The 56,701-nt window shown below is 38.1% G+C and overlaps 2 protein-coding genes across 4 annotated transcripts; both read left to right on the top strand.

Moving 5' to 3' along the window:
• Positions 1-301: 301 nt before the first annotated feature.
• On the top strand, positions 302-24,952 carry LOC117307372. 2 transcript variants are annotated; one of them, XM_033792112.1, is made up of 14 exons: positions 302-430; positions 3,225-3,567; positions 3,771-3,970; positions 10,915-10,963; positions 11,601-11,662; positions 13,151-13,192; positions 13,713-13,851; positions 14,586-14,637; positions 15,342-15,401; positions 18,307-18,486; positions 20,376-20,597; positions 23,030-23,068; positions 24,077-24,154; positions 24,802-24,952. In XM_033792112.1, the coding sequence occupies exons 4-14, from the start codon at positions 10,917-10,919 to the stop codon at positions 24,919-24,921; spliced, it is 1,041 nt and encodes a 346-aa protein (XP_033648003.1). In that variant the 5' UTR covers positions 302-430; positions 3,225-3,567; positions 3,771-3,970; positions 10,915-10,916; the 3' UTR covers positions 24,922-24,952. The 2 variants fall into 2 exon arrangements, with proteins under 2 accessions (XP_033648003.1, XP_033648004.1); XM_033792113.1 differs by having other exon boundaries at positions 3,745-3,970.
• An 11,953-nt stretch (positions 24,953-36,905) lies between these two features.
• LOC117307034 lies at positions 36,906-56,148 on the top strand. 2 transcript variants are annotated; one of them, XM_033791669.1, is made up of 15 exons: positions 36,906-37,030; positions 38,200-38,289; positions 39,167-39,207; positions 40,536-40,755; positions 41,283-41,337; positions 43,439-43,621; positions 45,249-45,470; positions 48,426-48,485; positions 49,691-49,729; positions 50,252-50,293; positions 50,967-51,014; positions 51,997-52,095; positions 52,983-53,027; positions 53,850-53,921; positions 54,565-56,148. In XM_033791669.1, exons 2-15 carry the CDS (start codon positions 38,207-38,209, stop codon positions 54,697-54,699), a joined length of 1,344 nt encoding a protein of 447 aa, XP_033647560.1. In that variant the 5' UTR covers positions 36,906-37,030; positions 38,200-38,206; the 3' UTR covers positions 54,700-56,148. The 2 variants fall into 2 exon arrangements, with proteins under 2 accessions (XP_033647560.1, XP_033647561.1); XM_033791670.1 differs by lacking the exon at positions 49,691-49,729.
• Positions 56,149-56,701: the final 553 nt, after the last annotated feature.

Below are 56,701 nucleotides of genomic sequence, written 5' to 3'. Positions count from 1 at the left end.
TTCATGACATGCACTTAGCTTGAAACTCCGACGACCAATGGCGTTTAACTTACTGCTAGGACGGTTTTGCACGGGGGCGGAAACAACTGCATATGCAAATGTGTCCGGGTGGACACAATTGCATTAAAATGCAGCAGTGTCCGGGGACACGATTGCATATGCAAAACCGTCCGGCGGACATTATTGCATATGCAATGTCGGTAATGTCCCCCGGATGCATAGAGGACCTAATTGCATGCGACACCGGCCCCCAAAGATCCTTTTCTTTTATAGGGCGCCCGCCTTAGTCTATGTTGTTTTTTAACTGGTTTCAGTTTGTTTTGCCGCTGGACGTGGACTGTGGTGATTTTTCTGGAACTGAATTTGGTTACACAATGTCGCCATCTATGATCTAAGCACTTTAATTTATGCTACTGCTTCCAAAGTATAGGTGAGTATTGATAAGAGGCGTACTAGGTCTTGATTCATGACTGTATAATTTGGTATGGATTGGAAACGTTTGTTAAAAAGGTTAGTGGATAGTTTTGCGTGCATGGACCCATGGTGCATGCATGCACTGCAGATGCACGACTGATTGGCTCAAATTCCTGGGGGCCGGCGGGGGATGGGTGGTAGGGCTCAACCTCGCTACCATGGGCAGCGTGCCGTATCACCCGCTAGCTCTACGTACGACTGTAATAAACCCCTGGGAGGGAAACTCCGATCCGTGTCTTTGATTGGCTATCATATCGTAGGAGGTCCTGTTTTCAAGGTGTACCTAAAATCGTGGCAAATGTTTACCTCTCTGTGCGCGATGTAAACAGTCCCTTTTATTTAGATACAAAAATTTTGGTTTTATTTGCCAAGCAAAGAGTCTCTCCTCTACTCCCTTGATCAAAACTTAGAAACATGTAAGGCTCCGACCACCGGTTATTTGCACTTGTAAATGCAAAAAGTTTGGTCCTTTAGGCATTTCTGCAAGGTACAAAAATATGTCATAATAGTGAGGCCATATAAAAAAAATTGCCCACCGAAAAAGTTTCATCAAACACTATTTCAATTCACAATTCACGATGATCAAATCATGTCATTGAACGATGAGCAGTTTGATGATGAGGTTGAGTGCATCCATGTATACTTAAGTCACCTGATATAATCAAGGGACCTGTTCTAAACAGGTGACTGTCAAAGAAAATTGCAAATTCAATCAAGAATGGACAATGGATAATGACAATTCGGATGACTGTAGTTCCATGTCGTTTGTCACAGAGCTCTTTCACGTCTTTGCTGATTGCGCAAGACATTGCAGAGCTCCGTGACTAATGACATGGAACTGCTTGGAGTCGGCTCAAGGGACGCGACGGACAGGGCCAAGTTGAGGAGAGCCATAGGGAGAAAATAGGCCAACCCAGAACAGACTGGACAACAGCCTTAAAACCGACATGATGATGATGATGATAATGATGAAGAGTTAGCCCTGTAAATGTTGCTATCAAGAAGTTCAAATGTCTGATATTGTGTTTGGGAGCAGTTTACTTGAATCGGAAGAGTATTTCTAAACAGGAGTCCTGCTCCTCCTCTAGTCTCCACGTCGAGTAAAGTCAAGGTATAGACCTTTCTTTTGCAACGTCACAGCCCGAGTTTTTGCCAACCCAGATTGGAAAACTATAGAAAGCCATAAGTGCAAATCAAGAATAGATCGCTATTTTTTGTAACAATGTTTCAAAATTTGTTGATGTTGTTTAAAACAAAGCAACTTATCATGTGAGGTATTTTATTTGTATGAAAATTTGCAGAAAATTTTGAATTTTGTGGAAACATCTGTTTTTACGATTGAGTGTTTTACTAACATTCGGCAGACCATGCCAACCAAGGCGGTTTGTTTATCAACAAAAGAAAGGTCTATATGTTGGAAAATAAAGCCATTACACACAGATCAGCCATGTTACACAAACTCCCAAGATATCTTCCGAAAGGACTTAAATTTGATTTGTCTGACCTATCTGAGGACATACTATTTTGGAAGGACCAATAGTTTTTCCTGCATTTGTTGTGCATTTGCTTAAGATGATTCTTGTATTCGGTCCAGTCACTGGCTTTCTGAGAAGACGCCTTTCTTCCTGGCTTGACGTCTGACATCTCTGTTGATCCAAGGTTGTTTGGGGTTGGCCCTCAAGACCTCTTTTATGGGATGTCTGTTCATCAAGGCGGTTAGTTCTGTTTTGAATGACTCCCAGTTTTCTTGGACTGAGTGGAGATCTTGATCACCGGCGAGGAGGGAGTTCAGAAAGGTGCATATATGTAAATTATAACATGTGGGAAATATGTCACATTCGCTATAAAAAAATCCATGTGAGTCTCGGTCACCCCAATGCTTGAAAGGAAAGCATTTTTGAGAGAACTTATCTTCTGCATGCAAAAACCTTAATTTGGACACGCAAGTCAGATTGAGTGGATGAGACAACGTTTCCATTATGGAAAGTTGTAAATAGGCCAAAGCAGAACTTAAAGCCGTTGGACACTTTCGGTAAACAATATTGTCCAACGGTCCACACTTCGTGTATCTCAACTTAGGGCCTATATATCAAATTACAAACCTGTGAAAATTTAAGCTCAATCGGTACGGAGTCGGGAGAAAATAACGGGAAAACCCACCATTGTTTCTGCACGTTTCGACGTGTCATGACATGTGTTTAAAATAAATATTCTTTATCCCGATGCAAATTTAACATCTATTGAAATAAATCTGTAATTCTTGATATCGAGAATTGATAATTGTTTTAATGTTTTCTCAAAAAGTAAAGCATTTCATGGAATAATATTTCAAGAGAAGTCTTTCACCATTACCTTTTGTAAACCCTGTAAGTTATTTGTAAATTTGTGAATTTTTTTTTTTTTTCCTGTTCCGAAAGTGTATAAAATGGCTTTAATTCAACTGTCCAAGTTTTTTTGTTTTTTTTACACGGAACTTTGTCTTTTTGTAAGGGCTACTTTCTATTGTTACATCTAGAATTCTTAGTTGAAAGGCTCCATGTGATAGGGGTTTAACATTTTGTGCTTTTGTAATGCTATATTGATGAACATCAAATGGTCATTAGCCAGCAGAAACTTCAGCATTTGAACTGCACCCCTGAAAGTATCCCAACACACTGTATTACATACATTTTCATTGCTTGTGGACATTTTTGCCAAGCTACATGCAAAAACAACTTTTAAAAATAAAATTTTCTACTCAATGTCCACAGTCTCATGCCAAGGAATACGGATCCGGATGTCATCTTGGGCACGATGCATCTCTTGCGGGCAAAGAACTTCGCACCTATGCCTGACAGTGATGTCAGCTAGTAACTCCAGCTTAGTTGCTGAAATTCTTTCATCATTGAAGAACAGAACTGTGATTGCTGGTCCACAAAGGGACCTCCTTTCTTGTTCTTGTTCACAGTTCTTCAAGTAACATTGTCTCCGAGCTAGCTTGCAGAGAAACGAACGATAATGATCGATACAATGTGTCATGTGGTAGCAGGAGTGGCAGATTTCAAAACTAACTGACAGGGACGTGAACACCCCTGCTATGGCCCCAAGTAGTAGGTAATTATCGATTAGTGAAACAACATCTTCTGCCGAAATACATTCAGAAGAAAATTATATAAATTCATGCACTATTTCGGTTTTACATGTTGGCAGGTTACAAAGTTTGATTGGTTGCAGGTTGGCTCTGCATCAAATCTGAGTATTCACTGCAGAAATTTGAATAACTCCTGGCAGTTTGCCAATTCAAATTTTTTCCTCAGGTTCCTCCAACATCTTCAAAATTGTGAAGATGATCATGGAGTGCATATTCTGGTCCTTCATTATCTGCAGCTTCAAGCAAGAAGGAGTGCAAGACGTACACCATGGAGATGTCTAAGCTAGACTTCAACATCACCCGGAAAGAAAAGAAACTGATTGGAGAGGTCTTCGCCTGTCAAACGAGCACAAGAAATTGCCACAGGTAGGTGGAACAACTTTTATGCGAACCAAATCAGGAATCTGCTGTGGCATGATTTTGCACATGATATATGAAGACCTTTAGCGGTCCTGTATGCTTCGTTTTTGAAAGGGCAAGGGCATCAAGAAGATTTGATTTTGGAGATTGCCAAAAGGAACCAACTCGACGTTTCGATCAGTATACTCTGATCGTCTCTGATCAGCTTTCTCCAGAAGACGATCAGAACATACTGATCGAAATGTAAAGTTGAAATCAACAGTTCTTTTCAGAACCACCCCAACTCATAAGAGATAGTCATTACATGTCGTTACTGCAAACCTTTTCATATCGTATATCCACCGTACAAAGTTTCAAATCCTACTTGTTCTTCATCTTAATATTATTACTTCACAGCATACAAAAGAAATATCACATTTTCTCTTGTGCTGGTACTCGAGTCAGGCTACGTCTCAAAGCCTATATGGCATATGGTTTTTAAAAAATTAGAAAAAGGAGTGGAGTGAGGGTTGTATTTAATGGAACACTTCATGTAGGTACATGTATGCTCAGAGGAAAAGTTTGTGCCGTGAAGGAGAAAGTTTTTTGTTAAAACTGTTTTTTTCAACATCTATTTAATATGGAAGATCTGGCCTAAGAGAAAGACCACATTGACCACTTTTGTAAGTTGTAAACAAATAATGTGGAAGTACTGATTGTGTGTAGTGTCTCCTAAACTGCCCTTCCAGTGGTAGGCTCAATACTGCATCAGATAAGTAGTCTACATCACACCAGGTTAATTGGCACAGAGCTTCAAACCGACCAGGGAGGCTATAGACACTTGTTTGCATCGTCAAAGTCTGTCTCTACAAGTTTTTTTTTTAAAGATCTGGCCCATATTTCTTGGCTCTGCTTACTGCCGAATTCTGCGCTGCACCCAAACCCTAACTTACTTAAATGTAGAACGCACAAGACAAACATTTCCTGCTAACATGGCTAATAACCTGTGCAATACACTCTTGATAGGGCACAGCAATTTTCCACTTAAAAGGAGCACTTTAATGAGGACAATCTTTTGCAAAGTACCACAACAAGTTAAAACTTGTTTTGGAACTTTGCAAAGGGCACTACAGCAAAACACCATGACAATGACTGAGGGTGTCATGGATTATGTCAAAGGCTCTTTTATGTACATGATGTACACCCTAATCAACTTTGTTGATAGATTTTTTTTCGGTGAGGCCAACCTATTGTTGAAAATTAGCAATTTTCGAAACTCGTGAAATATTTGTAATAATTGTGTAATGTTTGTCGCATTTTGTTTGAGAAAATATATGAATATATATATATACAGGGTGAGTCAAAAAGAAGTTGATCGGGATTGCTGATTTTTTTTCAAAACAAACGAATGACATTCAAAAGTTTAGAAAAGCATATATTTAACAAGCACTCTCTCCTGCTTATTAGAAGGGAAAAATGAAAGAAATTGATCTTTCCTAAGAGGAGTTATTTAAATAAAGGTACTAATTTTGCAAGCTTTTTCGGTCAAGAGAAAATTGTAAAAAATTGATTAATTCACGTTTTGCATGACATTGATGCAAAAAAAAGGAATAAACACTGAGTCACTGGGCGATAAAAGCGATTATTTATTTCTCATCAAATGTTATTTCAGACAGAAATGTTTTAAAACCTGTCTGTCTATCCTGGAAAGGGTCTGTTTTTAAAGTCTAAAAAATACTTGAAGAAAAACCTATACTTGAAGAAAAAGTTCTTCTTGACAATTTTGAAGTAAAAAAAATCCTAAGATAAGAATTACACTGTGGTGTTTCTCAGGCAGGCACCTATAGTAATCAAGTCTAGACTATTCAATTATTCAAATCCAAAGCAAGTAATCACTATTTAACATAATAAACATACAGGCAGGTTAACATCAGTGCCCAATATCATAGAGCTGCTTATAAAGCACACAACATAAGCACAACACAATGGAACGGTGGACACTTATTGTAAAACGTTTGGGGTTCATTGGTACACACCAATAAGTATCCGAAGGAAATATTTTTTTATATTGTTCCTATGTATAATTGTTAACTTATTCAAAGTTAAAGTCATCTCAAACGTTTGGGGCTCATCGACTTCCAAGTACCGCCAATGCAGCGTATAGTTAACACGCACGCTGACTGCATGAAAAGACCCCACTATTATACCCTTCACAGAACCCATCCTCATAGTATTTAAACCTCGACGGAATTTCTTCAAATTTTTAGGAACTATTAATAAAGAATGTAGGTTTATAAATAATATTTTTTTATATTTTTCCTATGTATAATTGTTAACTTATTCAAAGTTAAAGTCATCTCAAACGTTTGGGGCTCATCGATTTTCGTGTACACAATACAGCGTATAGTCAACATGCACGCTGACAGCAAGAACAGACCCCACTATTATACCCTTCACATAACCCATCCTCATAGTATTTAAACATCAACGGAACGTCTTCAAATCTTTAGAATCTATTAGTATGGAATGAAGCTTGATAAATAATATTTTTTCATATTTTTATTATTTATAATTACTGACTTATTCAAAGTTAAAGTCATCTCAAACGGTTGGGCTCATCGATTTCCGTGTACACAGGGGGCTATTTTCACTCATGTCACCTAAGAGCTTCAACTTTCCGAAAACTTTGACCAGCCGTCTTCAAAAGTAGGAATATCGTCATCAGCCGCAGTAAGTACAAGCATAAAACTTATACAGTCGATTCGATATCTTAAAAGCACATCATTATTCTGATGGATGAAAACAAAGCAAACTCAGTGTCAACGGTTGAACAGTCTTTTGTGGGCCAAAAAAAATGAAAAAGAGAGGAGGAGTAAAGCTAATAATGCAGCGTTCTTACTTTGTATGATTCAATGTGTTCATAACAAAAAATGATTCATAAAATATTGAAAAAGCGTTCACATTATTTTTAATTTTTATTTGGTTTCTATTATATTTTATTTAAAATTTTTGGAAACAACTATTTCTTTGAGGGACTTGTATTGGAATGAACTTCTTAAAAATTAGGCTTACATGTAAGACTAATACAACATTATAAGGTTTTTATATAAATACGAATCCTATAGTTTACCTAATGTTTACAGGTAAACAATAATTAATGGGATGCTTTCAAGATTTGTTTTCATATGATGCTAAAACATGTCGTTAAAATAGCTATAGTGTCCGCTAGTCATACGTCCTCCACGAAGGCGGTGTGGACTGTCAAATATTGATAATTTAAAAATGCATTCTCACTTTGATTCTCAAAGTGCTCTAAACTATCTAAATTTGCACTTTTAACCAAGTAAGTTGTTATTGCCATTAATTTGAAGAGTGATTGCCAAAGTGAACCTTCCCTAAAAGCTGCTTGGGTATGTTCCTAGATCACACAGATGGCACCTACAGCGTGAGTTATTGACTCATACATTGTATTGTGTTACAATAAACTGATGATCCTCAAACGTTTGAGAAGACTTTCACTTTGAATGAGTCAGTAATTACAAATTGAATTTTTTGTTTGTTTAAATATTAATAATCAAGCTAGACTCTTTAATAAGAGATTATTAGGGTTTCAAGAATTTCCGTTGATGTTTAGACACTTTGAGTTTATAGGCGAGTTTTACTCTTACATTCAGTGTGCGTATCGACTGTACGTTGTGTCTTACAATAAACCGATGAGCCCAGAACGTTTTTAAAAATAGGAAAAAAATGAAAAAAATATTTTTCATCAAGCTTAACTCTTCAATAATAGACTTTAAGGGTTTGCATAATTTCCGTTCATGTTTAGACACTTTGAAGACGAGTTATGTGAGGAGTGTTTTCAATAGGGGAGTGTTTTATTCTTGCAGTAAGAATGTATATTGACTGTACGATGTGTTCTTTAGTAAAACCGATGAGCCCCAAACTTTTGAGATGACTTTGACTTAAGTCGGTAATTATCATTAGTAAAAATATGAAAAAATATTATTTATCAAGCTACATTCCCTACTAATGGATTCTGAAGATTTGAAGAATTTCTGTTGATGTTTAAATACTATGAGGATGGGTTATGTGAAGGGTATTAGTGGGGTCTGTTCTTGCAGTCAGCGTGCATGTTGACTATACGCTGTATTGTGTACACGGAAATCGATGAGCCCCAAACGTTTGAGATGACTTTAACTTTGAATAAGTTAGTAATTATAATTAGTAAAAATATGAAAAAATATTATCTATTAAGCTTCATTCCTCAATAATAGATTCTAAAAATTGGAAGAAATTCCGTCCATGTGTAAATACTACGAGGATGGGTTCTGTGAAGGGTATAATAGTGGGGTCTTTTCATGCAGTCAGCGTGCGTGTTCACCATACGCTGTATTGGCGGTACTTGGAAGTCGATGAGCCCAAAACATTTGAGATGACTTTAACTTTGAATAAGTTAACACCTATACATAGAACTAGACATTGAGAGTTTGTGAACAAACTCTAGGTGTTGGTTTCCGGGAGTAAAAAGCCTGGTGTAAAAAAAATATATTGCAACTTGCTTCGTCTCAAGATTTGTTACAAACAAAAAATGTCGAAACAACACGATGACGTCATCATGACGTCTTTTCGAGTTCAAGAAGTTAATGTCCTTGACTAACAATACAACAAGTTTCACCTCAGTCAAACTTTTGGTTTGGCATACACACAGCTTTGAAAAGTGCACCTTTAAAGCAATGATGACGTCATCAAGCCAAGACTCACATATAAGTTGCTATTGTGAGGGAGATTACGTATAATACCAATTTTGAAACAATTATAGAAGAAGACATAGAAGAAGTATATGTTGAGATGTTTTTAATCTGCCGCTAGAGGGTGCTCTTACATGTGGTGACATAATTGGTATTATTTTTTAAAACCAGACCTTTGCCAGAGTTGTATTCTGTAATGGTAAAGCATCAAAAGGTGTATGTATCAACCCAAAAGCCATTACATGACGCCTTTTCAAAGTATATTACATGTACTGCCGGTTTAGACAGGTTAAAAGGTCACGAGAAGGTCACCAACATATCCGTTTTTGTAAAGTACGTAAAGCCCTTCAATATGATGTATAGATTGTCAAAATAGCTTCTGTGGTTGAGGAAATATGAACTTATGAAATATTGACGACTGTACAGAACAGACTAAGTAATCGTAAGGGAACTGTATGTTGAAAACGCCTTGAACGAAGACTATTATACGCGAAGCATTGCGCTCTATGGATGAGCACTGAAGCGTGACTCAACACGTGTTGTACGTGTAAAATCTTTACGCACGACCAATGGTGGAACATTTCAACCTCAATTTTGAACCGGAAGACAAAGTCAAAATGGGGTCATGTCTGTGAGGCGTTTACGGAGTTTTCAATGACGATTCCGATGATATATTGATTGTAAGAATCCATAATGTAGATCAAGAGTTATGATTTTTTGAAATAATAAACTTTGAATTTTCATAACTCAAGAACGGATGACGTCATCATGACGTACCTTCAACGGTTTCTTGTCTTAATACATATCTAACTATGTGTGAAGTTTCAAGTTCATACGATCTTTGGAAAGATGTTTCTGTTTGGGGACAAGGGACGTACAGAAGAAGAAGAAGAAGAAGAAGTATCCAGGAACAGGGGGGGTGGGGCATATTTAAAAAAAGATATGAATTAAATGTGTAAACGTTTGTTGCATACTTCTTTTATGTCCAGTCTATGTACTATACTTGATGTTTCCTTTATCTGTATTGCTATCGGCCTCTAGAATCTTTAGGTTTTTAAATTGTTTTCAGGCATTTCAACCTAAAAAGGAAACAATAACAAAAGTTCGGCCGACCCCTCTTAAATAAACTCCCTTGAACTACAATATAGAGGGCGTCATTCTACTTTACCCGTTGAATCCATGTTTTTTCCGATGACAGAGCTCAAATCAGCTAATAAAGAAAGTTAAAACAAACGCTTTCAACAAGTCATGGCAGTCATGGCAGGTATGATTTTATCTCTTATTCATGGGGAAATTATTGTTATACTGAAATTATTGGTATACTGAGATTGAGGAAAGTGCATTGCATTTTCACTTGAATTATATCGTGTATTTAAAACAGCTATGTGTGTGTACGCTAGATGTATTTTTTATTGTTGTGTACTATGTACTATTTGTGGGTGACTTCTTTCGACACCCCTGTGTCATTGTGTGCAGAAAAAAATGTTGGGGTTTAGGGTTAGGGCTAGGGTACTTTTGCTGACTGTAAAAAAAGCTTTGATGTTTTTAAATCCATTCATTGCATGTGACGCATTTATTTATGTTTAGATCAGAACTGCAGGGCCTACATGTACATGCTCCCTAAAAGCACAATGTTTGCACAGCCCAATGGAAGAATGCAGGACCCGGTGTAGTAGGAACTTTTAACTGTGTGAAAAAACAACTTTTTTAATCAGCATTTGTTGTCCTTCTCATTCATCCAAACAATTATTTTAGACAATATTTTAGTAGATGAAGGATTTATCTTTTCATTTGTGATGTTTTTTTGTCCTAATGGGACTCGTTTATGTGGTATAATATTTCAGGAAAGTACTGCTTGATCAGAACCACTTAGCGATGCGGTCAACTTCTGAGCCGACCATGTTGGTTTAAGACCCCACTGCCTATTCGCGTATTTTATGTTAAAGGCAGTGGACACTGTTGGTAACTACTCAAAATAATTATTAGCAAACGAATAATGTAGTTTTCGAGAAAGAAGTAATTTTCCACTAATTTGATTTCGAGGTCTGGAAATCAAGCATCTGAAAGTACACAACTTCGTGTGACAATGGTGTTTTTTTCTTTCTAGTATTATGTTGCAACTTCGACGAACTTCGATTGAGCTCAGATTTTCACAGGTTTGTTAAACTGTCCACTGCCTTTAAGGATCAAGGAGCTCTGACACAAATATTGTTTTGCTTACAGATATGGATTTATATATTTATGAAGAAGGAGAAGGAAGCTATATCAGAGGGTAAGTACAAATATCCATTTTCATATTTAGCTGCACTTTAGCTGTGTCTCAGTTCACAACCTTTATGTCTTTTTCTCTGTCAGGTCGTACATGTATGATCTATTTTTTATTTAATCTGAAAGTGCCATTATCAGAAACATACGATACACTTTTTTCTATGTACTCGAAAAGTGTCATCAATTGTGCATTATACATGAGTCCGCAACCTTCAAAACCAAGGCCGAGTCACAGTCTTCAAGGCCGGGACGTAATGTCCGAAGCCATGACAACCACAGTGTCTGAGGCTAAAGTGGGCATGCGAAACTCCTGGCACCGTCGAGTTGTGAGACTGAGTTGTCAAACTGGACGAGTTGTCTGACATCCGCACTGCCAGCATTCAATTAATAATAATTTCCAAAAGATTTGTATTTAAATGAATTGGGCTGGATTCTATGCCAAATCCTCACATTTGGTTAGTATTTTTTCATGGTAACCCTGGGTAGGAACAAACTGACACCACAGAAATTAGAATGACTTTTGATACGGGATCTGGTTTCTCACGTGAGTTGTGTCTTTTGCGCTTGGAATCTTATTGTATGTTACACAGTTTTGAAATTTGTTTCCAATCTTTGAATTCTTTCTTAACTTTTAATTCCAGGAGTGAGACATTGGCCATTTTGCCCATTAATGATGAGGGAGAGGGAATAAAATCAAATGAAGGTAAGAAGGTACCCCGTTTTCATGAACAGCCATCTATTCAAAAAATCTTAAATTTTTGTAAATTTTTACCCATTTTGGTATTGCATGGGCTAGGCCTACTTGATCCGTCTTCATTTTCGCCAAGTTTCAAGTCACAAACAATTATTTTCATAATTACACTAATTTGCACAAGGCCCCAATATCCCAAAGTTTAGTTATGAGTTTCACAAAAAGCCAATTCTCTGATTTGAAGTACATACAGCGCTGGCACAGTCTCCAAAATGACTACTATGCCTTTTGAGTTTTCACGAATTGTGGCAATTTGAATAACGAAGGAGGTAATTATGTTGGTTTGTACACGATATACTGCACACTATAAAGCAAATTGTATTATTAAACAGTTAATTACTCACTAGTTGAACTTACTGTGGTAAAAATAACAACATATTTGAATGATTTAAGATCTATAGATGGTAAATCAAAGTTTAATTGGCAAACAGTCCCAGAAACGATGATTTGCGAAAACAAAATTCAATTTCTTCAAACGTAAAATTTTGGCTGCAGTAACTTCATGTTAATTGCCTCCTTTTGAAAATGGTGATGTGAAATGTAGTTAAAACATCCATTGGGGAAAATCATTAGAATTCAAACATGCCCCTTTGCACAATGAGTAAGAATTGTTCATATGTGTACATTCTTGGTTCAGGACACTACAAAGTATGTTTTTTTTTTGGGTCCCCCCCCCCTCCCCGTATATTTGACCTCATGTGAACTTGTGCTTGAATTTGAATGGCTGAGGGCATGCAGTGAGGGATCTGATAAAAGAATACATAAAATGGTAGCCATTTAATCAGACTTATATATGTTACTGTGCATGCTTCCTCCATTCTTACCCTGTGAGACCCAAATTATTCTTTGAAGCTTATTTTTCTTGATGGCTCCATTGAAGGCTGTGCAGATCGGAAAAAACTATCCGCACATGAAACTAAAACAAAATACAAAAATCAACACAAAGCAAGCATTTTTGTGAATGTATGGGTGCGTTTGATAAGCTTCCCTGGGTCGACCCCGCAGTGCTCACTTGGGTGAGCCCCTGACAAGAGCTAATCGAACAATCACACTCGCCCTCTCGTGGTGACGGCATGCACCTCAGGTCACCCCCATGTGACCCACTCCACCAGCAGGGCACTGGGGGCTGATCCGTGTGAGCCCCGTCGAAGCTATTTGTATGACCGTGGCAGACCGGGGTCGTCCCAGGGAAGCTTAACGAACGCACCCTATGTTTCTTAAAATTTGAATGATTTCAGACATTCTAGTCAGCTATAACTCTCACCCCTGACCTCAGGAACAAAAGCTGGAAGGGAAATCAGTCATATGTTATTATTTTAAGAAGTAGAATTATCATTTTATGGATTACACACATGAAACTTATATACATTAATTGGTGGATAACTTTCAGCATCAAAGTAAAGGTTAAGGTAATATTCTCTATTCCTCTTTTTGTTAAAGATATTGGTGATGTGGAGCTCGACTCATCAAGCTCAAGTTGGGGTAAGTCTTTTAGCTCTTTTTCCTTACTCAGTAGCATGTCAGCTGGTGGACGTGTCAGTTTGAATACGCATAGCTCCAAATACCAGCTGGATCATATTAACCTCATTAATTTATGCGCATTGTCCTAATACATTAGTTTGTACATGGAGAGAATTCTGGGCAAGTAATCTATCTCACAACTGCATTAAACAACGGAGTTTACACAATATATCACACCTTTAACTAAAGTAAAAAATCCATTTCTTTCTTTCTTTCTTTATTTTGTACCCTTGGGAGTCATCTCTCAGCAAAACATGGTTTATCACAGGCGCCTATTTCTAGTAGCTACAAACAAACATCAGAATTTTTTTTTAAACAAATTTAGAAAGATACGTTGTATATAAGAAAAATGAATGAGTGTTCTTATTGACTACCCTGTGGTCTTCACAACAAAACTTAGTGCCACCTGTGTTTGAAAATACTTTAAAAAATTTAATCCTTTTTTTTTTATATTAAAAAAACCCCATATTTCCTTGTCCAGGTGAATTTTTCACCGCAGGTGGTGGGCAGAGTCAAAGCACCCCCTCCACTATTCAGATCCAGTCAGGTGGTGTAGAGAGTAATAAACCACCTGATGAATACTGCCAGAGTACTCCCTCCATTCCTAGTCAGCATTGCAGGTACATGAGTATTCTGATTATTTTGTACAAATCTTGGCCTGAAAGGAAGATTCTTGTAGAGTGTCATGGCCGAGTGGTTAAGAGCATCGATTTCAAGTTCTGGTGCTAAGTCACCAGAGTGTGGGTTCAGATCCTGGTCGTGACACTTGTGTCCTTGAGCAAGATACTCTACTATAATTGCTTCTCTTCACCCAGAGGTATAAATGGTACCTGCGAGGGTAGAGGTTGATAGTGTGAATGAAAAAGCCTTTGGAGCGATATAAACTGTTGTCCAGGTTGTATAATTCCGAGGGAGCTGTGAAACATTAATAAAGGGATGTTATTGGCCCTATGACCAGGGCACTAATGTAAAGTGCATTGATACAGTTACTATTGAATTTGCTATAGGAATTTATATTATTATTCTGCTAGGTTCAAAACGTCATGCCATTGCATTTTTGTTGTTGTAATTTTAGTAATCCCAAACAATGAATCGTTGCAGAACTGTCTCTACGCTGCATGTGGTTACATCCTCATTTTGTAGTAATCCCGATATTTTCCACTACATTTTGTCTGTACTACATGTACTAAATCACATTCTCCTTCTCTTTTAATTCTTTATCTTTTTGTGAGCACAATATTTTTTTCAGGGGGGGGGGTAGAGGCTCTGGAAATCTGTTGGGGTGCCATTTGTCTACGCTCCTGCAAAGTGGCCAGTTCAATATCAAGTTTTTAATTTTTTTTAATGTCTTTAGGGAAGCCGCTGACTGTCAGGATGAGCTGGACAGCAGTGAGGATGGATTTGAGGTAAATTTGTAAGGTGGAGAATCTTTCTACATAACATAATTTGGGGTTTCAGCCTGGGGCCGAAACCACTCATCCTGATTTGTTTGTATATATTTTAATTTTGATGTCATTATACTTGCAATGCATCTGAACGATTTTCGTTACATTTACATGTGAAACTTATTATTGCTTAATCTGAAAATCTGCAGTCTTAAAAGACACAAACTTTGGGAGTTTGTTGATGGAATAATATGGAATCACACATATACTGATCTTGTTTTATTAAGCAACGCAATAATCCTAGTAAGCAAAAGCATACAAGTAGAAGCACAGAGACATGTGTCTCGTTTGGTGGTTGAAAATAGAGTGAGGGAAGTAACTAATGTATTGTGGGTCAGGCTTTCCAATTTAAGAGCCATCATAAACCAAAGACCGGAAGAATGTTAATGGGCTTTTAACCTAGGCGATGACATGTGGTTGGACTACAGCACATTGAACAATTTTCATGGGATGTAATCCTTCCATCAGGTCCAAAAAGCAGAAGTTCAGAAAAGTTTGTCCTTTCAGGACAGGTCATACAATTTTGAGGATTATTAACTTAATTATTAGAAATTTATTTTAAAACAATTATATGGAAAAAGAGGCTCACAAAGCTTAGTTTGAGACAGTGTTGGTGAAATCAGTCTGGTCTTGTATTGTTTTAAGTTTTGTATTTTATTTTACAGGAAATCCCGTTAAGTAGTCCAACAGTACCAGATGATGAGACTGATACAAACGAAAAGGTGGTGAGTTTTATTTTCTTTCCGAAATCTAGAATTAACATTTACCAGCAACAACTTCAGTCCGCTTGACTTAGGGAGCGTCTCAAAAGTCGAATCGCTTGGAACGTCCAAATGAGAACACATCACCGTCCCGCCGGTCATACTCAGTGTCCCTGCTGGATTGCGGGCATATCCCTGTTTGGACGTTCCACCGCGGGCGCTGTTCCCGCATGTTCCCAGGCAAGAAATCTATGCATTCCCATTGGGACGGTTGCCCGGTTTTACCCATATGTGAACTCAGCCTGTATGCGAACGTGTAATTTCTAACAAAATGGCGTCTCGATCCCGTACGTCGCTGGTGAATTCCAATTAGTGATGTTTTTCCTTTGATAAAGTTAACACTATAAATACACAACAATCTTTTTGAAGAGGGATTGGCATTACGTTTGTTGTTGGGTGCAAAATATGAGGTTTATTTTGATTTGAAGGGTAGTGTAAACTGGGTTCGGCGACGCAAGTGTTTTGACGTATCACCCATGTGTGTACGACGGTCGGTAGGATGGAAGGTTAAGGTTTGCCGACTACTAATATCTGATTACCCAGACTTGAAATACATGATTATCCAGACTTATCAAATTTAAAACAATCTCAGTCATTGGTCACCACTTAATTGCAGTTTAAAATGACACTACATCTATGAAGTGTGGAAATTATGTGAAATTTGATTTTCTTCCAATCATATATTGTACTATAAAATACATTAAGGTAGTCTGGATTTGAGGAAATTGCGGGAGCGTGAGTCACGTAACGGAACATTATAGACTTTTTTATTCTAACAAAATTGACAACATATTTAAAAGTAGTCAAATTGTTTCAGACTGGTTAAAAACATTTATTTATGAACCTACCTTTTGTTGTTGTTTGTTTACTCCTTGACTGAGTCAACGCAACTCCGGCAATGGAGCGCAACAGATGCACGCAATCGGGCACAAATTAGCAATGTGCGAATGTTCCCCTTTGGACGTCCAGGCAGATCGTTCCCGTTGGAATGTTCCCAAGGGAATGGTCAAAATATCATGCCGCCGTGTCCCAACAGGCATGCGGACGCGGTCCACCGAAAAAGGAACGTTCAAATGGGAACGTTCCGTTTTGACGGGAACGTTCCCGACTTTTGAGATGCTCCCTTAATTGGTGACGGGGGGGGGGGGGGGGGGGGGAATTAGAGTGACTGTGACGAACGGTTTAAGGTAAAGTTATAGGGTGTAGAAACTTTCTGGAAGATTGATAACGTTTTTTTTTAGCTGTTCCGACCTACCGCCGGAACAGGTATTGTTTCTGTCAAGATTTAAGTAAGCTTTACTCTAAATGTAAACAAAATTAAAAATCTTAATTAATTAGCCACGTAATCTTCATTTGAATATAACTGGATGCAGTCGCTTCCATGTTACTGTTAAATATTCTCTTTGGTAAATGCCATACAGTATGTACCTATCATGAGTTGTGACTTCTTGACATGAGTCTACGCGTTTGAACATAACTGGATGCAGTCACTTCCATGTTATTGTTAAACATTCTCTATGGTAAATGCAATTCAGTATGTACCTTTCATGAGTTGTGACTTCTAGAGATGAGTCTACTCAAGTCTCTTTTTCTACATACGTTCTGGACCACAGCGCAGTCTCTGTTTCTTCGTTTTCTAACCGAGTTCTGGACCAATATGCTTTGTACACGAAGGTTTAGGGTTTTCGTTTAACGAACGTGCGTATATAAATAGGGGTTTTTGACGACGACGACATACCATGGTGTCCACAGAATTACACTAAACTTAAACAGTTTGAAGATAATGACAGTTGAAAGCTTCCCTTAAAATATTACTTGCTGTGGTGTTGTAGTTTTTGAGAAATGAGTGAAAAAGTGTCAAATTTAGACTCCGAGGTGGCGTCGTCCGTGGACGAACGTGCGTAATTGAATAGGGGTTTTTGACGACGACGACGTCATTGTCAAAAACCCCTAAAGGCATCTAATACTACATTTCAACCCTACTTAATAGTTATAGGCGTTAGCAGTTCATATTTAGTGACAATGTTCGCAAAATCATGAAACGAGAATTATTTCGCCGGATCATAATCCCCTCTGTTGATATACATACATGTAAACCCTCGGCTTGTGCATTGGCCCTTATAGCCTAGTGGTCATCAGTCGCGACTACACATCTGAGAATTGCGAGTTGGAATCTCTGTCCGAATTTTTTATTTTTTTTTATCCCCCAAAACTAAAAAAATATTTCTTTTTGTAATATTTAAGTTAGATTCTTATCTTTATATCGATAGTGTTGCCTTTTTCTTAATTGTTAGCCCAACATAACATGTGTGCATGCATGACACGATGATGTTTGAAAAACACAGTAAGCGGAAAATGGTGATCATAAGCGCAGAGTTTGGTGGTTAAGAGTTCTGTGAAATCAAATCGTACTAGATCAAACATCAAACCACTGACCCCCTAAAATGTTAAAAGTCATAATTAATTAACCACGTGACCCATATTTGCATATTTAATTGGGAAATCTTTGTAGCACCATATCTCAAGAAGAGACTGTTTGTAGTTAAAGACTCCTTGGGGATTGGAGATTAATTTTGAAAAACCTCTACTTCCGGGTCAACCCAAAGTGTGGCAATATCGATTTTCAAACTGTTTTCAGTTAGAGACTCCTTGGGCATTGGAGATTAGCCTTAGGTTACCATGACCCCATGTCGACCTCTACTTCCGGGTCAACCGGAAGTGGCACCTACTCATTCAGCATTTTCATCTTTTTTTCAATGATGGACTCCTTGGTCATTTTAGCTCATAATCCAAGCAAAAGAACACGGAACAGCTTTGTATTTGTTCACAAACACCTAATGTCTAGTCTTTCTTTTTTTCTTGATGACAGACCAGATGTGTGTCAGTGGGGCATTGCAGCTATTGCAAGAAAAAGCCCAAAACCGTTCGGGTTTATTTTACGGCAGAACACCGGGATAATCGCCTGATTGGAATATGCGTTTACTGCTGTCAAGAATGTGCAGAGGCTGAAAGAGCGGAACATCAATGTGTCATTCCTGTCAATCTATGGGTAAGGTTCATGGTTGTAATGAAGTCTGTTTTGAGGGCTGTAAAGTAGATTGGAAGACTGTTGACAAGAAGGGGTATTCATGTATATTTGGTTTGCGGTAACACCATGTGTGTATCTACTTGCCAGGTAGAGTTTGATCTTAGAGAACTGTGTTTCTTTATTCTACTACCGCGGACTAGATTTATCGGATGTTCTGGAGACTATTCAGTTCTAAAAAGAACTGTCCTGGTATTCAGTTCTAAAGAAAAGGTATTCATTTTCTTCTAAAATCATTTGGTGAAGTATTGTCCTAAAAAGGTTGCAGATTTCTACATCAGTTTGTCAAGATCTGACCACAGAGCCACTCTCGGTGTACCTGATTCTTAGCTTAGATTGGCTCAAGAAATTTAGAAAAGTTTGAGCAAGTATGATACAAAGAACAATGAAACAAAGACATCATTTAAAAAAACTATACACATTTTCCCCACATATGTTTTATGTTAAAATTCCCCGTGTCAAATTTTTTAGTTGGTCCAGACCCATGGAAAAGTATTATTTTTTTATGTGCTAAATATTATCTACCTTAATTAATAAATCTTGTGTACTTTGCTTCAGTATAATAGCTTTTTAAAATGTTTGTGTTGTATTTTCTATTATATCTGTTTTAATTTTGGACTAGCGAAGACAAATTAATTAGAACGGGATTTGACCTGCGGCCTCTGTGAGTGTTGATCGCTCTTATGACTGAGCAATCTAGTCCTTTTATTGGCCTTCTCCCTATCTTCATTCAAGGGTACCATTTAAAGGCCATAATAATCGTTAGCTGCTGTATTTAGGGATCAAACCAAGTTTATAATTAGGGAATAACAGTGCGTGGACCCGGTCTTCACTGCGTGGTAATGACCGGGTTGGTGGCTGGCGCTTTTAAGGGAACGAGCCGGAGGCAAATGCCTCAGCCACTTGACCGGGTTTTGACCAATCAGAGACTTGAAACCGTCCAAGGTATTTATTAATACACCATCTGAAGCAGCAGGAGGGGGATGCAATGCTTTTATTTATCCGTCCATCAATACTGATGATGGACTGCGCCCAGGGGGTTGTCACCTCTGTTGCAGCGGCGGCTATGGCTGAGCAGTCCAATTTTTGCCTCCAATCGCTGCAATCCTGTGCAGCTTCCTCCCAGCTGTTGGGGGTCTATGCCAGCCTGCCTCATGACCTACTTGAAGCGTAGGTAGGGGCGACCAATTGGCCATACAAGATTGCCCTTGGCAGCCGACTAGAGTCCATCCTGTGGTTGTGACTGAGCCATCTGAGGCGGCGCTGGCTCAACATGGCGAACATTGTGGTGGAGTGGGCACGTTCCATCCAGGACCTCTGTATTGGGGACTTTCTCCTGCCATGTGTGATGCCCAGGAAGCTGTTCAGGTGTTTTTCTTGTCTGATGTACACTAAGTGGTCCAGGCCTCGCTACTGTATAGCAGAGTACTGGTGACGCATGCTTGGTAGACCTGGAGTTTTGTACACACAGTTATAGGGGATAAGAGCACCAAACTTTAGCTCTGGTGCTTCTGTTCAGCAGAGTGTGGGTTCGAATTTGTGTCTCTGAGCAAGACACTTAATTAACTGTACTTGCTTCTCTCCACCCAGGGGAAATGGGTTCCTGTGAGGGTAGAGATGGTTCTTGTGATTGATTTAGCCGTGTAGCGCATATTTGTTGCACAGGCTGTAAACTTTTCAAGGAGCTGAGATGGTTTAAGGAATTATTTAAATGACTCAGTGGTCAGATTTAATAATGTTTGAAGCGGTTTGAGAAGCCCTTCGGGTGTGTAAAGCGCGTTATATATAATGATGATTTTATTATTATTATTTTTACTATTATTTCAAAGATTGAAATTTTGTATTTATTTCAGAACACAGAAACATCTTCATGGAAACCTTGTGCTAGTTGCCTTGTTTTTCAGTACACGCCAATTAAAGTCTGCTGTGACTGTAACACATACATGTGCGGCAACTGCAGCATAAACTGCAAAAGATTGAAAGGGTGTTATAAATGCCCACTTCAGTGCCCAGATTCAAGTAAAAAGTTAACCTTTTATCTACCAGACTGTATTGCCAGGCCTGCACAGTTGAAGGTAAGTCACTCTGAAACAGTGAAAAACCACTTTGGTCTACTGTGTCCAGACATTCAAACATCTAATAGCGCTTTTCAAGACGACCGACTTCGGCTTTGGATTCAGTCCCCAGTGCCATTTTAATACTCAATATAAAACACCCTGCGTCGGCTTTAACTTGAAGCCAGGGCTTGGTTTTCGATCAAAATACAGAGCCAGACCGAGCCAACACAAGATGGCTTTGCTTGTTGATGTCACATTCATGATGGTATAACTTTTTTCATGGTGCAGCCTTTTAAAATCTTTGATTTAGCTCTTTAGAGGACATTTTTCTATCAACAGTTCCCTTCTAAAGGAATCTTTGATTAAGTTCCATGCTTCTCCCCATTGAACCCAAGTCTCGACACTCCTGGGATGACAGGTCTTTTTCTTCAGCTGCACCACGCATCTGGAACTCTCTCTTTACCACAAAATTAAAATCTCTTCTCAAAACTTATCTTATGTCAAAGGCTTTCAAGTGCCTTGAACACCCAGCAAGTCTTTATTATAATAATTATTATAATATTAAAACTAATTTCTGTTAAGGCTGCTTTTCAAATTTTGGGTTTGGTGTGTAATGTTTTGTTCAATCTCCAAATTTTAACTGAATGACTAGCTGTTGACAGGAAACATTGACCAGTGGATAGCTATAGCGAGTCAAAACTTTGAGAATGAACCAACAAGCTCTGTCTTAGAGCATGTCATATTTTCCCAAACAGATTGTTTCATGGTAGATAATTAACATGGGTCAAACATTCTTACACTAATATGTGTTAATCATTATTCATAAATACCCCAGACAGTTTCGCTACTCGTATTGGTGGAGAGCGCTTCACGTGGGGGTGTTTAAACGGTTGATTATGACCAGCAGGAGTTGTTTATAACCGGCTGGCTTCCGCATGTCTGGCACACGCGTTAGCCAAACTATCATGCGGAACGCGCAATTCATAGCTAATGAGTAACAGTGCGTAATCTATTTCTAAACGGGAGAGTAATCTATTTCTAAGCGCGCACACGTAATCTATTTCTAAGCGCGCGCCCGTACACACAACCCATGAACAGAGTCTTCACAATGTTGTAGTTTTTTAACAAAAGGGCATTTATGAATGGGAAAAAAAGAGTAGTGACTCGTTCTTAAACGTCCGTTTAAACCTTGCAGGATCGTTGCTGTGCGATAAAGGCCTTTATAACTCGGTAACGACCCGGCCGGTGTTAAACGGCCGTTAAAGAACTCGTCGCTACCTGTTGCTTTACTTTCAATAGTTTGTCTACTTTTCGCGAGTTTTATTCCACAAGAACAATTTTTCTCAAATGCTGCACCTTTTTTACCTAACAGGAGTACTCCACAAATCTCATCTCAGATGGTCAACTATGTGATAGTGTAAGTGTCTTTAATACATTGTATGTCGATTTTGCAGTGCATTTTATATGATAAACATTTAAACTGGTGAATTTAAAAAACATGAAAACTTTGTGAGAACTATCAATTATCATTTGAAAAACTTAGTAACAGCATGCTTGCGTAAGAAGTGTAAAATTGGCACATTTTATTTAAGTTTTACAGGGATGTGATTGCTCCGTTTTTAACTGGAATTTTTTTTTTTTCACCCCCACATAAAAAAATAGAACATTTTAAACATAATTTTTTTAATTTTTTTTATTTTGTTTTTTATTTCATTATATTTTATAACTGAAATCAATATCATAAGAAAATGGAACACCCCAAATTGCAGAGTAGGGCTTTCAAATAATTATTATTATTATTATTATTATTATGTAAGAAGGCTTTGCACTCTTTTCCTTGCCAATTGCCAGTTACTCCAGCTGTAGATTAGTTGAAATAGTCAGGTAAATGATGCATTAAGCACTCCAAACTTAAAGCATGGTTAAACAGCATGCCAAGTCTAAACCTACTCCATGTAGCATGGTTAAACAGCATGCCAAGTCTAAACCTACTCCATGTAGGTCAGCCAAACTTAAAGCATGGTTAAACAGCATGCCAAGTCTAAACCTACTCCATGTAGGTCAGCCATTGTGGTATTTTCAATACAATGTTCTGATTTGTTTTTCAAAAGACCAATTATCATGCCAATTAAAGGAAAAGTATGCTAATTGGATTTTGTGAGTTGCGAATTGAAGACTGACTAGTCTACATTCCTTAAGTCAATTAAATACGACTGTACACTTAAATATGTTTTTTTTTTATTATTCAGACATTGTGTATACAGAGGCATCAACCTGATCAGACTTTCAATCTTTCAAACAAAACACAGAAACATGTTGATTTCAGTGAAGGAAAAAAAATCTGTTTGCTTCTAATCAACCCCTTGCTTTAATGTTAATTGTCTACTTTCCGCGAGTTTCTTTCTGCAAGAACAATTTTTCTTGAATGATACACCTTTTTTACCCTACAGGAGACACATCCCTATGTAGCTTATCTACGAGTTTATAGTGTAAGTTGCTTTAATATATTGATTTCATGGTGATTAACAAAATATGATAAACATTTAAGCTGGTTAACTTAAAAAACATGACAACTTGAAAACTATCCATTATCGTTTGAGAACCTAGTAATAATCCTCAACAACATGCTTTAGTAACAAGTGTAAAATTGGCATATTTTATTTAAATATTACAGGGATGTGATGTTTTTTGTTTAACTGGAAATCCAGGTTTTTTTTCCCACCCCTAATAAAAAAAAATTAAAAAATTGTCAACATACTTTTGTTTATTTATTTTTTATAATTCTAATAACGCCAATAGTTTTCACTATACACCTACTCAAAGTTTATTTTGTAAACAAATTCATATCTTGGGAACCTTAGCTGTTATGGTGTGACCCTTTGCGCCATGTCTGTGAACGTTTCATGCGTACAAATTTGTTGAAAATGGAGCACCCCAAATTGCAGAGAAGGGCTTTCAAAACCAAAAGACTTTTGTATTATTATTATTATTATTATTATTATTATGTAAGCAGGCTTTGCACTTGGAAGCTTTCACAATCTTTGCACGTGCAAGCTTTCACGCCTTGTGCTCATAGTTCACCAGCCTATCACATCCGTGGTTTCAATGCCCGTGTTAGTAAATTCTAATGACACCATTAGTTTTCACTTTACACCTACTCAAAGATTATTTTGCTAACAAATTCATAACTTGGTAACCTTAGCTGTTATGGTGTGACCCTTTGCGCTATGTCTGTGAACGTTTCATGCATACAAATTTATTGACTTGACTTCCTGTCCGAATGGAAAGTTCAATAAATTTGATACTGCATTGTGTTCATATTTATATAGATATTTTTTATTCAACTTTTACACTGTTGCCATTCAATCTTTTTCAATATCCTTATTGTACATTTTGCCCGGGCCTTCTTTGGGCTTCATGTTGATATTGTTTTTTTTTTTAATTAATGAGAAACCCAGATCAAGAGTAATCAGTTATTTTCTAATTTTTATTTTCAGGATCATGGGACTCCATCGGAACCTCCTTCCATAGATTACCAACCGCCTTCTCTGGAAGGCGAGGTTGACCAGATCAGTGTAAGACACAGGTTAATCCTTCTACTCTTGGTAACAGTTTCCAGCAAAATGATGGATCCTAACCAACCAACTACATGGGATTTGTACGGTGGCACAACTGTACATAGAACAAATGTTGTGTACATGTGTGTACTCGATCAAATACATGTTTGGTAGATACCATTATATATCGGAGCCTTTAAACAATGAATATTGGGTGGTTGTGAATGCACTAGGGAGCCGGATATTGTGAGGAAGATACATCAAGGAACTTTCCAGCAACTTGTCTAATAATGAGACTTTCATTGCAAATGGAATATTGTCGTCTGGATCTGAATAAATATTCTCAACGCTCTAATTAGAGCCAAACGAGAAGAGAAGATGATGATTTCAGTTTTAGATGTAGGAGTAAACTCGCAACTTCCAAAAATTATTCCAGGCAAAACCCACGCAGTAAAGGAGGGACTGAAAACCCAATCCACATAGTGCCCCGTCGGGATTCAAACCGGGGTCCAAAAGGTGGAAGGGGAGGCAAGACACCAACCTGACCGCCTAGCATAACAAAATCACTCGATCCTGTGGACATTTCCTTTTAAATTATTTTGGAGTGACACTTTCTTGTCCATCATATAACACAAAGACGTTTTTGTTTGTCTCCTTCCATTCAGGAAATTGAGGACCCTGGTGTAGAGGAGCTGCCGCAAGAGCTGGTCCCAACCCTCACCCCACCAGGTCGTGATCAAACCGTCGCCCCAGATGACGACGATGAAGGTGTACTTCATGATTAATACTAATTCTTACTTATAGAAATAAGAAGAATAAAAGGGGCCATTTTAAAAAAAAATTGGTGTGATGTGTGTGTTGTTATTGAGAACGTCTGTAATATTATGGTTGTGCCATAAATATCTTAGACTTGCTGGTTCAAAGTCTGTGATCTTGGTTTTCAGTCGTCCTGATAGCGGATACATTATTGGCTGAATGCTGAAACAGCGCCCCTCTTGTGGATAAATCTCCGTAATAAAACCCGAGTGAGAGCTTTTGTAATAGCAAATAAAACTTGCGAGGGAATTCTGCGTGGGTGATGCAGACAAAAATAACCACAATCTCGGACTTGATTTAGCTGGGCATGTGTAAAGAAGTCACTTTAAAACATTATTGGGAAATGTACATATCATAGGATCATATGTTTTTTGTTTTGATTTTTTGTAAGTCGCCGGACACCAAGGCCTGAAGGCCACTTCAAGGTGTGGGCTACAATTTTTTTTTTACAGAGGCCGTTGCCACTTACTCCTAGGGCTGAAACAGTGTTACCCCTTTTACACTCCATACAGATGTATGCTTGGGTATCACCAGTCCGAAGTCTGGCCGGTAGAGCAGAAAGCACTACCTCCCCAATTTTATGTAGCAAGTGTCACGACCGGGATTCTAACCTGCACTCTGCTGGTCAAACACCAGATCTTGAATCAAGTGGTCTTAACACATCATATGTTTTCAAACCCAAACTTTGATTTCCGTTTTCCGCGACACTGTGCAACCTCCACCGGTGTGACAGAAGCTCTGTCTGTATTTTCGGCTTAATCATGCCGAAAATAAAGTCTCCCGTCGTGGGTTTTGCTCAAACATATACAAAATGATTAATTTTTGGCCCAAATCACCAGTGCATTATTATGCCAACATTCAAATAAGTCCAAGGAACATCATCCAACCTCTAAATTTCAAAACAAAATTATCGTCTGCTAGATTGAGTTTCATTCTCCTTTAGTCACTAGATAGATCACATGGAGTGGTTGCTATTTGGGATTCTATGGTGTGCCAAATGGGGAACAAATTAAAATATTTTAGTAAAAATGACAACATTTTTTTTTTATTAAAGCCATTGGACCCTTTCGGTACAGAAAACAAAAAAAAGTTCACAGATTTACAAATAACTTACAGGGTTTACAAAAGGTAGTGGTGAAAGACTTCTCTTGAAATATTATTCCATGAAATGCTTTACTTTTTGAGAAAACAGTAAAACAATATCAATTCTCGATATCGAGAATTATGGATTTATTTTAAACACATGTCATGTTCCACGCCCTAAAGTAGCCGGGTTAATTAGGTAAACAAATCAATTATTGGGTAAATTTAGACATTAGATGGTATGTTAAGAAGTCACTAGTTGGATGTACAAATCGTTTGGGAAATGCACAGAAAAATTGTTAATATCATACTCGCGTGGAGGATGGCAAATTTATATGTGTTTGCGTAAAGATTTGGCTTTTCATGCATCCCAGTTTTAAAAAGATTTAGGTGTTTCTTGTGACGGTGAACAACAACTGATTGGTGACTCCGTTTGACAACATCTTAACCACGAGCCGCTGTATAAGGTTTGTCTGTATTTGTTTATCTATCTCGGATGTGTCCCGGTGAGTCACCGAAAACTTTTATAAAACCTACATATAAATAGTAGCAATTTGGGCAACTGTATACTGACCCAAGCACGTGGCATCTTTTTGTGTTTCAATACTTGGTTGGTAAATGACAAGTACGTTCGAAGCTTTGACGGGGCTCACACGGGTCAGCCCCCATTGCCCTGCTTGAGTGGAGTGGGTCACTGGGGGTGACGATGTGCATGCCGTCACCACGAGAGAGCGAATGTGATCGTTCGATTAACTCTTGTCAGGCAGGGGCTCACCCGCCGATTAAGCACCGCGGGGTCGACCCAGGGAAGCCGCTAATCGGACCACACGCACCCATACGCAGTCAAATTCTATTGGGAACACGACAGCAGCAAGTGATTGTTTAGGCGTCTTTGTCATTGCACGTTTATATCATCATTGTATCCAATCTGGATCTAGCGGCATACAGGATTATGGTGTTTTTTTTTTTTTTTTTTTTTTTTTTTTTTTTTTTGGGGGGGGGGGGGCTCAAACCAATTTATTGGGTGGGGTCCAGGGACCACCAGGGGCCGGCCTTACGGCCCTGGTGGGGGTCCAGGGGTCCAGGTGGTAAAGCCCCCTGGAGCTCTGAGCTTTCTGGCGTTTTTGGGGTGAAAAATCAAGCCTCTTTGCATAGATTTAGAAGAAAAACATACTTTTTAGGCACTTCTGATTCATGTAAATGTATCGTATAGAACTACGAACTGCAAAAATCAGTCAATAATTGTGTTTCGTAACCAGACGACAATACTTTATATAGGCATTGTGAGAAAATAGCAGTTAGCCTGGGATTCCGAGCTCACAACCTTGTGACTGCAATAGACGACGGTGCCAGTAAAAACACGCGACTAAAAAAACATTAGGCTATCCGGCGTTTTTCAAATTTAAGTGTATAGTACTAGAAAACCGTTGAATGCCGGAGCGACCAAGAACGACGTGAGATATGTTATCCTGGACAACGGGTTTCAAATGCTTAATTATGTTATTGTTGCAAGTTTACAAAAATTACAAAGGGGAGTTGTCATAAGATCATTGCATAAGATGTGTTCAAAATCTTTCACCTCGCACCTCGCGTTATCGAATATCCCAGATACAAGAGTTTTTTTGGCAGGGGAAAAATGCGAATGGCAAAGGAAAAAAAGAAAATACTTCCACCGGAAATAAAACCAAAAACTACACACGCATTTGCGACTTTTCTCCCTGGGCTCTTTTTTCCTTTCCCCTCACCCCCCCCCCCCCCCCCCCCTCCCCCATTATTATTTTTTTCCTCTCTTTTTCTTTCCTTCCCTCTTTCTCCCCCGTTTGTTTTCTTTTTTCTCTTGGGGACCCTCTTGGGGGGGGGGGGGTCAAGCCCCCGAGCGCCCTCCCCTTGGGTGCGCCGTTGACCTGTCTTTATCCTTCCTTGCGGAGGACCCCAGAAAGCACCCCATCCCCTTTTAATTATAGGGCGCCCTCCTTAGTCCATGTTTTTTTTTTTGCTGGTCCCCTCTCTGTGGTTTGTTTTGCACTGGTGTGGTAACTTTTTGGGTAACTGAATTTATGCTACACTACTACTGCTTCTAAAGTTACAGGTAAGTCTTGATTAGAGGCATACTATAGTATAGGTCTTATTCACTATTCACACTGTATAATTTGGTAACATATGAATACGTTTTGGGTGGATATGTCTCATAAAAAAGTTGACCACTAAGATTCTAACCATGCTAACTTGGTAAAAAGTTCAGTAGTGTTGTGTACATGCATGCACTGCACGTGCCCGGTGCAGTGCATGTAACGTTGCGTGTTTGCGGTCGCACTAAATACCGACAACTCGCGACCCCTCACGACAACTCACGACAACAATTTTTAAATGCACTTTAACAAAACATTTGAATATAAGTCAACCGTTAAATATATGCACAAGAGTCATATGCATCTAAATCACTTTTAAACTGTTGAAAATGTTCTTTTATTTTTTAACTGTAAAAAGGGTGTTTTTTACCCCGAATTTAGTAGCAAACGGAAATATGCACCATGTTGTCTTTCGACGTACTTGGACGATTCTATTACACTGCAGGGGTGATACAATATGCAAGATGATTATTTAACATGGCGGATATTTCCGTTCGTAAAAAACACTTTTTGTACACTTCAAAATACAATTTTTTCACTAGTTTGATAGTGATTTGGGTGCATATGACTCTTGTGCATTGTTATTTACCGGTTGAATTATGTTCAGTTGTTCTGTTAAAGTGCATTCAAAAATTGTTGTCGTGAGTTGTCGTGAGGGGTCGTGAGGGGTCGTGAGTTGTCGTGAGGGGTCGTGAGTTGTCGTGAGGGGTCGTGAGGGGTCGTGAGGGGTCGTGAGTTGTCGTGAGGGGTCGTGAGGGGTCGTGAGGGGTCGTGAGTTGTTGTGAGGGGTCGTGAGGGGTCGTGAGGGGTCGTGAGGGGTCGTGAGGGGTCGTGAGGGGTCGTGAGGGGTCGTGAGTTGTCGTGAGGGGTCGTGAGTTGTCGTGAGTTGTCGTGAGGGGTCGTGAGGGGTCGTGAGGGGTCGTGAGTTGTCGGTATTTAGTGCGACACCGTTATTGTGCAACGTTGAGTAGCAGAATTGAGAAACATTGACGAAATGCACTACTTCAAAGTTGCACTATTCTGCAACTCTTGCATTCAAACACAAAAAGGGAATCGAAAAATGCTTTGTTGGAATAGTTAAAATCATACAATAGTATCGTTAAGTTCCTTACCCAACTTTCTATCTGTGCAAATCATAAAGTTATCTGTGCGTTTTCGCGCAAATGGCTTTTGAAAATCATCACTCCACACTTGCCGTTCAGGAAAACTGCGACGCCATTTTACTGTGTCAGATTGTATCCTCGTCCAGTGCTATTAATTTATAAAAGTTTAAAAACGACTATAACTTTAAAAAATAACATCTTTAAGAGTCAAAAAAAAAAATGATGTTACAGTTTTTTTTTTTTTTTTTAATGTTAACATTTAATAAAATATAAACTTTATTGATAAATTTGAAAAATACGCATTTTCGCAAATCAAGGTCAAAGGTCAAATTTTTGCGTATTTTTTCGGTGGTGCGTGGAAATTTTGTGGTTTTATGTTATCAATTGTGGGCTATGTCAAGAGCTTCAAAATGATAAAAATATTATCTCGGTAGGTGTTTTACTTTAGGAGATATGATTGTTCAAACATAGCAGGTCATGCTAATTAGTCACAAGTTTGTTAAGCCGTATCTCCCAAAATAATGATCCGAATTACAAAAAATTTGGGATTTGTGCATTTCTCAGGGAGTCCAATCAGCACACCAAATTTCATTTAAATCCGTGAGGGTCAGGTCGAAAAGCGTGTTGAATTGACACGGAATGACCCTGATGTTAAGTTTTCAAATGTATTGACGTGCCTGACCATTCATGAATTGCGCTATACATAAACAGATGGCGGGAAACTTGGAAGAGCCTAGTAAAAAATAATTGTTTTAGTAAGTTGCTCCTTGTCTTTTCTGAAGTTGTTTGGATAACAAATTTTGTATGTAGGATGATGACTATTTTATATTAAAGCAGGGAACCTAGGGTAAAAATAGTGACAACTTTGGCAAGGGTAGGCCGGTCTATGTCCAAAGGGACCGTGGTTTGAAACTTGAGATTGGCCGATGTCACACCAACCCAACATCTAGGCAGCAGCTGTCCACCGTACGGAATTTTCACATAGGGTCATTTGCCAAAGAAGATTGGAAACGTAATCTCTCGGGAGACGGTGGCACAAAGGTAGTGGCCAGGGGTGTGTTGTTTTCACCGGGGATATGATTTACGCCGTACAAGTTCGTTGTGGTATACCCAAAATATTTTGGAGGTTGTGAGAGGGGGGAGATGTGCAGGCGGGTCTCTAAGCCAAACTAATCCCGGCCCGTCCCATTGACATAATTGATTTGAAAATAGTAGATTGCAACCAAATGTAAACAAGGAAAAAGAAAGGTACATTAATTATTTCGGAAATAAATTATTATTAATAAGTAATTATTTAAAGGGACACGTTGGCTTCGGGTTGCGCTTTATTGGGCGTTTTTGGGCTATGACAAGCATTTGATGTAAAATGATTACGGTTGGAAAGATGTTAAAAAAGTAGAATATAATGATCTACACAAACATGCCTTAGAAATGCTTCGCTTTTGCTAACTTTCTCGAAACAAAACGCTCCGCCATTTATGGGGGTCAAGATTTTGACTCCCATAAATGGCCGCCAAATTCATTAGTCTTATTTCCAGTCGCAGCCGTTGAACTATACGACTGAGCAATTATTAACCAATTTACGAACCCCATTTGTATCTATCTCTTCCTCCATGGTTACCAACAACAAAAAACAGTTCATGAACAAAAATAAAAGGGCCTACGTTGAATTAACTTTTTATAAATCTATCTAAGCAGCAAGTTCAGCCCACGTCCCGGGGCCGAGCGGCTGCCGTCCAGCGGGCCATCATCCCCCGCGGCCAGACCTCCCCAGACGCACTGAACTCCCCGTTCTTGCTCGTACGATGTAGGATTTTAGCGGGGCCAGTCTAGTAGTGCGAATACTTTGTACACAAAAGAATGTCTAGTACCCGTTTTACTAATACTAATAGTGCATGTGATTCTGTAGTCGTGTGTCTCTTTTTGCCTCGGGCCTTTGCAGCAAAAAGACGAGATTATTTAATACTAACTAGCGAGTGGAGTTGAAACAAAACTACAGCTAGAGAATTTATCCTCTCATAAAACATCTGCTCAGACATGTCGGAGAGGCGTTTACCGTGTTTACCGCGTAAGTAAAGTATGCAATTGCGAGTCACATATACCCCACAGTTCGTTTTCAGATACAAAATTACAGGGACTTTACTTCTCTGTCCTTTCTCTATGCTGTTTGCATGTACATGTAGAGTCACAGGGCAACAGGACAGTGGTGTCTATCTAATACTAGTCCATCGCCATAGGATAGATGTCACTTGTCTTATTTGCCAACATGATCCTTTCTTCGGGGTATACATTCATTGTTTTATAAAATAATGTTTATGTCTATTATTGGGATGTAATTCCTTGACCTTGGTCTTGGACGGTACTATTTGAGGTAGCTCCTGTTTACATTGCTCAGAATCATTTGACAGCAAAATTTACTGTGCGATGCATCTGAACAGGGAGCACATACTGCAAATGGTAGTTGGCAAGGAAAGCTAAAATAAAGTAATACTCTTGTCCACAAAAATGAAGCTTCCATAGGCCCTTTTCGAAACCACGGCTTCGGCTTTGGATTCAGCTTCATACTCCGTCGTCTTGTCTGAATCCCTACGCAAAGCACGCTCAGTATTGTCCAAACATCTGCGGGGCCAAGCTAGCCCGAGCTGAATCCAAAGCCAAAGCCTAGGTTTCAAAAAGGGCCATAGTCTAGAAGAACTCTTTTCAAAAATTACAAAACTTTTACTTATTCGAACTAACATGGTCTGCTAGTCAACAATATGACTAGTTCTTAAACATCATTCTGACCATGCACTTCATAACAGGCATGTGGTTTGAAATCAAAATACACTTGCAAGGGTTAAATTAAAAAATTGAAATGGCACTGTGTTTATCAAACTTGTTGCATCTATGATCCATGTCTCTTTATGAATACAGAATAAAGATATTTCAGATAAATTTATTTGAATACAGATTGTTTATGTTTTTGCATTTTGTTGTTCTTGTGTGTTTTTTGTTACAAAATATCGAAATCTCAAATAATACAATAAATATGATTGTATAAACAATTGGCCATGTACTTCAAATTAAACTTAATCATATGTCGTTGTGATGAAAACAAACTCTGCTCACATCACATTCAATGATTTGTTGACATAAGTAATGTGCAAAAAAAAAAATAATAATAAGTTTAAGTATTGACATGTGTTAATTTAGGAATAAGAATCTACTTGTTGACAACGGGAAATATTGCCATTTGTTAAACCTGTTTTGCATAAATCATGTGTAAATGAAAGTTGAAACTATCTGGAAATATACCCCTGATTTTACAAACACAGTAACCAGGTAGTGTTACTCTATTTCCAGTACCATTCTGACATGACACATGTTGTCTGTGAAGGCTGGCTGGGTGGCAAAGTCATTTGTTGTGTACATCATGCTGCCCTGGTGTACATGTCATTCCTGTGATGTCGTGCCAACTCTAATGGTGGTCCAGAACAAGGTGCCTCAAGATCTTTTCAAATATAAATACAAAAATTTTTGAAACAATTAACAAAATAAAAATTGGTTATTTGTACATGTATATGGAATATAAAACCCATGCACTTGATGTTGATTCATTAAAGTGACATTTTAGCAAATACTACCTCCCTGCAGCCGATTTCACGAAACTTTACGCAACTGCGTGAGTCCACTTGCGCAATTTTAATGGCGCAAGTTGCTCCATAAACGTTGCACAAGTGGACTTACGCAGTTGCGTAAAGTTTCGTGAAATCGGCTGCTGGTCAAAGACATGATGTTATTAGGATGTGGCTGTTCAGTGTGAAGTATTTTGGTAATGCAACGTTGGCTAAGGAGGCTGTTTACAAGTAACTACAATGAATGAAAGCTTAAATTTGTGTTTCCTTATTAAATGTTTGTTTACACATTTACTTTGTTTCTTTTTTTTTGGGGGGGACACAGATCAAAATATCATGTAACAAAACTGGACTGCTTTGACAGTACATGTGTATATTGTTATACATGCACATGCCATTGACAGTATGAAATAATCAGTCTCTTACTGCCAAGTTTGAGAAGTATTCATTCGGCCTTTGTTTGCAGCATGACCTGTCCTGTTGTGTTGGCATCTCCCTACAGTTTGTACAAACCCACCAGCTTGGCAAGAGCTTTTCGGAGGTGGATGATGTGGACTTGGAGGTGCCGGGTTTGATGAGGTCTCCAAGATGTTTACGCCAAGTCCTGGCATCTGCTCACATAGTACCTTCAACATGAAATTGAAAACCATTGATATAACTTATTATATTAGTTCTCGAAAATTTTATTTTTTATTGTTTGAAAGGTCACACTTCTTTGAAAGAATTCGGGTTGACTTGGGTATGAGTTGACTTGGGTACAATATTTTGGGTAAACTGTTAAAAATATACAAAAAACATTTCATAAATCTGTACTATTTTTAAAATGTACTTCTACAATTTTTACAAAAGCCCTCCCCTTCCCAGCCAGATAAACGACTCTTTTAATTGTAGCATCAAAGTAAATTAGGGTAAATTATGCCAAGTCATTAGTACGCTGGGCACTCGATTCAAATCCCCACCCCCATCTATGCACCGAGTGAATAGATCTACAAAATTATATGTAAACTAGTCATAGTACATGTACATTATGTACTCTCACAACTCAGTGCTGCGGCTGTCTCATGGCTGTGAATTTACGTGTCATGTCCACAATAATAACTAACAATAACATTGCATTGGGTATAAACAATCACGGTCCGTTCTCTCTCTCTCGTCGGCTAGTCCATGTCCCACTACATTATTCTTACCCTGATTGGCGAGGTGTCCTTTCCTTCTTTTTGGACGTGTCTTCAATCATCTCTTTGCGTAGAGCAATGAGCTGAATCTGTGTTTTTCGGCAATCCATTTTGACAGCAAAATGGTGTGTTTACATTTCACTCAACGTCGTATGGTAGAGAACGTTATATTACATGTACCTCGTGTTCTTCTGGTAGGTTTACCAGGCCATTGGCTACGGCGCCAGCCTAACTGCTGTGCATCGCGCATAAACGGACGATCGTTTTGACGGCTTGAAAAGCGTATATATTTCGCGGGCCATGTTTCGGGGTCAGAGGTCAGTGTGTGTTTTTTTTAATTACCATTCACTAATTACAACACTTTAAATGTGTTTTATTGCAAGAACAACTCTTAATAAGTATAAGGAACACCCTCAAACGTGAAATTTTGTGAAATCTGAAGGCAACATGTTCCTTTAAATTGTGCAATCTTTGTTTAAAATGGCTACAATTTAAACATCAGTGATATAAAATAATTAGTTTTGGTTTGTGCAATCTTTATTAGTTAGGGCAGCAAACTAAACTTGGGATATCCACTTTTCAACGAAAACTATTGGGCACTCCGATCAACAGGAAGTTATGTACTTAATTAGATGTCCTATTCAACAAAACTTTATTAACTTGGTAAAAGTGTAACATTATTATAATTGCTGCCTTCCATTTGATTTGAAAGTCACATTTTTTGTTAATTTTTAAAGATTCTTGTTCAAGAAATGAACAAATGCTTGTTAAAGAAATGTTTTTCACTTTGATTTAATTTTTAGCTTTTAAATAATATTTTGTATGTATTTTATTACCCATTTTATCACATTTAAAGGGGAAAAAATGAAAGAAATTGATCTTTCGTAAGAGGAAAGAACAAAGGTACTCATTTTGCAAGCTTTTTCGGTCAAGAGAAAATTGAAGAAAAAAATTGATTAATTTACATTTTGCATGACATTGATGCAAAAAAAGGAATCAAACACTGAGTCACTGGGCGATACAAGCGATTATTTATTTCTCATCAAATGTTATTTCAGACAGAAATGTTTTAAAACCTGTCTGTCTATCCTGGAAAGGGTCTGTTTTTAAAGTCTAAAAAAAAACTTGAAGGAAAAACCTATAGTTCTTCTTGACAATTTTGAAGTAAAAACAAATCCTAAGATAAGAGTTATACAGTGGTGTTTCTCAGGCAGGCACCTATATAATCAAGTCCAGATTAATAATAATATTGAAGTCTTATATTGACCCCTTGCACACGCGTCACACGCGGCGACTGATGCCACGCTCACCATGTTGGTGGTCAATAGATTTACGTGTAAACGTCGCGTCGCCTAAAATGCGCACTTCTCTGAATAACACACATTGACATTGACCACCAAAATGGCGCATCCAAGATTATTCTGATGACGTCAGGTGAAATGGGTCAATAGCGCACGTATCTACCAAACAAGGTACTCAAGGCGCTGAGTATACAAACTTTCAGAAAGAAATTGCAGTTATTGCAGTGATGAATTCTGAGACCCAATTATGTAGCACCTTATAAGGGTTTACAAGGTGCTACGGCGCATACATGTACAGCAGCTACAGCCAGGAACACCCGGGTGAACCACCTTCTCTTTTCGCTAAGTGCACTGGGTTCTTTTACATCCGTTACACAACACATGGGACCAACGGCTTTACGTCCCATCTGATGGACGAAGCAATGGTTAAGTGTCTTGCTTAAGGACACAAGTGTCACGGCTGGGTATTCAGTTATTCAAATACAAAGCAAGTTTTTCCCATGTTTACATAATAAACATACATGCAGGTTTAACATCAGTGCCCAATATCTTAGAGCTGCTTATAAAAGCACAGCATAAGCACAACACAATTATGCTTACCTGAATTGCATTCAGTGTAGGCTACCAGCCAAACTACCATGCTATGTGTACAATTCTGCTAAGCAGAACATTGTTATTCAATATAAAAGCAGCTCTATTAAGTTGGCCCCTGGAAGACAAACCCTTGAGAATTAACCGAATGAAACGGGGGGGGGGGGAATATTTTTTTAAAGATGTAAATGTTAAAATCTTTGTTGCATTCTTATTTCATGAACTAAAAGTATTATGTCCAGTCTATGTACTTTATACAATGTACTTGTTTTTTTGTTTACCCGTATTGCTATCGGCCTTTAGAACCTCTCTAGGCTTTTAAATTGTGTTCATGCATTTCAACCTGAAAAGGAAACCACAACAAAAGTTTCCTATTTTTTGTACTCAAAAAGTGTCATTAATCGTGTAAATACATGAGTCCACAACCTTCAAGATCAAAAGGCCGAGTCACAGCCTTCAAGTTCGGGATGTAATGTCTGAAGCCGTGGCCACCATTTCTGCTAAGCTCATTTCTGCTAAGCTCATTTCTGCTAAGCTCACTTCTGCTAAGCAGAAAATTGTTATTCAATATTTTCTGCTTTTAACAGTAGCTCTATGAAGTTGGCCCCTGGATGACAAACCCTTTCGAATCAAACAAAATGAAGAGGGGGGGGGGGGAGATTTTTTAAAAGATATGAATTAAATGTGTAAATATTTGTTGCATACTTTTTTCACGAACTAAAAGCATTATGTCCAGTCTATGTACTTCGTACAATGTACTTCATGTTTCCTTTATCTGTATTGCTATCGGCCTCTAGAACCTCTAGGGTTCAGGCATTTCAACCTAAAAACGAAACGACAACAAAAGTTCCCTACCGGCCGACCCCTTTAAAATAAACTCCCTTGAACTACAATATAGAGGGCAGGAGCCTGTCTAGTGACGTCATTCTACTTTACATGAGCTGCCGCCATGTTTTTTTCCAGTGCACATTCTTGGGCTCAACTCAGCTACATGTACTTACCATTGTAGTTTTTGTATTGCCGTGAACCACAACAGTTACTAAAGAATGTTAAAATAAATACTTTCACCAACAGTCTGACAGGTATGATTTTATCTCTTATTCATGGGGAAATTATTGTTAAGAAGTCTCATCATCAGTGTTGTTGCAGGTGTTTTTACAAATGTGTGTAACACTGCACCAGGTATATAGGATGCTGCATTGCACCAATATTATTGGTGTTTCTAATCTTGGTATACTGAGATTGAGAAAAGTGCATTGCATTTTCAATTGAATTATATTGTGTACTTAAAACAGCAAAGTGTGTGTACGCTAGATGTATTTTTTATTGTTGTGTACTATGTACTATTCGTGGGTGACTTCTTTCGACACCCCTGTGTCATTGTGTGCAGAAAAAAATGTTGGGGTTTAGGGTCAGGGCCAGCAGGGTACATGCTGATGGTAAAAGAAGCTTTTATGTTTTTAAAACCTTTCATTGCATGTGTCATATACTGTAATGTTTAGACTTTAGAATAGAACTGTAGGGCCTACATGTACATGCTCCCCTGCGAAAACATAATTACCCAAGTTGCTAAACATTAATGCACAAATGAACTGCAACCCCTCATGGTAAATACGTATACCCTCTAGCTGGCATGAATTTATAAGCCATGGGCAGCATACATACATGAAGCATGGAGGCTACCTCCATGCATAAAGCATGCGAGTAGCCACATAAACAAGTTCACCCTGTGTATAAAGCATTTTATCTTTGATTGATAAAATGTGTTAAACTGATTTTAGCACTGTTGTTTTTAAATTCTCTTTCCAATGATAGTAAATTTGTGGGGTTCCTAAAAAAAAACGTTAAAAGTGTCGGACTCACTACTTGTAATTCATTAAAAGAAATTCGAAAGGCCGTTTGAAAACATATTCAGCGGTTTTTGTAAAACAATTTTCAATTTTATGTTAAGCTTGTGTTGTGATCCATGATGATCATACATGTAGGTTAAGGCACAAAATATAAAACTTTCTCATCAGCGTAATATATTGCCTGATACAGAATTGTGGCTGAGGTCATTAAAGGACATTCTTTTGTTAAACAAGTTGACGCGTGTACTTTGTACTTGTATTCTCAAAGAAAGTCAGATAAAAAAAGGGTGTTTAGAAGAAATAACAATAAAACGAATACTATACAAACAATATTACATGAATAGCTACATGTACCATTTAAGTATCAAGGAGCTCTGACACAAATATTGTTTTGCTTACAGATAAAATATGAAAAGTTTCTGTGTGGAGACGCAGCGATGCGTCGGTATATTTGAAGACGACCAAGGACATGAAGGAAGCTCTAATAGAGGGTAATGTACAAATGTCCATTTTCATATTAAGCTGCACTTTAGCTGTATCTCAGCCCACTATCCTTTTCTCTTTTTCTCTTTCAGGTCGTACATGTACGATCTATTGCGCAATTATCAGACATGTACACTATTTAATGAACTCAAAAAGTGTCATCACAAGTCCACAACCTTCCAGACCAAGGGGGAGTCGCAGCCTTCAAGGTCGGGACGTAATGTTCGAAGCCTTGGCCACCACAGTGTCTGAGGCTAAAGTGGGCATACGAAACTCCTGGCACCGTCGAGTTGTGAGACTGAGTTGTCAAATGGACGAGTTGTCTGACATCCGCACTGCCAGCATTCAACTAATAATAGACTGGTTTCCAAAAGATTTGTATTTAAATGAATTGGGCTGGATTCTATGTCAAATCCTCACATTTGGTTAGTATTTTTTCATGGTAACCCTGGGTAGGAACAAACTGACACCACAGAAATTAGAATGACTTTTGATATGGTGTCTGGTTGCTCAGGCTTGGAGTGTTAGGCTGAGTAAAAAAAGAAACATGTTTAGGGTCCGGGTTACTCGCAAAAAGGAAGGAGGGGATTTGTATTTTTTAGTTTTTATTTCAAGGTGGCCGCCATTCTTTTTAAAATGTCAAATATTCAGACATTCAGACAAGATTTTCAGATTGTTTTAGCTGAGATCGTTTAAAATAACCCTTTTCATAAAAATAAAAAATTAAAATGTGCATACAAAAATTAAATAAAAAAGGAGGCGGCCTCTAAAAAGGAAGAGGGCTGGGACACTAAACATGTTTGTTTTTACTTGGCCTTATTGCAGATTATATAATTTTGAAGATTGTTTCCATTCTTTGAATTCTTTCTTAACTTTTGATTCTAGGCCGATATTGACAGTTGATGAGGGACTAGGATCTCTGAAAGGTAAGAAGGTACACCGTTTTCATGAACAGCCATCTATTGAACAAAAATCGTAAATTTTGGTAAATTTTTACACGTTTTGGTTGTGGATGGCCTACTTGATCTGTCTATATTTTCTCCAAGTTTCAATCAAGTCATACAAACTTATTTGCATAATTACACTAATTAGCACAAGGACAATATTTTGAGTTTCACAAAAAGCCAGTTTTCTGATTTGAAGTTTCCAAAATGACTACTGTGGCTGTCGGGTTTTCACGAATTGAGGCAATTTTCTCTGAGCAAGCTAAATTAAAATAATGAAGAGGAAATTCTGTTAACACATTGGTTTGTTCATGATACACTGTACACTAACTTCAAAGAGACAAATTGTATAATTAAAGGCAGTGGACACTATTGGTAATGACTCAAAATAATTATTAGCTTGAAACCTAATACTAATGATAGTATAAAACATTGTGAGAAAAGGCTCCCTCTGAAGTGATGTAGTTTTCGAGAAAGAAGTAATTTTCCACGAACTTGATTTCGAGACCTCAAATTTAGAATTTGATGTCTCGAAATCAAGAATCTGAAAGCTCACAACTTCGTGTGACAAGGGTGTTTTTTCTTTCATAGTTATCTCGCAACTCCGACGACCAATTGAGTTCAAATTTCCAGAGTTTTTTTTATTTTATGCATATGTTGAGATACACTAAGTGAGAAGACTGGTCTTTGACAGTTACCAATAGTGTCCAGTGTCTTTAAGATATATAGATATTGGCTGGTAAAAAAAAAGTTTAATAGGCAAACAGTCTCAGCGACGATGATTCCTGACAAAAAAGGTAAAACACAGTTTTCTCCAACACCAAAGTTTGGCTGCAGTGATGACTACATGTAAATTGCCTCTTTTTTTTGCTTCAGGACACACTACAAAAGGACGTTTTGTTTTTGGTCCCCCCCCCCCCCTCCATTATGTGACCTACATGTAGTGTGAACTTGTGCTTGAATTTGAATGGCTGAGGGCAGTGAGGGATCTGGTAACAGTGTACATGTTACTGTGCATGCCTCCCCCACTTTTACCCTGTAAGGGGGTATTTGCAGGGACCTCATGGGTTTTCCCGTTATTTTCTCCCGACTCCGATAACCGATTGAGCATAAATTTCCTCAGGTTTGTAATTTAATATATAAATTGTGGTACACGAAGTGTGGGCCTTTGGACAATACTGTTTACCGAAAGTGTCCAATGGCTTTAAGGCTGTGTCCAGTGACTACTCCGTGGTACTCACAACAAAACTTAGTGTCAACTCAACTGTTGCTTGAAAGACTGATCTATTTATGCATAATTTCTTGTGCAGAGAACTTTGATGTTTTTTTAAAAAAAAATGGTGACACCAACACTAGAGGTGATGGACAGGGTCGCAGCACCACCTCCACAAGAGTGCCTACATCATGTAGACCAAGAAGTGGCACCTTGTCAAGAGGTGCCCAGTTCAACAGAAGTATAGATAGTGGAGTAGGGGGTTCAGAACCCCCTGAAGACGGCAAAGGTGGACCCCCCATCCCTGGACATTACAGGTATGTGAGTCTTCTGATGATAGATTCGTTGAGTTTTCGTGTGTAGCCTACGTGTCCTTACTTTTACAATTTTATTTAATTTTCACTTGTAATGTTAAAGAAGAGGTTACATGCTGTTCCTTTTTTTTCCCAAACTCACTCATATGAAGTGAATTGGGCAATTAAGTCAAATGCTGTAGGAAAAGGCAGAATCGTCAGTTTTAACCGAGATAACAGTCCAAGTTGACTGTCGGTGAACATTCTTTCTAGGATTGTATCTGTAATGTTTAAGAAGAGGTTAAATGCTGTTGCTTTTTCTCTCCAAACTCACTCAAATGAAGTGAAAGGAAATTAAGTCAAATGCTGATGAAAAGAAGGCATTCAGTTTAACTGAGATAATAGTCCAAGTTGACTATCGGTGAACATTCTTTTAGGATTGTATAATATGTGGGTTTGCCATTATACTTAGAAATAAAACATTGTTTCTATTTTCTCTTTTTTGTTTGTTTACAAGTCAATTAATTATTATTATTTTGACTATGATTTAGGGATTACGAGGGGGGAGACGAGGAGGAAACAAACCGTGATGAGGAAGCGTGGCAGGTAATTTTTGATGGTCTAAATTCTGTATACCTTATAATTTGTTTGTCTTTATGTTTTTAGATTAGAAATAAAAAAGGTTTTATACACTACGAAGAGACGCTCACAAAGCCTTTAGACCCCTTGCAATACGTAACGTACTCACATGTGCCTATCCAGGGTGTCATTTTGGGTGTCACAATCGTATACAAACATGCACAAAAGAGAGTTGACACCCAAAATAATGAGCATTGTTCGGAGGCACGTTCTGTATTGTGTAAGAAATACTAGCTCCCCCATGCATAGTGTGTAACGCTACAGGTACGCTGAGGTCACGCGCACGCTTTTAAAGACAGGGGACACTATTGGTAATTGTCAAAGACCAGTCTTCTCACTTGGTGTATCTCAACATATGCATAAAATACCAAACCTGTGAAAATTTGAGCTCGATTGGTAGTCGGAGTTGCGAGATAACTATGAAAGAAAAAAACACCCTTGTCACACGAAGTTGTGTGCTTTCAGATGATTTCGAGACCTCAAGTTCTAATCAAATTCGTGGAAAATTACTTCTTTCTCGAAAACTATGTTACTTCAGAGGGAGCCGTTTCTCACAATGTTTTATACCATCAACCTCTCCCCATTACTCGTTACCAAATGAGGTTTTATGCTAATAATTATCTTGAGTAATTACCAATAGTCTCCACTGCCTTTAATCACTGAGAACAGCTATTGTCCAATGATCTACTTCCCTTTTGAGAGTGTGACGTCATATAAATGCAATGGGTCTATTTTGAGACGGTGTACATGTAGATTACAGTAGTTGGGGTTTATTGTTTACATGGATTTACTCAGCTCCCATCAGTGTTGGGCGATTAATTAACCACTAATTTAAGTTGTTATGAAACAAGTTTGATTCCAACACGACCTCATCAGATGAGTCAACCAACATGTTTGGATAATTGAATAATTCACCAAAAACATGGAAGTGAATTTCGTATACTTGCGTATTTTAGCAATTGTATCCCCTATTTTCTGCCCATACCTTTTCATCAACAACTATTTTCAGAGATTCAAGATTTTAGTATCGGATTTAAAGAGCTTTTTGGGGAACAAAATCATTGTGCAGTCGGCAATATGCAAATTGCAAAGTTGTGCCGCACGAGCAATTTTTTTATGAGTATGAGTTTATACCTTTGCATGCAATTTAACCGGACAAAGTTTGAAATTGGACTCCACTTGTTTGTTGATTCAACTAGCCTTTCGAAAGTTATGGTATCCTGTCAAAATATTGCTGTATATTATTTTTTATATTTTATGTTATAGGATATAGATAGTCCAGCCCCTTCTCTTTACGATAAGTGCACAGCTGGGTTCTTAAACGTGCATTACACAACACACTGAACCAATGGCTTTGCATCCCATCCAAAGGACAGTGAGCATTTCATACAGGCCACATCCAGTTTTGTTGGTTCTGTTTTTGGTTTTTCCCTTTCATAGTATGATTCAAGAGGGCAAAAAATTACTGGTCCTACATCGGATATGCACAGCAGTCTAAATTCTTGATGTATTTATATGTAGCTTTGTAGTAGGAACTTTAAGAACCCTAGTGATGCACTTTTAAGGCACTGGACACTATTGGTAATTACTCAAAATAATTGTTAGCATAAAAACTTAGTAATGAGCAATGGAGAGCTGTTGATATTTTATAACAGTGAGAGAAGCGGCTTCCTCTGAAGTAACATAGATTTTTTGAAAGATGTAATTTCTCACGCAAGAATTCAGGCCTGAAGCCTACTATTATGCATCTGAAAGAACACAAATGTTTGTGTGAAAGGGGTGTTTTTTCTTTCATTATATTCTTTTGCAACCTCGATGACCAGTTAAGCCAAACTTTTCACAGATTGGTTATTTTGTGCATATGTTGGGAAACACCAAGCCAAGTGAGGACACTGATCTTTAACAATTGCCAATAGTGTCCGTTGCCTTTAAAGCTAGGTCTCATTAGCAGTGTTGTATTGTTAAGGTGAGTGATCTTTTTTCAGCACCCAATAGCTTGATGGAAATTTGATGTTAAAAGGTTTGTGACAAATGCATGAATTACAGTAGTTTTTTTTTGTATTGACAGACTGCTGGAGGAGATGCAGGTGTAAACTGCAGTAATTGCAATGGTCGGCCCAAAACCATCCAGGTTTGTTTCACTGCAGAAGGTAGTTTCCCTGTGCTGATTGCTATTGCTGTATACTGCAGTGAAGCGTGTGCACAGACAGAGCGAACTGGGAGTGAAAGTGTCATCTCTGTAACTCTTTGGGTAAGGTTCATAGTAGTAATTATATCCCTCATATAGAATCCTCTAATCTGATTGGTTAAAAATGGAGTCATTGAAATAGCTGGGCCCCATTTTTCAATCAAGATGACATCATATAGTTAACTATGCCTGGGGCATAGCAATTGAATGTGCCCGCCCTGACAATAACGGTCACAAATAGGTCGCTTGTTTGTACTGTTTGTACGGTTTAGCACTCCTTGTCACGGTAGTCGGGGTTTGTTGATTAGAAGAATCTTTATTGTATATAAAAGAAATATTGACTTCTTAATAATCGAGGCACAGTTCAAATTATAGGGCCCCGGTGATGTCAAAACTATCCCCTCAGCTTAGCTTCAGGCATAGTCATGGTTTTGACATCACCTTGGGCCTATAATTTTAACTGTGCCCCTCATAGCAGTCAATATTTCTATATAAGGTCAATATTTCTATATAAGATCAAGTCTCTGCAAGGTAGATGGGAAGACATTTGAGAAGTAGTACTCGGTTCTTAAGAAGTGGTATTGGGTTGTGTAGGAGCATTTTGTTATAAGGTTGACATCTAAGAGGTTTCATGAGTTAATCAAGATCTAACCACAGGGCGACTTTCAGTGTACCCAATTCATAGGTTTTACTGGCTCGAGGTTTCAGGACACTGAATGGTTCAGACATGACAAGAAAGCTGACCACATAATGACCATCTTTTAATAAATTAAAAACAGCCTTTTTTCCCCATTTATGGTTTGTGTTCGTAAAACTTGTTTTAAAATAAGATCTAGTTGTAGGTCAAGACACTTTTGAAGGGGCTTCAATGCCAACAAAAGGGGCAACAAAGCCATAGCCTCCCTGTAACTCCAGTGTGACAGAGGCCATAGCCTCAGTGAATCTCCAGGCCGACTAATTAAACTAGAGCAGAAATTAAGGACTTAAGTCCAGGAGTCGCGCTTGAGACGTCTTGGGTCGCAATTTTTTGTGACTCGAACTTGACTTGAGTCACATTGGCAAAAGACTCTTGCTCGACCTTGATGTGGAAAACTTGTGGAACACTTGTGGAACACTTGAGTCACAAATATTTATTTAGCAATTTCCTTTTTTTATGATTAATAAAACGATCGAAGAGTTGTTTTCCGGCATTATACAACTTACACGGCACATTTTGAACCATAAAAATGTAATGCATGATGATTGTAAAGTCTGATGTCCAAAACCTACAGCCAAAATAATGTATGCAGTCATGGAATGTTAACCAATGAGACTAGCAGCTTCTTACCCTATGATTTGAATTATAGAGCTCTTAAAATTGTTCGCCCAGGAAATGAACTCTGTATCTGTGTACAGCACAGAGGAAGAGTCCTCCATGTGGCTAGTCTAGACCCCTACAAAATAACTAATGGTCACAATGGGCATAGCATGGTTTATTGGTTTATTTGTTAAGACAGAGACTGACAATCAGAGAGCCCTATACACACAGTCTAGGTTGGAATGTGTTAGACATTAAAACATCATGCTTGTACTAAAAGCATTTTTTCTTACTTTTCAATGAAAGTTAAACTCTCTGTTTTATTTGGTTCACATCTGGATGTATTCTGTATTTTAATCTCATTTCAAATTATGAGACGCCTTTTCATTTCAGGACACCGAGTCATCTTCGATTAGACTGTGTCCCATCTGCTACGAGTTCAAGTCGATGCCAATCACAATCTGCTGGAACTGCCGAGCATACATGTGTGGGACATGTAGTCGGGATTCCAAAAAAGTGAATAGCAAATTTAAATGCCCCTACCAATGCCCGGAAGACAGTTCGATTGTAAGAGTTCTTCTACCAGCCTGTATTGCCGAGGCTGCGCAGTTGGTGGTGAGTCAATCTATACAAAGAACCACCATCGCTGTGCTACTATACTGTAGCTTCTTGTTTAGAGAAAAGAGCTATGCCCTATTTGTTTCATGGCTCTCTGCTTACCAAAAGATTCTGTGCTTACGCTCACTATTCATTGCTGACAGTGTAAGCTTCAAACTTCTGCGCTTATAGCTGGGTAAGTGTAGAAAAATAGTATTGTGAAGTACCCATGTGCACAAGCAAAAATTCGCATGGTAACCTGGGGCGGATTGCAATAAAACGGTCTTAGTCAGCAGTCTAAGACCAGTCAGTTGTAGCCGGCTATCTGCCCTAGACGGTCTTAGCCTGTTGCAATAAGCCGGTCTTAGATAAGTCGGCGAAAAGTAATGAAATACGAACAAATGTCCCATATAATACTTAGCACTGCTTTGGTTTAAATCATCGGATGTCATATCTGTGAGTTGTATCATTTTTACTTTTGGGAACATACATTTACGATACAATCACCTTGGTCATCATCATAATGCCTCCCATGGGTGTAATCTATTTCTAAAACACAATCTCATCCTAGAGCTCTTTGTATCAAATCATCTACAACTAACAAATGCAGCGCCATCTTTAAAAACCAAAACGAAGACCGATTATAGCCAGCTCAGAGCAGGCTTAAGATTTAAGACTGGCTATAATTATAGACCGCGCTATTGCAAATGGTCTATAATTAAAGACTGTGTAAACGCGTCTCAAGTTAGCTGGCTATAACGCATAGACTGGTTTAAGACCGCTTGGTGCAATCCGCCCCTGGGAACTACGCTATCATCAATATACAGCATATAGTGCCCCAACTTACCAGAGCAATAACACACGACGGTTAAAGGGAAGGTACACGTTTGGTAATTGTCAAAGACCAGTCTCTCACTTGGTGTATCTCAACATATGCACAAAGTATCAAGCCTGTGAAAATTTGCAGTCAATTGGTCATTGAAATTGCGAGAAAATGATGAGAGAAAACACACCCTTGTTGAATGAATTTGTGTGCCTTCAGATAGAAATAAAAGACTTCTAGATAGCTAGAAGTCTTTTAATATTTTAGTGAGAAATTACCTCTTTCTCAAAATCTATGCTATTTCAGAGGGAGCCGTTTCTCACGATGTTTTATACTATCAACAGCTCTCCAATGATAGTTACCAAGTCGGATTTTAAGTTAATATTTGTTTTGAGTAATTACCAAACATGTACCTTCCCTTTAACAAAAAGTTTGTTGAACTTGTTTCCCATGCACATTTCAATTTATTTCAAGAGATTTCCCTGTATTTTAGTAACACTGGGGAGTATCTTCAAGATTATTATGGGTGCGTTCGTTTAGCTTCCCTGGGTCGACCCCGGTCTGCCCCCAGTACGTTCGAACAGCTTTGACGTCATTTCAGGGGCTCATCTGGGTCGGCCCCCATTACCCTGCTTGTGGAGTGGGTCACTTGGGGTCGACCCAGGGCAGCTTATCGAACATACCCTATGTTCGTAACATGGGAATGTTGGACAGACATTTCACACATACATGGAGGGAAAGGGATAATATTATGAACAGATTCACAAAAATGCTTACCCTTTAGAATGCGGACCTTAAGAGAAATGTTTCCAGGCAAACCCAAGACAAACTGTGTGGGTGCTCAAGAAACTACAGAAAATTTTCTTGAAGATATTATGTTTGTCACATGGACAAAATAAAATGGTTGTCACAATAATGTCTGTTCATGTTACAAACTATCATTCATACTGCCTTAACATTTCCAAAGTTTCTCCTTGTTTTGACAGATAGCTAGTGGGTCTAACTTAATTAACTTTTGAGTAAATCAATTCATTAATTATTTGTGTCATCACTTTCCAGTCAATCCCATTACAAAATGTGTGTTCTCCTTACAAACTACAAGTCTTAAAGATGATCGTGTATTTTTTTAAATAATAAAACTGTTTTAATTCTGTTTGGTGAGCACAACCACTATTAGCTGAGAAATGTACAAAACCGAAATAAAGGGCAAAGTGTTGCATGTTTTAACCCTCCCCATCATAGTCCAAAAGTTTTCATATGGACCCATTAGTGTGGACAGATCCAGATCTCATTAACAGAGTACCGGGTTGTGACAAATGTTCTTCAGAGTAAGTGGTTAAAGCCATTGGACACTTTCGGTAAACAGTGTTGTCCAAAGGCCCCAATTCGTGTATCACAACTTATTATATCGGTCATCGGAGTCGGGAGAAAATAATGGTAAAACCCACCCTTGTTTCCGCATGTCATTATATGTGTTTAAAATAAATCCGTAATTCTCGATATCGAGAATTGATAATTGTTTTAATGTTTTCTTAAAAAGTAAAGCATTTCATGGAACAATATTTCAAGAGAAGTCTTTCATCATAACCTTCTGTAAACCCTGTAAGTTAATTGTAAATCTGTCACCCCTGTCTGTGAACTTTTTTTTGTTTCTGTTCCGAAAGTGTCCAATGGCTTTAACTCTGTAGAATTCTTCATGCACTTCATTTATTCGTTCAACTTTAAAATTCTACCTCGTTATCACATAACACAGGCATTGAAACACATGCACGCCACGGAGGCCATGGCTTCTGTTGCCCCTGGTCTTGGCCTTGGTGCCCTTCAAAAGTTTCTCATTGACTTCAAGATTTTCCAATGGAAGTGCCCTTTGCAAAATGGAAATGGCCTTGCCCAACATTTCTACACAATGTGACCTGTCACAATAATAAAGGGATTGTTTGAATTTAACCACACATTTGCCGTAAGGGCAATGTTGACTGCATGTCGCCTGCATGTCGCCTGAAGTAGATGCTTTATCTGTTTATCTAATTATTGTTTTTTCTACTAGTCGTTGTTTTTCTATCAAACGATCGGCAGCTCACCATGGCAGCTTCGCTGTTCTAGTTCTTTTATTTATTTGTTCTTCTTGCTATTATTTTTTATTATTGCAGACTATAGACTTGGACGAGGTAGTTCCTGGTGATCAGTTTAATGAAGAGCGAGAGAGATACGTGAGTTTTAAGTTCCAGAAATTCAATCTGCAGCCTACAATGTCTTTCCCTTTTGCCTTTCACCTTTTTCAATTAAATCAAACAGGAATACAGGTTGTATATGCTCGTCCCCATGATTTAATTTTCAGTTTTAGTTGATTTTAAAAAAATAAAATAAACATAGATTGTATTTTTAACATCTTGATTTAAAGGGTGTTTCATTGCATCTGAATTGACAGTGTTTACCAGTATATGTATTATTGGTAAAGGCTCAATAAATAGGATGCTATATAGGATTTGGGGCATTGCATGGTGAGGTATCAATAATCAGTCAGTTCTTGAATTGGTCTCACAATTCAAGAAATGACTCTGCATTAGTGCAGTTAATTTTGATCAAATAAGCTAAAGTAGTAGCCCCAGCCAGTTTCTATCTATACCTTCCGCAGAACTGAAAAGTCTCCTGAAAAATCTGACAAATCTACAGAAAGACAGATACATGTACACACATGTGTTACCGCAAATCAAATATATAAATAGGATGCTGTTGCTTTCTCTTTAAACACAGTGCTGAAGGGAATCGCAGCTTTCCCTCCCAGGTATATCTTGGGACATTAGTCCTTTTCACACTGTCCAAAATCTTGGGGTCGGAACCGGTTCCGAACCAGAGATTTTGTTCAACCCGTTTCACACTGTAAAAATTTCAATCTGCCTCCGATCCGGGTAGCATTGAATTCAACCCTGGCAGTGACAAGGGTTGAAAATTTCAAAGCGGATCAAAATTAAGGGTCTGTACCTGTTTGGTAATGACTAGTGAAAATTAATTTATGGCAATAAAAACATACGTGGTAAAAGTACAGCAGCTTTAGGTAGTATAATGCATCGTTGTGAAGTACTGCGGTTATGGAAAAACATACATTACTTTTTTATCCCCATAATTTGAATCTAAGCCAGTATCTCTTCTTAGATTATGTGTATTAAATTCCTGTAAGGGACTATTCTTCATATGTTGACATTATTCACTCTGGATTACTGGCGATATCTCAAAAACGCATCTACCTTATAAGTTATAATTGTGTACATATATTTTCATTTATATAGGATTGAAACATTTGAAGGGTTAAAAAGAAACCAATCATATACAGACCCTTTAAATGGATGCTGTGTGAACAATGTATGTTATGGAGAAAAGAAGCAAATTTATATTTAAAAGGTCTGATTACTTTTAGATCTGGCCCAGTGATAGGTCAAGGTCAAGGCCGCTTTCGGTATGTGTGAAGAGTACTTGTTCTCTGCTGTGTTTCTTCTTGCCAGAAACCTTCAGTATTCATTTTGGTTTTACCCTTACACCGATGTGTGTAATCACTGTATACTTAGTACTTTCCCGAGTTATGTAAGAAAAATCACAGGCATGTTACTCTGGTGGGATTCGTAACCATGACTTTTGAAATTCCCTTCAGTATATTCTTTCAACATTTCTGTGCACACCTGCATATTAAAAGTTCCGTATTTTAGGACGCATTGAACCCATCCTAAGTTAGGATGAGTTAGGAATTATCCTAGTGTTTCGTGAAATCAGCAGCAGGCTTAATTACTGAATATATGGTAGTATTAGCTCTGACTGAATGAGCTCATGTGTTGTGTTGTGTTGTGTTTTGTAGTCTTTGAGGAAAAACTGCCCAACAATTCCTTTTCCGCAAGCAGATACAACATGTTTTACTTGTCCAAACCTTGTATTTTATTACCGTCATTACTTACCTAACCTAAAATAATTGTTCTTGCTTTTCTAGTTTGAGCACACCAACTACGTGAGCTTGCCGCCGATGTTTGATGTAAGTTACCTGAAGATATGCACAGTTTATACATGTAGTAGATCTCTCCAGTTGTTCAATAATGAGACAAATTTTCAGACGCTTCCCAGGTTGTTTCTTACACTTGGGTGTGGTTGTCTTGGCTAACTGCAGCTACGTCCTTCTCTTTTTGATAAGTGCACTGGGTTTTAAGGTTTATAAGAGAACTTTTTGAACTTGCTGTCTGGACCTTAAAGAAAGATCAAAGTGGGGGCATATCTTGATTAAATATAAAATTTGTAGTGAGGTACCAAATGGTACAAAAAATATGATTTTATGAGATGGGTAACGTGTGTAATTTTTATTTAGTTTTTTAATTTTCTTTTTAAATTTTTTTTTAGAGCCTGGAAGTGAGGATAGAATTAAGTGGGTCACTTTTTAAAAGAAATATTAGATGTGCTGTTAGCTACAAGAAACACACAAAGATTATAATTCTATGACATAAATGTTATTGAAGATATGATTGTCTAGCTATTATTATTGTAATTTTTCCACCTTAAGAACACTGCACATTATATAATTAGTTTTAAAAGCATGCTTTTCACATCCATTCATGTAAGTTACTTGATGTTTAATTTCAAAGCTTCTCGATTATCATTTGAAAACTTCCCGAAAGTTTGACATCTTTTTACAATTTTATCATTTTTATTTTTAGGAGAGTGCGGTAGACGGTGTTATTCAGAGGATGCCTCCGGAGCAACAGGTACTATACATGATCATTAAGGTTGCTCTAGTTAAAAAAATTCCAAAAAACATTAAACATCTAGCTGTGCAGGGATCCCATTCATCAAGCCCAAGCCGTTGCTCGGCCACCCTCTGTGTGGTCTGTGGACGTGGCGTATCGATAACACACAATACGCGTGTAAACGATCATCGCGTGACACGTGTGTATGGCAAAATGAGCATCAAGTGACATGCGTGAATGGCAAAATGGCAGTGCACATAGACCGTTTCTAGTGTTTTCATTGGTCAATGTTCATGACGTCACTGTATGGCAAACAAATACACGCGTAAAAAAATGGCGCACGCGTGTCCATAAAAATGGTCTCACAAAGAAATCGCATGCACTTGATGCACTCGGCGTTCTCCGGGTTATATTTCTATGCAGAGAACACACTCTTTGGATCCATCTTGATCAGACTCCAGGTTCATCAAGCAGATAATGTCTCACATCACTTCAATCAGGAGTCTCCGGAATTTCTCAGAACCTCCCACAGGATTAATTCATGCCACACTGACCCCTAGATATTTGTTTTGCAATATTGTTATTAATGTTGTCAAAATTAAACTCTGACTAAACAAAGTTGCAGACATTTTCATAATTTAAGACATTCTCGTGACTCTGTTTGGACTGTTGCATCACTACTCATCAGCGAGATATTCATGTGGTGTTAGTGAAAACCTTCAGTTTGTAATGGAAGGTTTCTTAAGTAGGATTTGAAACTTTGCATGGTGGAAATACCATATGGAAATGTTTTCCTCCATAAGACGATCAGAGCATACTGATCGAAACGTCAAGTTGAAATCAACAGTTTCTTTTCAGAACCACCCCAACTCATTTAGAGATTATCATTACATGGCGTTGCCGCAAACCTTTCCATATTGGAATATTTCTTGATTGGTTACACTTATGGTGAGAAGAAACAAGTTTATAATAAACTGTATAACTTTCTTTCTGTTTTTAGTTTATGCGTCACAGAAGAGCCCAATTAGATGACGAGAACAGACGTTTGGATGAAGCAAACTTTTTCCAAAGCCTATTTTCTACTGAAAATACACATGTGGTATGTGGAGAATACTTGCTTAAAAATTGCAAATGATTTTGTTCTCTTTTCTTTGCCACAATTGCCAGTTACTCCAGCTGTAGATTAGTTGAAATAGTCAGGTAAATGATGCATTAAGCACTCCAAACTTAAAGCATGGTTAAACAGCATGCCAAGTCTAAACCTACTCCATGTAGGTCAGCCATTGTGGTATTTTCAATCAAATGGTCATATTTGTTTTTCAAAAGACCAATTATCATGCCAATTAAAGGGAAAGTATGCTAATTGGATTTTGTGAGTTTGCATTTCTTAGATCAATTAAATAAGACTGTACACTAAAAGGCAGTGGACACTATTGGTTATTTCTCAAAATAATTATTAGCATAAAACCTTGGTAATGAGTAATGGGGAGAGGTTGATAGTATAAAACATTGTGAGAAACAGCTCTCTCTGCAATAACGAAGTTTTCAAGAAAGAAGTTATTTTCCAAGAATTTGATTTCGAGACCTCAGATTTAGAATTTGAGGTCTCGAAATCAAGCATCTGAAAGCACACAACTTCGTGTGACAAGTTGGTTTTTCTTTCATTATTATCTCGCAACTTCGACGACCGATTGAGCTGAAATTTTCACAGGTTTGTTATTTTATGCATATGTTGATATTACCAATGGTGTCCACTGTCTTTAAATATGTTTTTTTTTTCAGACATTATGTATACAGAGGCATCAACCTGATCAGATTATCAGTCTTTCAAACAAAACACATAAACATTTTGATTTCAGTGAAGGAAAAAAATATGTTTGTTTCTAATCAACCCCTTGCTTTACTTTTAATAGTTTGTCTACTGTTCACGAGTTTTATTCCACAAGAACAATTTTTCTCAAATGCTGCACCTTTTTTACCGTACAGGAGTCCTCCACAATTCTCATCTCACCTGATCCACTAGATGATAGTGTAAGTGTCTTTAATATGTTGATTTTGCAGTGCATTTTATGATAAACATTTAAACTGGTGAACTTAAAAAACATGAAAACTTTGTGAGAACTATCCATTATCATTTGAAAAACTGAGTAATAATCCTCAAGAGCATGCTTTCCTAAGAAGTGTAAAAGTGGCACATTTTATTTAAATTTTACAGGGATGTGATTGCTCCGTTTTTAACTGGAATTTTCTTTTTTTTTTCACCCCCACATAAAAAAAAAAAACATTTTAAACATATTTTTTTTTTTTTTTTTTTTTTTTCATTATATTTTATAACAGAAATCAATATCATAAGAAAATGGAACACATATTATTATTATTATTATTATTATTATTGTTATTGTTATTGTTATTGCTGTTGTTGTTGCTGTTGCTGTTGTTGTTGCTGTTGCTGTTGCTGTTGCTGTTGCTGTTGCTGTTGCTGTTGCTGTTGCTGTTGCTGTTGCTGTTGCTGTTGCTGTTGCTGTTGCTGTTGCTGTTGCTGTTGCTGTTGCTGTTGCTGTTGTTTTTGTTTTTGTTTTTGTTATTGTTATTGTTATTGTTATTGTTTTGTTCTTGTTCTTGTTCTTGTTCTTGTTCTTGTTCTTGTTCTTGTTCTTGTTCTTGTTATTGTTATCGTTATTATTATTATTATGTAAGAAGGCTTTGCACTCAGAAGCTTTCATAGTTCAGGTATTTTTTCACCAGCCTATGGCCTTCTTTGGGCTTCATGTTTATATTTTGTTATATTTAATTTAATGAATAACCCAGATTAAGAACAATAGTAATCAGTTGTTTTCTAATTTTTATTTTTAGGATCATGGGACTCCATCGGAACCTCCTTCCATAGATTACCAACCTCCTTCTCGGGAAGTCGAAGTTGAACAGGTCAGTGTAAGACACAGGTTTATCCTTCTTCTCTTGGTAACAGTTTCCAGCAAAATGATGGATCCTAACCATCCAACTACATGGGATTTGTATGGTGGCACAACTGTACATAGCACAAATGTTGTGTACATGTGTGTACTCGATCAAATACATGTTTGGTAGATACCATTATATATAGGAGCCTTTAAACAATGAATATCGGGTGTTTGTGAATGGACCAGGGAGCCGGATATTGTTAGGAAGATACATGTACATCAAGGAACTTTCCAGCAACTTGTCTAATAATGAGACTTTTATTGCAAATGGAATATTGTTGTCTGGATCTGGATAAATATTCTTAACGCTCTAATTAGAGCCAAACGAGAAGAGAAGATGATGAAGAAATTTCAGTTTTAGATGTTGCAGTAAACCCACAACCCCCAGGCAAAACCCACGCAGTCAAGTAGGGACTGAAAATCCAATCCACATAGTGCCCCTGTCGGGATTCAAACCGGAAGGCGAGGCAAGACACCACTACACCAACCTGACCTCCTAGCATAAAAAAGTCACTCCTGTGGACATTTCCTTTTAAATTATTTTGGAGAGACACTTTCATGTCCATCATATCACATAAAGACGTTTTTGTTTGTCTCCTTTCATTCAGGAAATTGAGGACCCTGGTGTAGAGGAGGAGCAAGAGGATAATCAGCCGCAAGAGCTGGTCCCAACCCTCGCCCCAGCTCCAAAAGAGAGTGATGAAGAAGAAGATGAGGATGAAGGTGTCCTCGGTTTAAAATGATCCCCTGGCAGCCACTTCCCAGGTTGTATCATAATTTGGGTGTGATCCCTAAATACACGATAGTTTACGATTGTATGGCTTCCGACTGGCACCCCCGAACAAGATATTGACAAAATAGGGACACCGCCAATATAGGGCTAGATAGCTCAGTTGGTAGAGCGCTGGCATGTTAATCCGGAGGTCGTTTGTTCAACCCCCAAAATCTTTTTAAAATTTAACCAGTCATTTTCCCATGTGGTTTATGCATATAAAAAATTATTACCAAGGAGAATTACATTAAAATGTTGCGGGGTTTGCCTCCTGACGGGTTTGCAACTGACTTTAAGCGAACATTAGACGAGGTTAACGACAAGAAACTCAACGAAATCACTGAAAGCTTGCAGTTTGATATTGACAAGGTGAACGATTATTTTACTTGTCTCGAGAACCGGGTTAAAAGCCTAGAACTAGAGAAACCAATGAACGCCTACGTTGAAAAAATACTGACGAGCCATGCCCTGCTGATAGAAAGAAATGAAGCATACTCCCGTAGGAACAACGTACAAATTTTTGGCATTCCTGAGGTGCCAGACGACAACCCAGAGTCCCTTGTACTCGATTTGTTCAAGCAAAAACTACATGTTGAGTGCCAAAAGCAAGACCTGGAGCGTGTTCACCGAGTCGGAGTTCAGACTCTTAACAATGAACAATACTCAAAACAATGGTTCGGATAAGGTTAATCCTGATGTGGTATACTGATTTCTCTAATTTATGCAAACCTCCTACTATGATTCTTTTTATGATGCCTTTTACATGTCTGTTAAAAATGATGAGACCAGGGGTAATACTAGTTGGCATGTTGTTAACTTGGAGTTACTTGATTGTCCAGTTATACAGAGAAGAGGTAGAAAAGGCTGTCAAAGCCATGAAAAACAACAAACAACCTTGCAAAGATGGCATTAGGTCCGAGATGATCTCTTCTGCTAGTTTTATTTGTGCAAGCCTTTTACTAAATTATTTAATTTTATTTGGAATACAGAGCAAGTTCAGTCCTCATGGTCTGATTGTCTCATATGCCCAATTCATAAGAAAGGGTCACGAAGTGACTCAGGAAATTACAGGGGCATCACTTTATTGAGCTGTTTAGGTAAATTATTTCAAACGGTTGTCAGGAACAGGTTGACCCAATGGGCTGATGACATTTTAGTGGATAACCAGACTGGTTTTAAAACAGGGTATTGCACCATGGACAATGTGTTTGGTTTAAATACTGTCATTCAGAAATCCTGCAGCGAAAAGAAAAAAACTATTCAACACAAGATAGTGACGCTTGGCGCATGCTAAAAAACATGCCCTCAAAGTTGAAACAATATCTGATTTTTGTCAGTTAATAAGCAAATGCTCCTTTAGGTTTGTTACGTCTTTCATGTGCCTTCTTCGACTTCCCCACTAGCTGGAATTTTTTGGGGGATGGCGTCATGTTTTAGAAAAGAACTTTTCTCTTCATGTCAAAATGCGTAGTGTATTCCGGATTCTCGAAGCACGACGGCTCGAAGTGTTTGCTGCGCTGGAAAAGAATTGCAAACTGATCACATCTTTAGTTGTTTTGCTGCATCCAGAAGCAATACACCTGGTCGACATTGCCGGAAAAATGCAAGAAAATTTTTTTTCGAAGCGTACAAACTCACGACTAGGACTCGAATGTACTGGCACGTACGTGTGTTCGATGTTCGATCGAGGCAAAGTCTGCCTCCATTGACGTCACAAAAGGGGTAGGCGGAGTTACCCCCACACAACTTTATTCATATTTTAAAACATATAAATCTTTAAAAACAGTTACTCAAAAATTATTCTGTTGTTCAGAAACATACACTCTAATGTTTGAAGAAGAGAAAAATATATTTCCAGGTGACTTTAAGCCCCATCTGCTTTTGAGAATTGTTGACACTTTACTGAAGCCTATTCTTACTTATTGTTCAGCTGTTACTTGGAAGAATGAAATGGACCAAACTGAATCTTTTCA

The sequence above is a fragment of the Asterias rubens genome, chromosome 2 (assembly GCF_902459465.1).
Source record: "Asterias rubens chromosome 2, eAstRub1.3, whole genome shotgun sequence".
NCBI classification, from domain to species: Eukaryota; Metazoa; Echinodermata; class Asteroidea; order Forcipulatida; family Asteriidae; genus Asterias; species Asterias rubens.
Note: the sequence above shows the minus strand (reverse complement) of the source record. Positions and strands in the feature narration are given on the sequence as shown.

Excerpts from the sequence above, each read along its gene's own strand:
- LOC117307372 (XM_033792112.1), top strand. The coding sequence starts at position 10,917 with ATGGATTTATATATTTATGAAGAAGGAGAAGGAAGCTATATCAGAGG. Across the intron at positions 14,638-15,341 it reads GCAGTGAGGATGGATTTGAG|GAAATCCCGTTAAGTAGTCC; the intron begins GTAAATTTGTAA and ends TTTATTTTACAG. Across the intron at positions 23,069-24,076 it reads CTTATCTACGAGTTTATAGT|GATCATGGGACTCCATCGGA; the intron begins GTAAGTTGCTTT and ends TTTTATTTTCAG.
- LOC117307034 (XM_033791669.1), top strand. The coding sequence starts at position 38,207 with ATGAAAAGTTTCTGTGTGGAGACGCAGCGATGCGTCGGTATATTTGAA. Across the intron at positions 50,294-50,966 it reads GCTTGCCGCCGATGTTTGAT|GAGAGTGCGGTAGACGGTGT; the intron begins GTAAGTTACCTG and ends TTTTATTTTTAG. Across the intron at positions 53,028-53,849 it reads CTGATCCACTAGATGATAGT|GATCATGGGACTCCATCGGA; the intron begins GTAAGTGTCTTT and ends TTTTATTTTTAG.